This window comes from Lissotriton helveticus, chromosome 2_2, assembly GCF_964261635.1.
Source record: "Lissotriton helveticus chromosome 2_2, aLisHel1.1, whole genome shotgun sequence".
Taxonomy (NCBI): Eukaryota; Metazoa; Chordata; class Amphibia; order Caudata; family Salamandridae; genus Lissotriton; species Lissotriton helveticus.
In genome coordinates, this window is record NC_136060.1 from 460,124,948 (window position 1) to 460,197,036 (window position 72,089).

The following is a 72,089-nucleotide window of genomic DNA, read 5'->3' on the forward strand; positions in this document are numbered from 1 at the left end:
AGTAAACCTGGGCTAAGCTCCCACCTGGACGGTAGCTACGGAACAGTGCAGAAAGGCTTAACTTGGGAAAATGTACAAAGTTTAAAACTGAAAAATTCGAAACACAAATTCCACAACTACATTTCTAAAAATTAAGACAAATGTAATAAAGGAAATTACACCAAGATATGAATTTAAGTTTCAGATAAAAAGCCCTGAGAAAAACAGAAGCGCCAATCAGATATCACTCTTTGCAGTGGACTGGGATATAGGCACAATATCAGACTAACCATATTGGAACCGAGGCCAGACACATCAAGCAGGTTATCCAGACCAAAGTTTTTACCTTAGGCTTTTTTCATGGAAATTGAAATTCTCTAGCCAGGCACTGTTGAAGGCTGGGTCTCTTGCTGATTTTGGTTCACACCGTTCCCCCTAGTCAAAATGTTTACCTTCAGACTTTGGGCCTAATTTTGAGTTCGGAATATGAAAATCTCAAATGAATTTGTTCTTTGAGAAAACAAAAACTAATGCCCAGGTAACTCCCCTCCCGCCAAACTCCTTTAGTGTAGGGGTCATTTAAAAGTTTTTACCGCCCCATACGACCATGTTTTTCATGGTAGTAAGGGATGGTTAAAACAGTCCCATTCGACAACCCAAGCAGTCACATTGCCAAACTTCAGATCATACTCCATTGGGCCGTCAGATGAGTATGTCAGCAACCGAGTCAGAGTAGGCTTTGTCACTGACATACTTGAGGTCTACTAGACTGTAAAACAGCTGCGTGGACCTTCAGCTTGGTGAGGAGGGTATTCCGTCGCCTTAACGACAATCTTCTACGCCAAAATCTTTATCAGCCTTTTGGTCTTTCTTGGAGCTGAAAATCTTCCAGCAGGGCAAGCCTGAAATTATCCAATTTAGTCCTTCAGAAATCAAACACCTTTGCCATGAGGTTCCACTAAAGCTCCAGAGGTCTTGGAAGTCCAGAAATATTCAGAACTTTGTGGCAGTTCCTCTTTGCTGCAACAGCCGATAGAGGCAAGCATGCCGGAAGAGGCCACAAGCTGACTGAGTTGCAGCTAGTCTCTTCAAGAAAATGGCCTCATTCAGCTTTTTATGTTCATGTAGCTAAAAAGGTCAGTCAATTGACCCTTGGAGTCCACTCTTTAGTCCTGGGCTCTTGTGTGAGCAGGTCAGGCTTGTCCATCTGGTCCTCACACAGGTTACGGATAGCTGGTCAGTCCCATTCAGTTCTGCCACTGGTCCAAAAAGTTGTCCAAGGTGCTGGGGGTGAGGTGGTACTTTTGTTCAATTAACCAGACAGTGAGCAGGAGTAATTCCTGGATACTTACTGACCAATGTGCAAAAGGTCCACAAAGACCAACATTCCCACTTTAGTTGCACATAGTGTTTTCCTCACCACAAAACAACCTACAGTGCACCAGTCTCAGTAAAAAATAAAAAATGACAAAATATTTCTGCTACTGAAGAGAGCTCATGTTATAACTAGGGGTATGTTCACGTAATGAGCAGCCCTCTCCCACTCAACCACTGCAAACTGGTTCTTAGGCCAGCTCCGTTCTCCACAGCGACTACAGCTAGTGTGCTCAAGTGTGACTTCTCCAGGCTACCCCCAGTCCCTTTCAAGTTAGTGAAGTTTTTGGACACTGCTAAACTATCCTACATTGGTATAGCTGTGTCACATTCATTCAATGTGCTATTCTGCCAGTGTCAAGCCATTTTATCTGCTCTAAGAGCAGTATTTCACACCTCCTACTGCTAGGTCAGCTGAAAGCAAGCCAATGCTAATACGGCTGCAGGGACTTCAGCCAAGGAAACTGTAAAGTTTATTTTCCCGTATTTTTATCACACATCCAACTTCACCAATGAATAATATTTTTAATAAATATTAACATAGTGGTTGAACAAGCTCTGTAACATATTCTTAAGTCAACATACAGAATTAAAACATTAACTTTAGCTTTTTCATTATAGAGCCAGCTACAGGCCTAACAATGAAAATATATTTTGGGGGCTAGTCACTGTAGGAATATGCACATATTAAATTCTTACATGTTCCATTTTAAATACCAGGCACCCTACCCTGTGGGCTTCTCCCCTGCCCACATCCCAGTCATGTCCAGGCCATGTACATCCATCACCACCGCCCATGTCACTGTAGCTAGGTTATGATGTCAAATTCTGAATCACAAAACTTTCACTAAAAGGGACATTTATTTGTGCTTACCTCACTGGCGGAGGTCACCTAGGTCATGTCAATCAGAAGCCTAAAGGAAGAATTCCTTTCATTAATGCTGTGGGTAGACCATTAGCACTTGATGAAAGGAGATGTGCAGCTCTATGTCCAAGGCTGAGAGATGATCACTGAAGCTCCACAAGCAGGACCTGACCGGTTGAAAGATTCTCTAAAATTGATCCATTGACCACGGTAATATGGTCCCTCTATGAAACTGAATGTAGGTTTAAGGGAGATGTCCTTAAACTTTGTTGGATACCAGAAAAAAAGAGCTGTACTCTTCTGAGTGGCTTTTTGGGTCTCCAGCTGCCACCCTGAGGCTCGAGACTGGCCCTTTGAGCCAGGAAATGTGTTCACCTTAATTTCAATAGGATCTCTGTGCCCAGCTAAGGACTATTGTGAAGTAGGTTGTCTCTGCTAGGGATCAATTCAATATTTCTAAGCCAACAGGTCCTTGTCATATCCAGTTTCATTTAACCATCACTGCACACTACAAGCTGTGAATAACCATGTAAGATCCAAAGATAAGTACATTTTATTTGTTGCGTTAACATTTTCTTTCGCTATACACAAATATGTTTACACTCAATTATACATGTGGCATCATGCTGCATGCTTCTACACATGATCAATGGTCATGTTTTATAATGTGTCTCAATTACTTCCAACTTACTCCTCAGAAGATGACGCGTTTTGCCCCTTACATCATTTTTGGGCCTCCTCAGGATAAATGGCAATAAGGACATAATGTAACCATAGTGGCCTTCACGATAAAAAAGTATAAATGATATGAATTTAAGACATCAATATGCTTAGCTGCATATTAAACAATGTAGATAATTAATTTACTGAACTATTCATTAAGCACAGTTCTTCAAATGGCCAAGTGGTAATGTACCACAATGTTTTTGATTAGAACCTATTTAGTGTCAAATATGAGTTGGTCAACTATTTCAATAATGATTCAATAGTCATCAAAGTCAACAAGTGTGGGAACAAAGATGGGGCAGCGGAGGACGGCTATCATAGCACTGTTAATAACTGACCGGTGGTATCATGGTCCAATAAATGACTGAAAATCCCCCAAAAGCTAAACTCAAGCACAGATCCATAAAATAAAGATTGCCAAGAGCAATTATGGACTAAAAAAGTGAGTGATGAGATGGACATGCGGCATTAGGTTGATTTGTAGTGGGATTGTTGTGCCTAACCAGAGAATAGCTGAAACAGAGACCGGAAGAATGTCTGTCCTCCCTAGAGTATGGGATACACTGTGGAGAAGCATGAATTTTTGAATGACTGTAGGAGAGAAGGCAGGAGACAGCCTAGTGTGCTGACAAATTGCCTTACTAGACTCAACACCTGGGGACAGCTGCATGGAATGACTGCCCAAAGCATGGATTGGTGCAGGCTGGTCATCCGTACCAGTGCAAAGTGGACTGAAGACCAGCTCTGAGAGCAGGCACTCCTCTAGATCTGCTGTCTGGAACGAGGGCAAATCTCAGAAACTGTCAAGATACCATTTCTCTCTCCTTATATTGTCAAGCTGCTACTCCTTGCTAACCAAGATGGGAGGTGGAGGGATACCTCCGATGGGGTACCTGAAAGCCCTTTTGCAACAGTGAGGGTCGCACCACAACAAATACCTTGAAACTATCTTACTCAAGAACAGAGCAACATCCACTGAATTCTCCTCGAAGGAGAAGAACCATGGAGTTTAGAGCCAGAGCGAGCACTAACCCTCCAACTGTGATTTCTCGGATCACTGCTTGCTCATAATCAAGCCCACTGACCACAAGCGTCATGAGCTTAATGTGCTTCTAAGGTGTACATATGAAGCACAGGTGGCGGACGTAAACATTTGAGTGCACTGCAGCGCGTCAACCACCCAAACAGTAAGACCTAAAATTATTAATCGTACATTTTTCTAGTTCTATCTAAAGGGTCAGTTGTGTATATATATAGCTTGTGGCTAAGAAGGAACTTTAGTAGGACAAAAAGCAATTCAGCAATTTTCCTAAGACATAGTAAATCACATCAGCCCAGAGGAATATTCAGTCTTACCCTCATGCTTCTGGATTCTTTCCACTGCCATTAGAATACATGAAGGTTAAATTACATTTTTAAATTGCATCAAACTTTTGTCCAAATTCAATTCTTTATTACATACATTAAGTCTTCAAAGATTTTTAATGCTTTTGTCAGTGTTCAAGTGTTAACCTTGCATTACGGAGGCCCAGAAACAGGTGTATTTTGGATCTCTATTAACATCTCTTGTAAGTGCATCCACAGATCACTCCACACTGCTGCTGGGGCACTGCTCAAATGCAGGGTGCACCCAGCGGTGCCTACACTAGGCGACTGAGGGAGGCTGCCCACAGAGAGAATTTCCAGCTGCTCCTCTCCAATGCCGAAGTCTACATTTCCCCTCCATGCCCAGCGGCTTCTCTACACCATTGCCTGGTCGCTACTCTGACGGTCCTGGTGCCACCTCATCACCATAGTCGGCTGATCAGGACACTCCTATGCCCGATAGCCAAGCAGGAAAACAAATGCTTGAATAGCTTTTGGAGAACTTCAGGTCAAAGCAAAAAAACTTTAAGAGAACTAGCATCTATAAATGTGATTTATTTAAACAGGCGAGGTTTTAAATGTTAATATCGGTTTATTTTCACAATGTTTCACTGTAAACAAACTAATTCATATATTAACATGCCAGAGCTCTTGGCTTTGTCTAGGCTTGTTTGACTGCAACTATCTTCTTTACCTTTGAATAACTTATTTTTATACAGTAACTGCCTGAAAAATATTTATTAAACTTTCCTCACCTATCACCAAAGAAAGTCAAAGCCTAAGAATGAGATTTTGGTAGTCGGAGTTCCAGTGACAAAAGACTGTGTGTGTTACAAAGACTGCCGAGATGCCCCACAACTCCCTAGTTCTTGGCGGGCCATGACGGAACCGCTCCGTCATCAGCACAGCGCCACCGCGGCTGATGACGAAGCGGTTCAGTCATTAGCATCGAAAAGGTTAAAGAACCGGTCTGAGAATACTGTGCCATATTCTATCAAAAATCCAACAGTTGTGTGATACTGCGATGCAGCCAGGTCTTCTTAACCCTTTAGGTGCTGCCGTCGGCCAACGGTCGTCACGGGCACTACCTCCCCAGTGCTGCGTGCGACCGCTGGACGTCCAGTTCAGCACTGGATAATGGACAGCGCAGCACTGGGGAGGTTTGTTTACTAGCTCCTAAGGTGTTAACTTTATACGTGATGCTGTTAAAGGTAGCTCTGCAAATACACACATTCATATTCTCATTTTGTTACAAATTCTGCATTAATTTCAGTCACAACGGATACTTTACATAAAACAGATCTGTACAATTAAACACAATGTGTTGAACAAGCAGTTCATGTTCATAGTGTACAATGTTAGTCAAGACCAGAAGAAGTGGGTGGTTGGTTAGATCTTTCTTCCAATTCTTTATTATTTCTTTGGAATGGCAAATATGAAAAACTATTTCATCCATTATATAAAATATTTAAAATCGAATTAGGGCAACGTAAATACCAATTTACAAAACTAACAAAGTAACAGATTTTAGAATACTGCATTAATAAAAAAAAAATACATCACCTTAAACTACATTTCTCAAAAGCCAAGCATGGTATGTACTGTTGAAATTGCAGTTTTTTGTTTTTTTTGACAATTGCAATTTTAACATGTTGACTATGAAAACACGCAAAAGAAGTACACTGAAAAGTAGCGATTGTAACAATTATGAAAATATATTTAAAATTGTACGCATTCCCCTTGTCAACATGTTCTTATACAACAAATCACCTTGCAACACATTCACACTCAAATTAAACTTAAAATGAAAATCCAAAAGCTGAAACTGCACAGCTCATTGATGGATAAAAATCGTTATTTTCCAAGCTTTGAGTTGTGGATAGAGGGTTCGCTTAAATGGCATGGAAAAATAAGAAAATTAAACAGTGATGTAATGCTAGGTAACTGAAAGGAACAGCATACTTTAACAGGACCACTAATTACAGCATGACTTTCGCAATATAAAACTGGATTAAAAAAATTGCTGGTAAGTGTGCATCATCACTTTGGAAGATACAGAAACATACATTTAGGTACATGATGCTATATACAAATAAAGGCCTCAGTGACTTCCATAAATTCCTGAATATTTTGTTGCTATCTGTCTAAAGCGGTTTTGATATTTCTTGAAAATCCCGGATTGTGCTCTTTTTATTTTATGTACTTCTTTGGCATCGAAACGATTCTTACAAATAGCCATCATGTATTCAACAGCTCCAGGAGCGCCCCTACAGCTCCAAAGTAGCCCTAAGACAGAAGAAGCATTGCGTTAGGTACACAAATTACACTGCTGAAAAAGAGCACTCACGTTTTAAACATTAAAACAGTTACATTATTATCAAGGGCCTTTAAGGAGAACCTAAAAAAGGCATTTGATATGATATTTAAACCTGGTGCCCATCCACCACAACTAGAATGTTGGCTCTAAACCTAGAGCAAATGCAATATAATGCAGACTAATGCTTCCAGACAGAACAAAAAGTGATATTTTGAACCAAAGGAGCTTACACACAATTCTGTGGGTATTTTCACATGTTGGCAGCCAATGTTCTCCAGATGAAGCACTGCAGGTGCGCCAAAGGGTGAAAAGTTTATAGTTATCCTGACAAAGACTATAGCCATGTCTGTTATGATTAAGCCGAATCTTGTAAATGGCGCTGTGAACCTCATAAGGATTTACAGTGTACCTGTCTACATCAGTGGCCACTGCAGCTTCTTAAGGGCTCGAAGAGTTGAAAATTATGAAAAATACCGAAGTGGCCAACTTTCAAGTAACAATCAGCCGCTAATAGAGCTATTCTGAGACCAATCGGGTGGTCAGATATGGTCACAGCAAGGCCAAAGCAGAGAATCATGAGCATGCATAATGGAGTAAAAGGAGGAAGCAGATGGTGTTTGCTCCACACTCTAGCAAGGAGGTGGACTCTGTCCATCAGTCTACCATTAGGTACCTCAGGCTTACACTTGGTAAACACAACAATCCTGCTCATCCAGAGACAATTCTAAAAAGAAGGAACATGTGTCAAACAGCTATTCTGGTGTGGAAAAGAGAAAAAAGGTTGGAAAAAATCCACGAGAATGTCCTAGGACACTGAGTGAATTGAAAAGCAATCCATGAAAAGTGGATAGTCCAGTTAAGCGTTGCCTCTGGAGAAGCTGCTCATTAGGGATCGTAGCTCAATGTGCGAAACAAACAACCCAGCTCCGCGTGGACGAATGGGACAGGGCAAGAGCAGGAATTATTAAGTGTAAGCAGCACTTTACTTTCACTCTTACTACAACCTAGGAGTAGATTTTCCCTCTATTTTGATAAAAAAAATTGTCAAATGGTTTAAACTGAAAGAAAAAAACTGATTGCTTCGTATCGTATGTTTTGCTGAAAGGATTTTCAAATTAGAAAATATTTAAAGTATTTCGGAATCCCAGACTAGATCCTCTATATACATATCAGATAGTATACCATGGTGGACTTGTTTTTTTAATTATTGTGAAATAGCAGTCTTCTACTCTATTCCACTACGTGGAGGCATGTGATCAGGCTAGAAAAGGGGCTCGTAGAACCAGACGCACTAGACTTGTTGGGCCAATAAGTCGTACAAACCAAAGCAGTTAACGCGTTGTAGCTTTAGACATCAACAAAAATATGCACAAGTGTTTACAAAGGGGTCACAAACATTCACAGTAATCTCTGACGCATAAACTGTTCTAAGTAATCTTAAGAGTGCGTTATACTGGAAAACATATTGGTTAAATTAAAACATCAATAAAGGATAATTGTGGAGTACATTTGACTTAAACAGTCCAACATCTAAAAGAAGCCTTACTGCACATGAGTGCACACATATGTAAACACACACAAACTTACCTCATGTTCCAGAAAAAGGGCTTTTAACTGTCCCTTCGACCAATAGTCCAAAGCATACGCCAGAAGCTTCATCGAGATGGTATTGATACGCAAGAAGTTACCAACAAACACCACCCGGCTTATGTTCTACATAATGGAAGAAAACGGAAGTCACAGTATTTTACCAAACTCTTTCAATAATGATAAAGTAGTAAGTCTGATATTTAATCAGGGTTATTAATCATGGATCAAGCTTCACAACACCTGCTGCAACCACTAAAATTATGATTAACACATGAACTTTTCATAGAAAAAACATTACGGGGGAGTTTTCAGGTTCTGACCAGTAGTTGCTGCAATCATCTTTATAAAAGGAAAAAAGAAAAAGATCAGGCATCACTTCTAAACTGTTGGTTGACTGCGTGGGATGTACGACAGGTACCACTTAAGAGTGGCGTGCACTGTTCTACTGCTCGTACAATGCACATCGAACGGCTTGCACCTTTCTGTGTGTTGGAGTTTTATTTTGCTCAACTCAAGGGTCTGAATGCACACCGCTATTAAACAGAGGCCTTAACTAGTGTTACTTCAAAGGAGTATCAATAGCCCCACCTTTAGGCAAACCTCTGGAAGAGTTCTAGGTTTCTTGTGAAGCTTAAAACCATCATCCAGTCTGGATCAGACTAAGAGAGCAAGTGAACATGGCTAAATCAGAAACCTCATACATACACCTAATGATTGCAGATTTAAGGTCATCCCTTTTCACAGCCACTGATCTGCGCTCTTGTTACCGCCATTAACACAGCCTTGCTTGTACTACTGGAAAATTAATTTCAGAGAAAAAGACAGATGTAAGGCTAAATATTCATGCAATTCTTCCATCTAATGACCTCTTGTTCTCAAAATCCTAGATAACCTGAGCATAATACTAATAATGTATAACTGTCAAACATTGCCATGCATCTGAAAACTTGATGTTTAGCCAATCCGGCCCCTACTAAACCAGAATGGACCACCATAGGACAATAGTGATACTTAAATTAATACATTATGTTGCAATATTAACGGGTCCATCTAGGAACTGCGTACATTCAAAGTTAAAAGACAGACCTGCGTTTAACTCACCATAGATTAACAAAGCACGACTGAAATTATTTACTTTAACAAAGATCTTTAGCCACTATTACTATCGCATAATTAATATTGACTCGAAAGGGTACCTGCATCAGGTGAAGAGAAGCACAAACAAGCATTCTCTAACTGTCTAACAGAGGGACAAGTTGACATGGTGTCCTTTTCGTAGCATAATACCTTGTACTAGTTGGCAACCAATAGCTTGTCAACAGTACTACCAATTATGTGTCAAAAAGATTGGGGTATCAGCACATTTCAAAGGGAAAATAAAATACATGTGACTGAGTCGCATACAGCTTAGAAAACATAATGCTGTGTGCTTGTACCACAAGGTCAAAATAATATCAAAGCAAGTTGAGAATTGTATTCAGATTTAAAATCTTTCAGAGATTAATAATGTGTCATTTGCACATGGTCTAAAGACAAAGTAACTTAAGGGAAAAGCAATCACCACAAATTATTAACATTCCACGTCTAAAATAAGTCCTGTAGGAGTCTTTCATCCAGAAAAATGGAAAATGTAACCTAAAACAGAGGTGCATTTTCATACAGTGAAATAAAAAAATAGCATAAATAAATGCGGTATAACAGCAGCATGTTGCATAATCTTATGCAAAGCCAGCCAAAATAACCTAGTAACCTAAGGCGTGAAATATTAACAGAAAACGCAAAATAAAAGTTAAAGGTGGCAACCTTCTAACTAAGACCGTAGCCACAGCAGTAAGGGCTCTTGGTAAGAGCCAGCATTTAGTGCTTGAGGCTTCAAAAGCACGTCACCTGCTCTTATTAATGATGGTCAGCTCTGACTCTGCGAGGTGAACACAGCCTGAAGAGTTAAACAGAAAACTAGGCTAAGTGACGTAGAGGTGTCAGAACTTATAATTATTATTATTATTTTTAAATATTGAAAATCTCCCCTCCGCCTCTTACCAAGTACAGCAGTTGTTGAACCTATATAACCAATGTATGGGTCTATTTGTAATCAATTTGTAAGCTATGGTGCTTACTGGAACAAGCAAATGGCTTTCGATGTGGGGGAGTGCTGGTCACAGTCTAGTAAACAACCTTAATGTTGGACAGTCGGGCATGCAATGTTCTATGCCCTTACGTGACGTACGAAAGGAGCAGGCGAGCGAGCTACCCTTCTTTCATAGCCCTGTACAATGCTGCTTGACATGAAACCTACAAGGCAGCACTGTAAAGAAGCTGAAAGCAAGGAGCGTGGATAGACCATCCTAGCCACACGCATGGGGATGCGTCAGAGTAGTAAAGAATCCATTTATAGGTTAGGCCGACCAGCAATGTAGACCGACAACACCCTAACTGTGGGGCTTTTAGAGACTTGTCTGATTATTGAAATGAACCCAAAACATACAGAAATACAACCATGCTGGAAAGATTTAAGGTGAACTAAACCCCACCTCGCTTTCCAACCCTCCCAGGAAGCTCCAGGGTTGAAAAACGTACCATTTCCACATTTATTATACAAGGTTAAAAAAACAAGGCTCTGGTGGAGTGGGAAACGTTTGGTACATGCAATGCTGTTTCAGCAATTCAAATCTCTACTACACACTGCTTTTTGTAACTTGAACTCACTGCAGTATAAGATTAAATGCACATCTTGTAAGATCAGCGAATAAACATGTAGGGACTAGAACTGCAGTTAAAAAATGTTTAAAGTTTTACGGGTCATAAGGGTGATCCTAACCTCATTGAGCGCACACATCCTTGCGATGGAGCCAATGTTGTTAGTGATGGTGATCAGAGTGGCTCTGGCGAGGTCCTCCTTACTCACAGCATCTCTTTTCTCCTTGCTCATCATGTTTCCAAAGCTGAAGAAAAGTATCATTATCAGAATTAGAAAGGAGTTTGTTTCAGTAAAAAGACTCCAAATGTTAGAAGTAAAAAACATGCTATTAAATAGGTCAACAGAAGGCTGCATTGGGAAACTCCCAGTACCCAACGTTCACCCAATCTCTTGGTTTAGAAGAACTGGCAGATATGAGGGGGAATAAGAAAGAAGGCGGTCTGTGTTGTAATCATCATATTAATATCTGTTTTTTCTTACATATCTCATTTAGTTTCGAATTAACTTGGATCCTTCCCACTTTTTTATCCCATTAGATCTATTACCAGTTGTTTCCTACCCTGATAATACACCGGTGTTCTTTCTGGCAGTTGAGGAAGTTGGCGATCTCTGCGAGAGGAACTAAGGCATTGATGTTGTCAAGACTAAACCACTCCTCACAACCCTTAATTGCGACTCGGAATTGTTACTTCATAAAAGTCTTCAATTAAAGAGTCGAAAGGCTGTAAAAGTGTTCCATTCTGGGGAGATGATCGAGTGCTCCGAAAGAGAAAGATTTTAAGACAGACTAGGTGTAAACTAGACACAAAATGGTGGTCTTCGGATCAGTCTGCCGCAAAAGGAGACCGTAGGATTGTCCCACCAAATATCTTTAAACATTCAATGGAATTGTGCTATTGGTACTTCAACCCAAATACTTGTCTGAACTTACAAGCAAGCACCAGCAGATAACACTCTGAGACAGTGGTGAAATACAAACCCAAAAAGCAGAGGCCCACAATACTGTATCTATTCGATGAATACTGGGGCAAGCCGGAACAAGCTTAGAGATGGCTGTCATGCCGGCTGTGTCCCACCACTCTGACAACTTGATCAAACCACAAATCGTGGCAGCAGAGATGACCAGCTAAGCAGAAGGCTAGCAAAGGGGACATTTCAAACCTTTCCAACTATATTTACCAAATATCAGGGATCTAGCCAAGAATAAAGTGAAGCAAACCGAGGGGCTTTCTTGATACAAGACAACTGTACATGTAGCTCCTGCAGCTCTGGCATTATGAAACGTGGACTTTCAGCCTGGAACCCAGCATCGCACTTTTCAATGCCTTCACAACACTGATAGGTTAAGGTTGGGAAGTACTGAAAATCTATACAAATTCACAAACTTTTCCTCCACCACAATGCAAGCTCATGGAAAAAGCAGAGCTAGGTGTCAACGGGACAGAAAGACCTTGTCCGAGAGCACTCTAAGTGTACTAACTCATCTTCAACAACCCAAATGAAAACAAAACGGTATTGGCAAGTAAATGAAAAGTTCTACATGAAACCAATCCAAAATAATTTTAAAAAGTGATAAAAGCTATGGCGTGTACCCGATCATCTGGTCAGAACGCAATAGACAAAAACTTATGACAGAAATTTATAGAATACCATTACATTAGTTCCTAGTACAATGCAGTACTAGTACTACATTGGAAAATCAAGCAGTTTTGTGGAGCAAAGGCAAAGTGTATTTACAGCCCAGTAAAAGCTTAGATCGAATTAATTTTGTGAAGTACTTTTATGTGCTTATAAATGTCAACATATGCCACTGAGGAGTCCTCAAAGGGAACTAGACAGACACACAGACACACACACAGACACACACAGACACACACACACACACACACACAGACACACACACACACACACACACACACACAGACACACACACACACAGACACACACACACACAGGCACACACACACAGGCACACACACAGGCACACACACAGGCACACACACAGGCACACACACAGGCACACACACAGGCACACACACAGGCACACACACAGGCACACACACACACACAGACACACACACACACACACAGACACACACACAGACACACACACTTAGTTTTCTTTATGGGAAGTAATCGCATCTCTACCCAAACTGTCACTTTCCTCTCCAACATTCCAAATATTCTGTCCTTCTGCCTGGCTCTTATTCCTTGCTTGACAAGACGCTGACAAATCCCCCTCACCACTCACGCAGTGGCTTGCATCACACAAACTTCCATGACCCCTTTCTTCAGTTCCAAAGTAACATTATTTACTCTACCAGAAGGGTGTACTGGCTGTGTGTCGACGCCAAGCAGTAACACCTTGATCAATAACCCTTAACACACTCACGGATGCAAAAGTCTCATGTCAAACTTCCTATAGCGCCTAACATGCCCCTCAACCTTTTAAAAATATCACCCACATCGTGTACTTCTATTGTTTATTTGTGACGGGGTGGGGGGACGGGTCCCACTAGAGTCCAAGTGTGTCCAAGTAGGAGTGCTGGGGCCAGTGGGATCCATTTTGGATTTCCCCGTGGTTTAGCATGACACGATGCAGGGTGGATACAGTTTCACCAGACAGTGGAACAGTGGAAGTGTATTGCTTGCAATCCTGACACCCAGTCAATGAAGTGAGGAAGAATTGAACAAGAGCTACCCGTACAAATTCTACTGGGACATTTTATCAGAGCATTCCTTATTAGGCCTTCCTGAGCACTACCATTTAATGGACGATATGGAAGAGGAGCAGTAAGCAGATTCTGTTCTTAAAGATAAAGAAGGTTTTAGCCAGGAAATCAGGTACAGTCTGTGCAACTTGCTGGAGAAGCAGGGGGTCCGCCTAGCGCTAAGAAGCCAGTCTGCCTGCTCCAAGGGGGAAAATGAGAGTCTAGAGCTATAGGAAGAGAAACTGTCCAGAGAACAAACCCAGCCAAATTAACAGGGTGTGGCAAACCCAATGCTGACCGAAGTTGTGTGAGCCACAACAAAAGAGTGCCATCCAGGACCCTCGCTGAATGCCTGAGAAACTGGTGTTGCAATCCCCGATGTGCAGCTTATCCTGCAAGAGTGAGATTTGCTGCTGTAGAGGTGGACCTGCCCCACGGCTCAGAAGCCTTGATTGATAAACAGCATCATCCTTCAATCAGCCCTGCTACAATGCTCATCCTAGAGCCAATGCGACGCTGAGGCACGCAGTACTTTGAAGCCAAAGACAATGCTGCTGCAATCCGAACAAGCTCACCTCCAGCACCACACCAAACCACGTCTCTGCTGAGCAGATAAGACCCCGAGATCAAGAAAGAGACTTGACTTGACTGCAAAGGGAAACCTTCTCTTAGGAGATGACATTTGCCAGTGTGAACTCTTTGGTTCAAGAACTGATTCCATTGTCCTAAGAATTACCTAGTGTGGTAATATCTTAGTGATCTCGCATCTGCACCTAGATATTGTGGAAGCAGCGTAGAATTGGCACAGGGTACTGTAGGTGGTGTGGAGACTAGATGAACCAATACTGAATTGAGCAGTAATAGGTTTCGCTGCGACATCAAAATACTTTCTTGTTCCGAAGAGAAGGACTAAAAAGTGATCGAGTTTTCAGACTCTGTGCCAAGTCGATCTTCTTGAGAAGCCTTTCACTGCTTGCCCTTGCTACTCAGAGTCACGTGCGGAAGGGGTGTACCTGTCAGTTTGCAATGAATAGTAGTATGGATCCCCAATCACCATGGCTGGGACCCTGTAGCCCCTGTCATCTCTGCCTTCTGAACAGACTCGGGCTGTTTAACATTCTACCTCCAAATCATACTACGCCCTGCTTAGCACCACTACTTTTTTAGCATTTCACTTGATAACTTTAGTACAACATACCGCAAACATGTGCACCTAGAAACTGCTAGTACTGGATCATCATTTTGAGGAAGTTTATCATTTTATCAAGCGTAGCTGCGGAGGACTTTCAGAAATAAAACCAACAAATGCACCTACTTATCGGTCTTAACAACTTGAAGGGGTCAACCTGATCAAACCATTTGTTGTTGCACCCTCGACCAAAGCTGCTCAACAGCGCCATTATTGTACCATATCCTCTTCTCAATTCCTCAAGCTTGCTTCTATGGAGGACAGGACTTCCAGTCTTCCTACTTGGGTAAAGATGGAACACTCAATTTGTAATCCTTTCAGGAGTACGATCCTTGCTATAAAATCATAATATAAATAGGAATCTAGTAGTCTGGCTCTTACTCCCAACACCAAGAAACGGTCAGGCAACGTTCTCCTCCTATACATCGGTGAACTGTTTTTCTCCTTCTGCAAAACTCAGGCCAGACTAATGAACCTCCCAGTTTTGGATTGCTAGCACTGTGTCTACAGGCAGCAGTAGAACATAAATCAGTATTCCTCTTAAACCCAAATTCTTCAGCTAGTGGTCGCCAATGTAAGTGATCTCAGAAAAGACTGGCTTTATTCACAGCACAATCTCTCTCAAAGCCACCACTTTAACTGCTACCTCAAAAGTCTCTCTAACCCCTGCTCGTTCATAATTTAACATTCTATAACCAGTTTCAAAAGAACATACCAGACCCCAAACCATAGCAAATCACCCGCTTACTCCCATTACAGCATGGAACATACTACTATAGACAGATCTTTGCTGAAAGGCTAAAGGCCGCAAACAATCACAAGAGCCTACTAATCATGTTCAAACCCATGTATCTCTAGGCGCTTTAGGCATCTACTGTGTTCGCTTCTGTGACAGAATCTAACAGTTTGTGAAGAGTGGAAAGCTCGGTTGGGTGGGCCCCCCCAACAACAAACGGGCAGTCTCTACTTCTAAATATCTAAGCTGCTATGTTTTGACCTAGTTGAGGAGTAATAAGCGAGCAGATTGGAATCCGGTTTCATTTTTTCTTGATCTTTCCTGAACAGCTGTGTTTTTTGCAGGAGATCATATCAGAAGGCGAGGTCTTGAAGTTTCCGAGCTGATCCTTTTTACACTGGGACATTAGGCACTCTAGTGTTAAATTAGATATTTCATTATGATTGGATGTTGAGGTTCGAGTGGGTTCATTGAATCCTGGGAATGTGTAGAACATTCTTGTATGCCTTTTTAGGACCAGATTTAGTCAGGGACCCTAACATGTCTTCCGCCTCCTCCAACACCTGCCCAGTTAAGATCAGAAACACCAATGTGCCACTTTCACCAACACCCCTTTGCAATTAAGAACTTAAAATGCTTTAACAAACAATTTCCACGAAAATCCAAGTTATCCCTCACATCCATAGTTAGCTCTGCCTGGAAGGGGATTCTGCTTCAAAGGGACTGTGGGAAGCAGGATCTTTATATGATATATCAAAATGAAATATATCGTGTCAAGGGTCCATCGGTTCCCTTACGAGTGGAGAGGGGGCTTTCTAAGGCAATCTCAAGGTGCTCAGTTATGGGGTAGTGTGGTCGAGCAGCCTTCGGCTTAACACAGAGGAGTGCAAGACACCTGAAAATATACACAACAGTCAATGATTGAGACACGACTCAAGGAGATCCACACTAATTAATAAAAATAGCAAGTATCTTTATATAGGTTTAGGCATCAGAAGAAAATCGTTCAGGTAAGTATGTTTTTAAATAGGAATATTATTTAGTTTAAAAAGTCACAACGTTAACCTGCGGGAGGATAATCATATGCAGTTATCCGTTCTCATCAGCGACTTAAAGGTCCTTTATCCAGGCGTTAAAGGTCCAAGGCAGCACCAGAAGACCACCACCAGCGGGACTAGGGCGACCGGGTACAGAGGTGCAGAACCGTGCCTGGTGCCCAATGTTATCCAAATGAGAATGGTAGTGGTAGAAAGAGGCTGCAAGAGGGGACCAGTCCAGTGAAACTAACGAGTGGTATTGGTTCTTGCGCTTTTGGGGACATCTTTTTTCCACTGGATGGGGCATCCAGGCTCAGAGGGTCTTTAGGGAGTTGGGTTTCTCCACCTGTCAACACTCAAGGTTGAGGGAGCTTGCCAAAGGAGGCTGCAGGAGACGTCGAGGAGTTCACAAGGAGTCACTCCACAGTGGACTCGGTACATTGAGGGCTTAGTGACCATGCTGACACCGTTGGCCCACTTCGACACAGGCTGGGTGGTTTGGGTGCAGTGGTGCTTGGCTGTGGCAGGTTTTGGCGGGACCGGAGTCCTCTTGGTCCTTCTGCTGTCTGCAACAGTTCCTCATGCGGTCTTGGTTCCTGGGTGCAGGATGACAGGTCTCCTGGCCTTTGGAGACTCAGCAGCTGCTGGACATGCTGCAGGACATGTAGGCTTTTAGTGCAATAGGCAAAGTCAACAGGCAGGCTGGCAGGGTTGGCATCAAGTCAGTTGCTGGGGATTCTGTTCTTGCTGTGCGACTCTTCTTGTTATTCTTCCTTCAGGTCATCAGGATCTGCTCTTATGGTGCCTGGGTCTAGGGAAGTGTAGGGTAGTAGCCAATGGGCTTCTGACCCTTGGGTTCCCTACTCCCCCTATATGACCACTTTCTGTGGGAAGTGGGCATACCCCTGTCCCAGAATTCCTAGGTTTTCCATCACCAAGATGACTACTTCTGAAAAATAGTGTCCACCTCAGTTTAGCCCACCTTAGGGGTGGTACAAGCCGGAGGGTGGCACGCCTACCTGACTGTTGTGGCTTGGGAGGGGCTCCTCTGACCTGTGCTGTGAGTTTTCCTGACCGCCACTAACCCCACTCAAACCCCACCCAAGGTAGCTTCTGGACTCATCCCCTCACTGTGTTTGGGGAGCACCTGGCATGGATTGGTCTATATGTGTACGGGGAAGGGGGGAGAAGATTCCCCCCTCAAATGTCACCGGACGTCAGGAGGGGTCGCCGTACCTATTAGCTCTCTCTCCCTAGCCACCTTTAGTCCATCTTGTTGGGTGGGCCTCAGAACGTCCAAGGCCCAAGACAAATTGGAACTCGGCGAGACCCTGCTCCCCGCAGCAGTCCCCGGCCTCACTGCACCACTACAGTTGCCTCCAGCTAAAGGATGGTCTTGTTCCGCCATTACGGACCCTCCGTAAGCCTTCACCTCCGGCGGCCGGCAAGACGACTCCTCCCACTGGCCTCAGTCTCCCGGCACTTCAATGGAAACGGGTCGCCGTCCACCGCGTCTTCCACTCGTTTTCCACCCAAGGGGACTGAGGGCGCAGAGTCTCCACCCACAGCCCTAACAGCTCAGGGCCTTACTTTCGCCGCCTCCAATCGAGCCGGCACCTCCAGTGCTCCTCTCGGGATATGGAGCGATTTCCCCAACGTAGGCCGCACCATGCAGCAGCAACCATGTCCGACGACTCTCTTACGGTCCGGCCCTACAGTCGAGGGCCCGATCGATCGTCTCAGGTGGGGCCACCGGACAACTCAGTTCTACGTGCAATGTTGTAAACTAATATTTGTTCAGATATTTTGGGGGTTTACGTTGCTGGCCTCTGGAGCTCGCTTACAGAGCGGCCATCTCGGTTGGTACTAGCCAAGCCCCCATCAGACAGTTTTAAAGTAGTTGGTAACTTTTTAAAGAACTTTTAAAAAAATTACGTTATTTTCTAAATTACTTAAAAAAAATGTGTTCAAAGTATTTTATTGAGTGTATAGACATAGTAATATGACATGCAATGCAAGTATAAGGTTTGCTAGAATACAAACATTACAAGTAGTTGTATCCAATGCCATACACACGTTACAAAGAATCCTTCTCACATACACTAAAGTATATAGGGAAAAAGGACTTAAAAAGTAGGGTCAACCAGAATACGAAAACATAGGTGGGAGTAGATAAACCAAGCGCTATGTATAACAAAGGGTTACCACATTATAGGGTGTTCGTTATGGAGTACAAAACACACCTAAAGTATCATGAATATCCTTGTAGGAAGGAATTATAAACCATGAAGGGGAAGAGGAGAATGTGAGGGAGGAGTGGAGCTATTCAAGAGCAAGTGAGTGGGTTTGGGTAGACCCTAGGTCTGTAGTGTGTGAAAGTTATCCAACTTGAATGTTTCCCTCAATGAAGCTTTCTAGAGAGCACCAAACAGCGCTGGATTGTGAATGGAGATGCAGAGAGTGTGCCCCTCTAAGGTATGAGACACACGCTCACTAAGTGTTGTGAGAAAGATGATTGAATGATTTCCACTAGGAAATAATAACTTGCACTGTAATAGTAAGGAGGAGATCAAAAAGAGCCATATCATTAGCATGGAGTCCTAAAGCGTTCTCGGAAGTCCAGGAACCTAAAGCTATCACATTAAAGCATACATTTATGGGGAAGTGAAATATCTCTGGAAGTCTGTCCTCGATTGCACACCAATATGGGACCAAAAGTGGACAATCAAAGAACATGTGTTGGTGTATGCCAGAATGCTGGTTGCAGTTCCAACATCAGAATCTCTCACGTGCAGTTTAATCAGTCAGGCAGGGGTCCAATGGAGTAGGTGCATTGTAAAGAGTTTGGATTGTATGAGAGAGGGGGCGATTTTATTATGTAAAGCAAGAGTACCAATATTTCGCCATTGCTCATTAGAAATGTGCTTGAAGACATCAGGATGGAAGTGATGAGCCCATTTGGTGTTGAGAATGGAAGGTTATGATGCGGGCGGGTCTGATAAGAATGTATAGATTCTACAGGCAATATGCCCCAAGTGCTGCCAACTTGCCAGAGTTAAAAGTAGTAATGGGTTTTTGGTGGGAGTGAGTTTGAGTTTCACATTTATTTTAAGGAAACTATAGAAGTCCATGTTGAAGAGGCCAAAAGGTCGAGAAGAGAAGCGGGTCATCATTGGTGACATATAGATGCCTGGTTAATGTAATGGCGTTGGAAGCTCATATTTGTACAACTTAACTGTCTAGCTCTGTTTTGATTTTAGGGTTAGCCAAAATTATGAAGAGTTTCCGACAGTCTTTTGTCCACTAATTTCAAAGCACTGACAGAGTCTATAAAGTGAGACATAATAAGTTTTGATATTGTAACAATAGAGCAGGTTCTAAATGGCGAGCATATATTGCACTCAATCTCCCACCATAATGGGGGACGTGGTGTATCCGGAGTTAGCCAAAAAACTCCCTGGGAAGCCAAGAACGCAAATTGGTAAAGTTTCATATCCGAGAGCCGGCATGCTCCGAGAGGTGGAGTTTTACAAAGCGATTTGTAGGAGATCCTCGCCTTTTTATCGCTCCAGAGGAACTTAGAAGTAATTTTATCCAGTTACTTGAAGAAAGAGATTTAGCGGGAGCATAGCAGATACAAAATGGACTATTGGATTGACCATCATCTTGAGGTCAAGAGATGAACTTCGGGGATCATGAGGATAAAAGATTTCTAACTTTGGCAATAGTTTGTGATTCATTATATTGTACTGTCTCCATTAGGTCTCCACAAAACCAGATACCTTAGTATTTAAGACATTTAGGCTGCCATTTGAGACCCGAGTTGCCCAAGTATGAAGGAAAACATATTGAATTTAAGGGGAAAACCTCTGACTTGTCCCGATTTAATGTGTACCCAGAAACCTCAGAGAAAGAATGAATGATATTGGTAATGCTTGGAATTGCAGATTCGATATCTTTAGTAAAGATCAGTATATCATCGCGTAGGTTGCAACTTTTTTAGCCGAAGTAAGGGATGATCGATAGCAAGCAAAAAAAGTAGAGGAGAAAGAGGGCAACCCTTTTGTGAGACTTGGTGTAAGTCAAAGTACGAAGATGTAGAGGCATTTATTCTAATGTTTGATTTGCTGTTGGCATTTAAGGCCATAAACATAGTATTGAAAGAGTCTCCAAGCTTATGAGATTCCAAAACAGCATGCAGAAAAGGCCATGAGACTATTAAAAGCCTTCTCGGCATCAAGAGCGATCGCCGCTGTGGGGAGTGAGGACATACAGGACTTTGAGTATGTGGCAAAATGTGTAGAAATTATACCGGGCCAGACGACGCTTAACAAAACCGGTTTGTGAATCATGTATTAAATTGGGTATAGAACTTTCTAGCCTATTGGCTAAAACCTTTGCGAATATATTTTGCTTCCATATTTAAGAGAGATGGGCCAAAAGTTTTTAGGATCAGATTGATCCTTTCCCTCTTTAGGAATAACCACTACTGTTGCCTCCGATGCTGAACCTGACACTTTGCCATGGAGTACAAAATGGTCTAACATTTTTTAGGAGGGAGATGCCTCTATATGGGTAAGACATAAAAGCCATAGCTGCAATGCACCTAGCACCAGAGCATCAATATTCGAAATAATACCAGTACCACCTGATTTATCAATCAAATGTCCGCTGTAAATATATTTTGGTAATGAAGTTTCAAAATACAAATTTTTGTCTTTAATACACACTTTTTAAATTTGTCAACATAGACTAATCCAACCAAGAGTGTCTAATTTAGTACGCTGCACACAGGAGAGCTACTTGCAAGTAGGTGGAGAGCTACCAGTAGCTTACGAGCTACTCGTGGGAGAAGCCCGAGCGCTTCCCTGCCAATATAGTTTCTCTGTAGGGCAGTCCCCCAGAAGATGAGTTAGTGTGCCAGCACCTCCGCAGTTCTTGTAGCAGTTATAGATCACTCTTCCTTGCGTTTAAGTTCTCTCCCTGCTCACAGTAGTCAAGAACAAGATCATGATGCAGGCCCAAAACTCATATTGCAGCCTATTCTTTCTTACGGATTTACACAGGTCGGGGTCCCGAGTTTTGGACATTATGCGAATTTTTGGGGAGGTATCGGGCCTTTGTTTAAACCCACGCAAGTCCACTCTGTGGGTGTTGGGTGGTGGGGCCGCAGCGGGTCCCTGGGCGTCAGCCTTGCAGGTGGCGGCCGGGGGTTTGAAATACCTAGGGGTGTTCCTCTCAGAATCCGTAGATATTGCCTGGGAACGGAATATAGTGCCAGTATGGGAAAGGGTCCAGACGGATGTAAAAACGTGGTCGCGGATGCCCCTAACCATTTTCGGTAGGTCAGCAATATTCAAAATGGTTGCGCTCCCGCGCCTCCTATATCAGCTGCAGAGCTACCCTCATCCAATTAACCCCCGGTGGTTCCGACAGGTCAACTCCGTTCTGGGCCGCTTTCTGTGGGCTGGAGGGGCGGCCAGGGTAGCGCTGAGAACATGCTTCCTGTCCACGTACTGTGGGGGTTTAGCCACGTCGGACCTCTTATCCTATTATCAGGCCTCCCAGCTGCTGGTACTCAATGAGTGGTGGTATGGAGACAGGGGAGACCCGGCGTATGCCCTGGAGTGCTTGCTGATGGGGAATAACACCCTCCATATGATCCTGTACTCGGCTAGGCTGAGGCGGGCACTACCGTGTGCTACGCGAGTTGTCTTTGAGGTGTGGAGACAGGCACTGCGTCGCATGGGCTGGTGGGGTAGATTAACGGCGGAGACTCCGTTATGGCACAATGGGCGACTGCCCGCACTGGCTACATTGGTGGGATTTGATGGCTGGGATGCAATTGGGATCTCGTCATTGGGCCATGTAATGACCGGGGTTACCCTCAAATCGTTCCAGGAGCTCAGTACGGAGTTTCACATGCCCAAGACCCAATTTTTCCGATACCTGCAACTGCGCCATGCGTTAGCACCTAGCCTCACGAACCTGGAGTCACTCCCGGAATTCAGCCCACTTGAAGCGAAGGTATTCATGGGAGACCTGGGGGATAAGAAAGTATCCCAAATCTATCAAACACTGGTTACTCACTGCTCATCTCCCCTACTTTCGCTCAAGGAGGCCTGGGAGGACGATGTTGGTCCCCTAGATGAAGATGATTGGAGGGAGGCCCTGGAGTCCCCGCGAGGGGCCGCCATCGCAATACGGCTCAGGCTTATTCAGTTCAGGTATTTACACAGGGCATACTACACCCGGGAGAGACTGTGGAAGGCGGGACTGATTGGGTACGCTGCTGCATACAGTGTGGTTGTGTGCTGGATTGGTCAGATTTTGGAGGGGTGTTTGGAGTTGCTTGTCAGAGGTATTGGGTTGGGATCTTCCCCGCACTCCTCGATTAGGGCTGCTCCATGTATTGGAGGGAGTCGGTGGAAATATATATAAACGCCATCTTGAAGCCAGAATACAGCTAAAAATTGCAATAATGACACACTCGGCCGTGCACCACAAAGCACCCAACTACCTCGCGCAAAAGTTGTCTATATCAGGAGGGTCGAGATCCAATCGTAGTACAAAAAATCTACTTCTGAAACCTAGTAGATTCCGGAAAGAAAAAACATACAAGCGCTCCTTCTCAGGAATGGCACCCAGGATCTGGAATGCGCTCCCTCCGGAAACGAGGCTTATCTCCTCCACTGCACTCTTCAAGAAAGAGGTGAAAATCCTTCTGGCCAAGATCTCCTGAACCTTACAGAGACTGGAACTGAGTCTCTGCATCGCGCTGTATCACTGATCACCCTGCCCTTTGGCACTATCCTCCTACCTAGGGGGTCACTACTACGCTACTCTCTTTCTAACGACCAATATATGCTACTCTTTGCTGTATTTATATTACTTGTTTACCTGACTGTATTTTGATAGGTTTTGATATGTTTCTGTACATTATTATTATCTTCTATGTTTAGCGACTACTATATTGCTCCCATTATCTTGTTCATTCCTGTTGCCCTTGCCCCTGTCTCTGTGAAGCGCTCTGATATCTGTAAGGATCTTGTTCGCGCTATATAAAACTTTGAATAAATAAATTAAATAAATAAATAAATCTATTGTTGTTGGGGCTTGTGGTTGCTAAAAGGGACCTAGCGCGAGCATGGAAGGGAGAGCGAGCCCCCCCCTGTGTGTGTGGAAGGCTGGATTGGATTACTTTATGGGACTGGAACGCCCGGTGTTCGAGGCGAGAGGATGTCCCCGGAAGCACTTTAAGATCTGGAAGCGATGGGCAGAGTATAGGGGATTGATACTGGACCCCCCAAGGGAACAAGAGGAAGAAATATCGGTGGAAGATGTGGTACAGGCCTAGGCAGTGCGTCATACCTACCCCAAAAAAGAAAACGACCAACCACAGATTGTCTGGTATACTCACGTGTAAGGGGTTAGGGTGGGATAAGGGGTGGGTAGCAGGGGGGGTTGGGTGGTTGAGGTTGGTGGGTGGAGGAGGGGGAGGGTTCTGTTATTTGTCTTTTCTTGTATGGAATTTGCATTACGGATAAAAATGTGTCATGATGCCTGGTGGTGATCTCCTGACTGTGGGGAGCCACATATTTCTTCTGGAGAAGTGGAGAAGAGTGGCTCACTGGTTAGAGGAGGCAGACCTGGAAGCAGAGGTCAGCCCGGGACCAGGGTTCAATTCCCGGCTCGGCGGGGTCTTGAGTCCTAAATTGTCCATGGACTCGACAAATCTCGCTCCGGTGCCTACTCGATTCACGGGTTCACACTCTGCGACTCTGGGCAATAGCTTGCTTAATCTCCACAACGGCCCCTCGCGGCGGGATGCCTGGCTTTCACCTTGCAGATACCCTGCTGGGGTTATCTCACAGGGGAATACCAGGACGGGTTCCCTAAGCAAGCGCTTAGAAACCGCTTGGTGATTTGCGCTATATAAATTCCTGTACATTTACATTTCTTGCTTACCTGCTCAATAAAATTTTGTTGTGAAAAAAAAAAACTCATATTGCAGGCCCAAAACCCATGATGCAGGCCCAAAACTCATATTGCAGGCCCAAAACCCATGATGCAGGCCCAAAACTCATGACGCAGGCCCAAAACTCATGACGCAGGCCCAAAACTCATGACGCAGGCCCAAAACTCCACATCTCCAGCACTCCACAGGGCCTCGGACTCTAAATTCGATGGGAATCTTCTTCTGAAGTAAGTTCTGGTGCTTGGTTGATTAATTTCCGACACGGATGTGGTCAGCCTACTACTGTTCTTTGAATATGGCAACAGAGCAAGAGAAAAGGAGAGCTGTTCATGCTGCTTTTACAGCCCTACATCGAGTGATGTTGCAGGGACTAAGAAGCAAAATTATTTGAGTCAGTATGTATGTACCATGCTCATCTGGTAAGAGAAGCACAATTTCCAGCTGTCAAACGCCTGTTGGGTTTCATATGCTAATTTAAGTATATTGTTATATATTATATTTAAAAGAAGAAAAATAAATATTCCAAACAAGCAAAACCCCAAAAAACAGCACACTGTGTAAAGTTTCAAAGCCCCTTCCTCCCCAAAGGATAAAATGGCTGCAAAAAAGCCTTCACAAAGCAGCAGATTAAAAATTAAGAAAAATAAATTGTCATCAAAATAAGTAGTGCAAAATCGGAGTTCCAATTACATTTAAAGTAAAGAAATCTATAGATAAAAACAGGGTGCGTACCTTGATGCAACAGCATAGCCTGGCAATCCAAACCGTGCATAGTCACCTCCGTAAATGTCGCGTACAAGCTTATCCACTTTGGTGCTGTCTCCGTTGGAGGCCATTTCAAGAGCTTCTTCAAATGTTGAACAGCCAGTCAGCAGACAGCACAGACCGAAGAATGTGCCTCCACCGAGACTGGAACCCAGAATAATAGAATATTAGCACATCCAAGCAACACAGGGACTATTTCTGCATCAACAGTACCACCTACATTTGACCTAGAGCTACAAGAGGTTAACACATTTAGAAGATCTCGTGCCCTTACCTAGTCCCTGTTACCCGCTTATAATTGTCTTTGGAATACACAGCCAAGATGCTAACCCCTGAGCCAATATTCACCAGAAGGAGAGGGAATGGGTTCTCCAGGTTGTAAGCTATCTTCTGACACCTAACGGGGTCTCTTGGATTTTCGAGGTAGTAGCACTGAGGCTGTCCATTGAAGCCAACAGAGTCAATGTACAGAACTCCTTTGATCAAGCAATCTAATTCATCTAGTTTGTGCAGTTGGAGGTCACTGACCTGTCATAAAGAGAAAAGATACAAGTTACTGTGCAGGAACACTTCACATAAAGTGACAATAATAGTATGGTTTAGATAGATGCTCATTATAAACTACAGGAAATTTGAGAATTGTCTGCTGTGGGACTAAGTTTAATGTGATGGATTTTCAACTACAGGACTACCGAGCATGTAAAGCTACACTCTCAAACATTTCTAATGCAGTGCATCTTTCACTGAGATCAACAGGACTGGTTTCTGAGCTCCAGTAAAGTTTTACATGTTCTGTTCTAGCGCTTTGGTGCACCTATTAAACGTTGATTGATTAACCAGGAGCACTGGTAACCAGAGGATTGCTCCACCGCAGTTAACACCAGCTCAGGAGGTGGTCTTTGCCAGCTCGATGAGTCCTGGTGATGTTTTATTGATGTGAGAGAGGCTCCGGCTCAACAAGGACAGAACCAGGAGTCTGAGACGAGACTTTTTGCAACAGTCATCTTTAGTAACAATTTAATGTTTTATCTATCTTCGTGTAGAGCTGAAACTCGAGCACTATAAACTGCACTATGACCAGACTGTGCTGGCAATTTGTAAATTAATCATTTTTAAATGAAAAAATATTATGCCTTACAAAAACTTTAACTATCAGATGTAACCATTCTGGCAAGATACTGTTTTAGGAAACTGAAATGAACTCTGTACTAGTTACGCACAGCTATCTTTATTTAGTAGGAATTTTTATGAAGTTATCTGTAGGACAAGACCAGTGCGCTACAATCGTTCAATCACAAATGCTAGTTAACTTTCAAGTAACACATCACGATCCATTATCAGAACCCACCCGTTATTCGCCTCCACCCAGTATGCTGCCTTACTCTGTATACATCAGCAAAAAGATGTCTCTCTGTGAAACTTAAAGCTCATGTGACAGGAGAGGCAACAGGTGCTCTATCCACCATGCCACAAGTAAACGGATTCATTCAATATTACTAAGCATGAGCGCAAAATCCGCTCCGATCGCGGATTTTGCGGATTTTCGGCAAATCCGCGATCCGCGAACTCTCGCGGATTTGCTGAAAATCCGCAATCCGCGATCGGAGCGGATTTTGCGGTCAAAAGTTCAAGCGCGCCTAATTAACGATGGAGCCGGCAAGCTGCCAGCGCCCATCCTGCAATAGTTACTTAATTAGCTTCAACAGGAAGCTCTAACAGATAAGATACAGCAGGGGCTCGAGCGCCTGCTTTATTTTAGCAGTTGGAGCTTCCTGTTGAAGCTAATTAAGTAACTTTTGCAGGATGGCGCTGGCAGCTTGCCGGCGCCATCGTAAATTACTTCAACAGTGGTGTCTTCTTGAATAAATATGAAGGGCAGGGTTCATTCGGGCACGACGGTCCTGGCACAATTAAATAATTAATCTGCTGCTCTGATCGGTCTCTGACCTTTTATACACACAAGAGGCATGCTCGCATGGACGCCCCGTCCGTTTGGCCCCGCCCACACACTCAAGGTGTGCACCGTCTTCCCGCCATTTACCCACTATGATGGACATTTCACTCAAGGGACCCCTGCGCACTTCGGCGCGATTGCATAGTGACACACACTTGGTCGCTGGAACTAGTTGAAGCGCAAATGCAGTGACTCATTCAGCAGCCCAAAAAAAAACGTGAGCGTTGGGAGGCTGGGCATCTTTGACTTTTACGAGCGCAACCCCCGTGCTGTTCCTGTGACCAGGGGCTTCTGTCTCTTAATCTGCTGCTCTGATCGGTCTCTGACCTTTTAGACACACAAGAGGCATGTGCGCTCGCGTGGAAGCCCCGTCCGTTTGGCCCCGCCCACACGCTCGAGGAAGCCCCGCCCCCAAATCCGCAAATCCGCTGAATCCGCGGATTTTGCGGATCCACGATCCGTGAATCCGCTGAATCCGCGAATCGTGGATCCGCAAAATCCGCCCATGCTTAAATATTACACAGGATGGTGTCTAAAGTAGGTGTTACGTGTAATGATTTAATATAGTAAACAAAAAAGCTAAAGCATTTAAAAAAAAAAAAAAAGCATCTCAAACTAAATGGCCATAACGTGTTGCAGTAATGGTAGTATACAAGCTGAAAACTCATACTGTGAGGAAATCTTCTTCGAATTTGTATGCTCCGCCTCCAGTAGCGCACAAGGACGTGTGTAGGCTGGAGAAGTGCTTGTCTCTGGCCATCAGCAGAAACGTCGGCATGTCATAGGTCGGGAAGCGGATAAAGTGGAGGTTGCCTTTCCGTCCGCACAGGGTGAGATCCTTCAGTTCGTGGTGCACGTCCCGAATACCTGTGATTCCATAGGCCACATTGGAGGTCAGATACTTCCGGATGCTCTTCAGGTTTTCCACTTCTTCTTGCTCCTCCTCTGCGGTGATATCTTTCGGCTCAAAATAGACCAGCTTGACCAGGGTTCCTCCAATATCCAAGCCGAACCAGGGAAAAACTGGAAACAAAAGGAGATCATTTCCTTTAGATGGCAAAAGCAATCATTTGAGTAGCCTGCATTTCAATTTCAATGCAATAAGCTTTATTCGGATCATTAAAAACGACCATAAAAGCACATACACAGAAACATCGATAAAAACTTATTGCTATACAGTAGATAGTAAGAAAATACGCCTGATAAAAAATACAGTTAAAACATCATACTTTTCCTTGCTTCAACACATTTAAGAAGAAAAGTTGCTGTATAAAAACAAACATACACCCAGTTCTTGCATTGAAATAATTAACCTCAGAGCAGCATCAGTAGTGAAAGTGGAATATTTTAAAAATAATGGTCTTAAAAATGCAATACGAAAGTTATTGTACAAGTCACAGATCAGGAGAAAGTGCAAGGTGCTTTGTTTGGTGCGGCCGTCACACGGACAGGGGGAAGCTGGGTAATCTTTTATACGTGGGAAAGCTACCAAGTGATGGGCGAGCCCAAATCTCAGCCTGGTCAGAACATATCTGTCAGAGGTTCTGGTTACCTGGCTCAGATAAGTTTGGAAACCCTCCGTATCTGAATAACGAGAATAGAATTGGCAAGTTGATAAATGTTCAATAGTATTAATCTTCCTTCTATTTCTATAAGACAGGAACACGTTCTTTATTTCTAATTTCAGCAATTCCACTGTAATGGTAGGATCATCCACAATATTTAGATTAAAAATTTAATTAAAACTATGTACAATATATTTCAGCCAGGGAATCAGACCAATTATCCAGTCGGAGACAGTCTTGGATTATTATTCTGTTAAAAGCAGTCTCCTCCTTAATTCTTTTAATTCTGTTAATGCTGAGGGCGGTAAACTAAGTACATTTTTAGAAACATTTTCCACGGTTTGTAGTTTATTATTAGAACAGTGACCCCAAACCCCCGCACCGTATAGTGCAATAGAGGTACTTCTGGATAAATATATATGTAACATATCCCTAATTCGCTGCAAATCTAAACAAGCATTGGAAATGCAATAGGTCTCGCAGCATTAGAGTTTGTGCTTTTAGAATTGTTTATGTTTTTTTTTTTTTATCTTTAGCATTTTTGTTTCCTGTAGGCAATGCTAAAGAATTACAAAGAAAAAAAGCCATAAACAAATCTAAAAGCTCTAACTCAAATGCTCCGAGACCTATTGCATGCACCCATTCAGTTGTTGGCCTCTCAGCTGAGTCTGCCAACTAGACAACAAAGTGGAGGTGGGGCGGGGCTGCTGGGAGTAGAGCTGTGGACTTGGAAGAGGCGGGGCTGCTGGGAGTAGAGCTGTGGACTGGGAGGAGGGTGGGGCTGCTGGGACTGCTGGGAGTGGAGCTGTGGGCTGGGAAGAGAAGGGAGCGCTGCTGGAAGTGGAGCTGTGAACTGGGAATAGGGCGGGTGCTGCTGGGAGTGGAGCTGTGGACTGGGAAAAGAAGGGAGCGCTGCTGGTAGTGGAGCTGTGAACTGGGAATAGGGCGGGTGCTGCTGGGAGTGGAGCTGTGGACTGGGAATAGGGTTAGGCGCTGCTGGTAGTGGAGCTGTGGAACCGGAGAAGATCGAGTTTCTAGCTGCTGAAACTGGAGCTGAGGGTCAGGGTGAGGTGCTGCTGAGGGTCAGGGTGAGGTGCTGCTGAGGGTCACGGTGGGGTGCTCTTGACCCGGATCCGGACCAGGTTGAGACGATGTTGGGAGAAGGGTGATGTGCTGCTGAGGCTGGAGGTGTGGCTCGGGGGAGGGGAGTGCTGCTATCCAGTTGCTGTGGCTCAGTAGGGTGGCGAGGTGCTGCTGAAACTGGAGCTGTGGTTTGGGGGAGCTGCTGCTAAAATTGGAGAGCTGTGGGTCGGTGCTGAACTGGAGCTGTGACTCCTGATGAGGGCGAGGTGCTGCTAAATCTGGAGCTGTAGCCTGGGGGTCGATGAGGTGCTACCAAATTTAGAGCTGTGGCTAGGTGGTGCTGAAACTGCAGCTGTGGGGTCGGGGCGACGGCAAATGCTTCTGAAGTCGAGCAGTGGGTTAGCAAGCGAATGGGGTGCCGCTGAAAGTTGAGACGATGGCTGGTAAGAGGATGAGATGATGCTGAAATTGGAGCTGTGGCTGTGAAGAGAACAAGGTTCTCCTGAAATTGGAGCTGTGAAGAGACCAAGGTTCTGCTGAAATTGGAGCTGTGGCTGTGAAGAGAGTGAGGTGCTGCTGAAAGAGGAGCTGTGCCTCTGAAGAGGACGAGGAGCTGTGCCTCTGAAGAGGACGAGGAGCTGCTGGGAGCTGTGGCTGTGAAGAGGACGAGGCGCTGCTGAGAGCTGTTGCTGTGAAGAGGACGAGGCGCTGCTGAGAGCTGTGTCCCGGAGCTGTGTCAGTCAGTCAGTGGAGGCGGGGGCTGTGTCTCTGAAGAGGACGAGGCGCTGCTGAGAGCTGTGGCTGTGAAGAGGACGAGGCGCTGCTGAGAGCTGTTGCTGTGAAGAGGACGAGGCGCTGCTGAGAGCTGTGGCAGGCAGTTAGTGGAGGCGGGGAGCTGTGCCTCTGAAGAGGACGAGGCGCTGCTGAGAGCTGTGGCTGTGAAGAGGACGAGGTGCTGCTGAAAGAAGAGCTGTGCCTCTGAAGAGGACGAGGCGCTGCTGAAAGCTGTGTCCCGGAGCTGTGTCAGTCAGTCAGTGGAGGCGGGGGCTGTCCGTCAGTCAGGTGAGCAGTGCGCTCAGTGTCACAGCGGAGCCCGGGGGCTGTGCAGGGGCGGGAGGGGGCACGCCACCGAGGCTGCAGCCCTGTCCGAGCTGTGCCAGTCGAGCCCGGCGGAGAGTCCCAGGCAGGGAGCGAGTGCCGACCCCAGGAGCCTGAGCCGGGCACAGGGCGAGGTAAGCACCGGCCCCTCTCTGCGGAGGACCCGAAATCAAGCAAAGGTGTTACTTTTGGGGGGGGGATGGAGGGGGGGGGGGGGGGTTGGCTCAGGGTCTGAACCCTCAGTGAAACAGCTTGCTGGGGGAGGGGGCACTTAGCTGCGTGTTTGCGGCTCTCAGGGTCTGAACCACACGCGTTTCTTGTTTGTTGAGGGAGAGACCCCGTGAGACATGCCCAGGAGGTCTCGGGGTCTGAACAATTTAGGGACCTGCTTCTTGGGAGGGTGGGAGGAGGGGAGACTCCCGTAGCGTGTCCGGGGCATTCAGGGTCTGAAGCACACGTGTCCCAGCTCGTCGGGGCAGAGACAGCCCGAGGCGCGTGACCTCGGAGTTTAACCCGATGCTCAGAGAAGTAAGTTTCATTCCAGCAGCGTCCTCAGGCTCATAGCCACACACATTTTCGCTCTCCGGGTCCGGCCCTGCGACCCAGGAAGTCGGTTTATATATCCGTACGGTTGGCATTTCGTTCAGGGACACTAACCCACCGGGCACTGTACTTCCTGGGGATTTACCTGCCCATGTAAGTATGACATATAGAGATTATAATATAATATTAAAATAACGTTGCAATCTGAAAAAACATGTTTGCATGCATCCGTTGTAAACTAGGGGGAGGGGGCGGGAGGCGGAGAGTTGAGGCAGGCAGGCATGGGAGGAGAGGAGGAGGGGGGAGGAGAGTAGGGGAGGCACGGCCTAGCGGCCGTGCAATCAAGTAGTGAGGGGGCGGAAAAAACATGTTTGCATGCATCCGTTGTAAATAGGGGGAGGGGGCGGGAGGCGGAGAGTTGAGGCAGGCAGGCATGGGAGGAGAGGAGGAGGGGGGAGGAGAGTAGGGGAGGCACGGCCTAGCGGCCGTGCAATCAAGTAGTGAGGGGGCGGAGTTGTGGGAAGGCTGAGAGAGAGAGTAGGCGGCTGGGTGCATGTGCACGCGCTTTTAAGCTCAATGCACATGCGCATTGAGCTTAAAAGTCACGGGCACTGCAAGGAATCGCCACGATTCCTTGCAAGTTAGATAAAGTCTGGATGAGCCCCTATAGTCTCGCTTGCTCGATGCGCATGCGCATCGACAGGCGAGACCTAAAAAACACCATGGACACTTTTGGTAATCTTTGCCTGAACGTTCAACATTTCTTGTGACCATGTACCGTCCCCTGCAAACGTTATCCCTAAATAACAGAATTTATCCACAGTCTCGATTTTCTTTCCTTCGATAAAAAAGGGTTTCAGTTTTTTTCTGTTTTGGCCACATACCATAGCATAGGTTTTACTCTTGTTGATCACCATTTTTCTCCCTGTCATAAAATCAACAAATGCATCAAGAAGACGCTAGAGGCCCAGTGGGGTCCTAGACAAAAGCACGGCATCATCCGCGTATAGCAACACCGCCACATCTATGCCATCCGCCTGTGGTGCATCCTATTTACCTTGCTTAAGAACTGCGTCAACCTCTTTAATAAAAAGTGTAAAAAGTAGAGGGGCTAAGACACAGCCCTGTTGGATGCCAAATCTTACCCTAAATTTGGGGGTGCATTCCTCCCCCCCCCCCATGACCAAACCGAACAGATGTTAACAGTCTTTCATAGAGCCTTGCCAAAAAGAAAATGATAGGTTCTGGGGCTCCAAGACCTAGGAGGGTTGGCCATAGGATGGAATGGTCCACCAGATCGAAGGCGCTACTAAGGTCAGCAAAGCATAAAGCATAGATAAAGGGACCCTTGCTTGGCACATGTATATTTTCCAATTAATAAGTCTAAATTAATGCATTGTTCGAGGGTACCTCGCCCTTTTCTAAAACCGTAGTGCGATTCTGCTAAAATCCGGTTATCCTCTGCCCATTCTTCTAATCTTACCAGTAAAATCCTGCTCATTATTTGAATGGCGGAATCTAATAAAGAAATCGGGCGGTAATTTTTCGGGTCTGATTTCACCCCCTTTTTATAAATTGGAATACTGATTGATTCACCCCACGTAGGGGGGGCTCCTTCCATAACAGCAGCATTAAATACAATATTCAGGAGAGGGCCCCATAGTGCAGGTATTGCTTTATATACATCAATAGGCACCCCGTCCGGGCCCGGGGCCTTTCCTCCCTTGCTGCTTTTGATACCTTGTACCACTTCTTCTAAAGTTATATTTAGCGGTATAATAGGCCAGGTACCTAAATTATTAGGATTATTACTAGTATCGGTTTTAAAAATACTCGAAAAACGGGCAACCCATGTCTCACTATTCACGTTTGATGTCAGTTCAGGCATTGCTTCATCTTTTAACAAGCATTTACAATGCAATGGTTTCGCCTTTGCAAAAGTTAGAGCTATTGGCATTGTAAAGGACAATTTTTTATATTTAGTTGTTGGTTTTGAAAACGGATAAATAAATGGCATTGTCATTTACATTGCCAATAGCTCAATCTATCGCAAATGTGAGACCTATTGTACCCTACTGGACGAGCTCAGCAGACAGCAATTACTACCACACATACAAACCCAGAGCCACACACACACCCAGGAGAGCAAGCACAGCGAGGGGGCAGGGAAGCAAGCACAGCGAGGGGGCAGGGAAGCAGGCACAGCGAGGGGGCAGGGAAGCAGGCACAGCGAGGGGGCAGGGAAGCAGGCACAGCGAGGGGGCAGGGAAGCAAGCACAGGCAGGGAAGCAAGCACAGCCAGGGGGCAGGGAAGCAAGCACAGCCAGGGGGCAGGGAAGCAAGCACAGCCAGGGGGCAGGGAAGCAAGCACAGCCAGGGGGCAGGGAAGCAAGCACAGCCAGGGGGCAGGGAAGCAAGCACAGCCAGGGGGCAGGGAAGCAAGCACAGCCAGGGGGCAGGGAAGCAAGCACAGCCAGGGGGCAGGGAAGCAAGCACAGCCAGGCCACCGGAGGATTCTGGGACAGATTTAATACAGACTAAACGTATGGCTTGTCAGATCCAAGCAAACTATGTGCGTTATCTTCTCTCCGAGCCTTGAGAAGTAAGGCCCCCTTGACAGGACAGCATGCCTCTGGGGACCTTTAGCTCTATTCCCCAGCCTCCCCCTAGAGGCCTGGAGCACTGCACCCACAGAAAAGATGCAACTTGTCCCTCCTGAATGGCACTCGAGAAATCTAAAACCGGACCAGCCTGTCCTTTGTGACCTAGAAAGACGCGCCTCGGGACTACAGCTGCCGGACCCTTGTGGCTTCTTCCTTACGGGGGGACTGGGGCTGTGAGTCTCTAGCGCCACCTACAGTTCTAAAAACACTTAGGTTAGCTCCTTAAGACTTGACTTTATCCACCAGGACAGTGTTTCCGACCCGTGCCTTTCTGCTGTAAATCGTTATCAGAATCAAAACTACAGCACCCAAAATGCACTAGGTACGATCGAATATGACAGCGCAATCTTCAAATCTTACGGCGCTAGCCTATGAGTGCCGTGCTCAACTACATTATTTTATTTGGACTTTGATGTATCCAGTACTGCTTACGTCATCTAGACTAACAATATACAGCCGGTGAATTCATTTTGCTCTCCTATGAAGTTTTTCAGGCACAAATTGCGTGACCCAGAGTACATTCAAAATTCATATGGAATTTGCCTACACGTTGCAGTCAAAAGGAACGGGTGGGATTTTATAAGAAAACTTTCATCTTCGGGTTTTTCACAGACATACAAATCTTGGTTTCATACATCTGTAGAACATGGAGCTTCCAACAGTTTGGCCTTTGCCATGAATCTTTCTTGGGAGTGTTTATTTGTATTGCTTACATTGCGTGCATGCACTGCACACGATAATTGTTTGGCATAGTCGTCTCTGTGCCGGCGGTCCGAGGAGGCCACCTTGTTTGAGAAAAACAGTGGTGAGTTTGTCGATATTTTATTTTTTCTTCATGTACAACGTCCTGCTGGTACGGTGGCCGTTTTAACCGTTATATGCTGTTTAAATATTGCACATGCATCTTACCTCATGCATGAAGCCCCATGGGCCACCTCGAGGATCCTCTGGGATGTGCGCCGTTCCACCGCGTCAGAACTGGCTGAGTGACACTGTTTGGCACATGCACGCAACCTGGAGCCATCTGGCGCTGGCGTGTCCGAGTGCTGCCATCTTGAGATTTGTGGCAACACGCTAGCACAGGGGCTATGGAGTGTACTATTTGGTCCCGCCTGCTTTGGTTATCGTACAACCAGTCCTCGATCAGTGTTGGCGGTTTGTTCTTACTTCTACTCATGATGTCAAGCCCATATTTCAAATGTCTGGGTACTGTCTTCATGAATCTTCAGCAGTCCTTCATACAACTCGAACCTGACTGAGGGTGTGTTAGAACTTTGATCAAGCCGCAGCACATTCCACTTTATACACCCGGCGCCGGATCTTCATGTGTACTCTTCTTTGGTGGGAGCTTGCAGCCGCACACTAGGCTGCATATTGTTTGATTAAGCGAATATGCTGCCTGCTGTCAAGTTCGTGGCTGTGCGTTTTCTGATGCACGGAGTCGGCTCGGAGTAGGGAGCGGGTCGGGTCTGCGTCCTCACAGGGAGAGCGAGCCGGCTGGTGTGCCGAAGGATGCCGGGGAAAAAAAAAAACACAACATCCGCCCACCGCCGCAATGACGCACGAAAATGGGCGGGATGAGTAAAAATCACCGGAACGCCCACGAATCTGCTCGGGGAATGAGTGACGCATCTCTGTTCCAATGGCTAGCCTCCAGTCAGAAGTAGCCGTGGCAAGTTTATTCCAGGCCTCTTGTTGCAATTCTCTCTTCCTCTGATTAAGAATAACTTTATAATCTGATCTTAACTTCCTTACAAGCGTATCCCTAGGCTTACTTACCAATGCTTGTTTTAACTGGGTAAGTGAATGTGTACAGGCATGATTAAACCAGTCCTTTTTCGGTATAAATTCCTTTTTAGATGCTATGGTCAAAATAGAGTCAATAGTGTTATTTATTTTGCAGAAATTCATTAAAATCAATGCAGGCGCACTATTAACATCCAGATTCTTAATTATCTCTGCATAGCTATTAGTAACTATATTTTTCAACGTTCTATCCGGGTTCACCCCTTTCCATTTAATTCTTACCCCTTTGGGTCTACACGGTGCGATATGGTCCACAATTACTGGTGTATTGACGGACGTATTTTCCCAAATGTCTACTTTCATTATGATCCAGTTATGGAAACTAAGCAGGGATTCTTCTATCCTCGGAATGGTACACATAGAAATAATGCTAGCTGATACCAAAACGGATAATGGTGTTAGCATTTCTTCCTGTAAAAGTGGGGACCAAGTTCCCCAATCCATCCCTTGCACACTGTATAATATCCAAATCGTGATTAGCCATAAAAGTATTAAGGGTTTCACAGTATAAATTATGGGGAAAGTGAGTACCGTCATCTCCTAAGTCATTTCTGACCCCACACACCCTAGCATTAGAGAGCGAACAGACAGCAATATTAAAATCCCCCACCCAAATTATGTCAAACATAGCATCCTTGCCCACACTTAGCTTAGCAATTACATTTTCCAGTTCCAAGACAACTTTGGAATGAGAATTGTCAAACAGATTATTATAAAAATTAATTAGGAGAACATCACGTACATGGTTTTGGTGCAACCAGAGTACCTGGGAGTGACAACCAATATTAATATGCCTTTTTACTGATATACGCAAATTAGTTGACAATAGAATTAAAAGCCCCCCTTGGCTCTTACGGCCACTGAGCTGAGAGCAGGTAAATCATAGGATACAAACCCTTCAAAGCTAACAGAACCTGTACACCAAGTCTCTGAGTCAAATAATATCATGGGAATTAAGAAAATCTGACCATCCTAACATTGCACTCTTTTTGGTCAGCCCAGCAATGTTCCAGGTGGCTATTGAAAGACCTCTTTCTTGGTGAACTGCTCCTATATCTACAAGTTGGCCGATAGAATCTTCATAAGTCAGCCTTTGCTCTGGACCCTCCCGACTTACATCTACTATATACTTAACCCCATGAGGGCTTGTAGATCTCACGATACCCAGATCCACTGAATTGTTCTTTCCAGGTTTCTCTCTACCCCTACTATCCGGTCTTTCCATTGTATGGCTATCCAAATTCAGTCAATCGTTCTCCTCCAGGTTACTGAGGGATTGAAAACGGTTATAAACAGGTAAATTAAAGTGCGGCTGGTAAGATATTGATCTATTGATTCTTTGGGATTCCTGATTTAGCCCTCTAAACAGTCCTTGCTTAAGATGATTATAGAAAAAGGCAAGTGGTAGTAAGGAAATGCACTGGTGATCAACTGGCAAAGATATCACTCTATCCAGAGAGATTCTTGGAAAATGCGGGTTCTTAAAATTAATAATGACAGTCTCCCTTTATAGACTTTTTTGAGGGGCCTATCCAATTGACTCTTCTCGTAGTGAGAATCTGATCTGCATATTTCAATGGAAAGCCGCAATTATAATTAAGCCAATATATAGTTTTATTCTTAAGTGAGGCATGTGTCTCTATATGTGTCGGGCTAAATGCTACGCAAGGAGCACAATAGGGGGGCAAATTGATGGCACTACAGCGCCCTCCCGCTGTTATCACTTTCTCTGCCCCAGTAGTGGCCTCAGGTGTGTCTTCCGTACTACCAGTATCTTGATTGGCGGGATTATGGGTCTGGTTGCCCCCTACTGGGTGCTTGTTAGCAACACGGGGTACAACATTGTCTCCCGTGTTCTTAACCTTGGTCGTAGGGTCAATAGAAGTTCCCATGGATCTAACTATTCCTAATTCACTTCCAGATCGAGAGCAATTACTACATTTATTAGTAGTTACTTTAAATAGCTCATTCTGGGTAGTCAAATCTCCTCTGAGCCTAGTCACTTCCTCATAGATTATATCTATTTTATCGTATAGGGGTTTAAGATATGCTTCAATCTTTCCTGCCAGCACATTAATAATCTGGTTTGCCAGAGTATCGTTTATCATCCCAATGCTGGATGTTTGTTCCCCTAGGGAAGCAATGGGGGTAGGTTTTATAGCTTTTCTTAATCGCCCCCTGTTTGGGCTGTGATTTCCTACAACCCCGTCTTTTTCTAAGAGTTGGCACATCAGTAGTAAGCATCGAATTGTGGGTATCTTTGGGCTCTGGAGTCTTAAAGTCGGATTCAATATCTACACAGTCCACAGTATCAATGTTAACTATACTAACACCGATACTAGACTCCACGAGGGGTTCAATCAAACTAACTGGAGTGGGTAAACTACTAGCGCCTAGGGAAATTCGGCGTTCAGCCCTATCAATTTCGACATTGATGGCGCTACCCGCCTTCACCAAAAACGATTTTATGGTTGGGCCCACAGATGAGGGATTATTTTTAGTACCCTTACGCTTTGACATATTAAAAGTGGCGTAAGAGATACTGTGGCGCTTATGTCAGTGACAGTAGGGCCGGCTCAAATGGCAGCACATATCAAGAAAAAAGAAAAATATAGGACGTGGGCCTACACAACAAATCCTATAAACTCATTTGTTCTCCCATTAGTTATACATAGATCTAATAAAAAGCAAGGACTGGTATTTAACATTAAAATGAGACTAGATGTCTAGTTCTCAAGACCAAATAATAAAAAGCTTATTGAGAGAGCAAGCCTAATAAATTTCTAAAGATTAAAAGAGTTACAACCAAGGACGGTCACAAACAATTGTGGCTAACAAATATATCCCCATTTAGTCAGTTTACTCACACAGTTTCAGGCTGTCCAGTGTTAATGTTTTGGGACTCCGCTGCCAAGGGGAATGGCCCAGCCCAGCCTCGTTCTGCCTCAGACGGCCCACCCTTTGCCCGGGCTTAGCCCGTCACCCGCGCGCGTCCCGCGACGCGGGAGCTCTGAGGATCGTTTATGCGCCACCGGGAGCAGAATTGGCGTATGCGGCATCTGGCCGCAAGGACTCCTGGGGGATGTATATTCTCCCCCCTCGGCGGCCGTGCACTGATGTCAAGAGAGGCAGCGGCAGCGGGGGAGACCGGCGTCAGAAGCAGGGGGCCAGCAGCAGCAACAAACAGTCCCGGTAAGCGGGTGCCCACTTCAGCCCAACGCTGAAGAGAGCACCCGCTCCACCGGAGCTCTGAGGATCTTTTATGCGCCACCGGGCGCAGAATTGGCGTGTGCGGCCGCAAGGACTCCTGGGGGATGTAGACTCCCCCCTCGGCGGCTGCGCACTGATGTCAAGAGAGGCAGCGGGGGAGACCGGCGTCAGAAGCAGGGGGCCAGCAGCAGCAACAAACAGTCCCGGTAAGTTTCCGCCCAACTCTGAAGAGAGCACCCCTCATTTCAATTAAGGTTGGCAGATGTCACAAGATGCTGCTCAGTAACCCTATCTTAAGACAGTCTGCAAAAGATGGAAAATGTGGCGAGAACAGGAAGCAGATTACATGCACAGGTGGAAATATCACATCCAAAAAGTTAACGAAACTCTGCATTCGCACATTTAACTTTTTGGGATACTCCTTGGTGGATATTTTTTTTCTTTTAAATAAAATATACGACACTACACTAAATTTGCAAATGAAACCCAACAGACGTTTGACAGTTCACCAGATCAGCAGGTCAGTTCTCGACTGCTGCGAAGACGACATTTTTTTTCTCCAGAAACATCAATTAAATATGCAATGTTCCCCCCGCAGGGCTATGAACTCCTCCTGCTTTTGACATGAATACATATGCTAGCATTTCCTGCGTGGACATTCCCCTCAATTTGCAGATGAACACCCACAAACTTAAAGCTGCGAAATTCACCTTTGACACGAGTGCCCATCCCGGAACACTGAACAATTTCTAAATGCAAACTTTCCACAGTACTAGCTAAATAGTGGAAAACTCTTTGTGAATTGGGCACGAAGTAGTCATGAAAATATGGAAATGTCAGTTGTCAGTATAGCAATTAATTTGGAAAAGGCTTTTTAAACAGTCCATTGTGCCTTCATGCACCAAATATTGCATAGGCAAGAATTTGGCCCGTTTTTTTTTTTGTTTTTTTAACTATCCCGCCCTACTCTTCACTGATCCATGGGCTGAGGTATCGTTTAATGGGGTGTTGTCCAATCCCTTCCCAGTGTCGCGAGGAAGGAGTACAACTTCACTGCACCCATTTGCTTTAGTGACCGAACTCCCTTCCAACTTATTCCACAATTGTCTGGGATCTGATGAATTGGGAGGGGGGGGGAGTGCATGGAGAACAGAGTATCCCTGTATGCTGATGGTCTCTAGATATATGTGCAGCACCCCGCCCACTCACTACCAGTTTGATGAACATGCTGGGGGGTGTACGCGGACACCTGCGGACTTCACGCGAACTGGACCAAATCTATCTTTTACCGAGTGATTCCTGAGATGGCGGCTATCAATGGCCTCCAAGTGGCTACTGGTCACTTCCACTACCTCTGTGTGATGTTTTAAATTTAGGAAGGGAGAGCTGGGAACGTAATGCTTGGCTTCCTTGCCTCTGTCTATTATGAGGAGCATTGTTTAAAATGTCTTATTTGTGTTTCCTGCCCTGAACTGCGCCCTCAGGGCAGCAGTGGGCGTGGCAGACACTGGAAGGACAATGTTACTATTCTAACTCGAACCCTAGAATACTTGAGGACAGCGCAACCTCCTCCTTAGTCCCTCTTAGCCCCCCTCTACAAAATATCCCGGGAGGTTTATTCCAGTATTGGAATATTTTGGGAAAAGTTATAAATTCCCAAGTATTTTTAGAAAGGGTTGAAAAGAGGTAATTTTGAATTGCAGTAAGTGCTGCCCTGAGAGCGCAGGTCAGGGCAAAAAACTAGGACTACCTTTAAGAGGATTACAATCACCCTTTGTCTGTGCACTTTACATTAGCCCTATTTAATGCCGTAAACGTTTTTCAATACAATACAAACAACGTTAACTCGAATTCTTAGGACAGGGGTTGCATCTGATAAATGCACTTAACCCACATTTGGCAGCGGGCTTGGCATACCCTACATCAGGATAGATTATTGGGCCACGCAACTGATCTATATCAGTGAATAGGTCTTTAGCACTGGAATGATATCCACAGTGCAACTGAAATTAGACCTAAAGTCATCATGGACTGCATAGTATGCTCTATGGAGTGCCAGTGTCAAAGACCCTTACACCTCATACAAGGGCTCCACTGCGGTGTTGAAATACCGCCCATAAAAGCATTCAGTGGCCCAAAGAAACGTATTAGGGCGAAGCATTATGGCATGGTGCACAGCTTCCGCAAGCCACCGCCCTTCAGGGTTTCCACGCATTGGACCCGATTGGCATTTCAATGCTAAGAGATGTCTGGGCTGACCAACAAATTAAATTGTTTGATCAACTGACCAACGACTTTGGGCTCCATAAAACATAATTCTACAAATACTTAAAACTCAAGACACAATCTAGACCCCAACAAGGAACAGCTAAAGGCGTTGCCTACTTTACCCTACTGGAGATCAAAGTCCAAATGGAACATATAGGGCAGGGGGAATCTCCTGAATATACAGGTCCCTCCTGCTCGATATACCAGACCTTCTTCGGACGCTCTGCGAGCGTTGGGAGCAGGACTTCGGCCCCAGAGAGGACAAGGAGTGGGCTGAGGCAAAGACAGCCCCAGTGCTTTGGTCATCTGCGCACAACGGATAATTATACAATACAAATACCCACATGGAATATACTACCATCCTCACCAACTATGGAATATGACTAGAGCACCGGCGTGCGTGCCCCCCGTGCTGTGAAGATCCCGAGGGCCCGTTCCGTCACATCATCTGGGACTGCACATGTAGAAGGACTTACTGGAAGTTGATTTATAGAGAGCAGACTACAATAGTAGGCTTTCAACAAAATTGGGCAACCCAATAACCTATGGACCTGGGCTGAACAATACTTATCAAAACAAGTGTTCTCCAACGGACGGAGGGGTAGTAATCCTGGACTTCCATGGCAATAGTGAAACACTCAAGATTTTAAATAGGTCTGCCTTTGATTCTGCGATAAGTATATTCATATAATTTGGCCAGCGACAGTATAGTATTCTAACTTTACTTTTCAATCTTTTTCATTCAGAATGTTTAAACAAATATTTTCAACAGACAGAAAAAAGGTGCTCCTAAATTTGTTGGCGCAATGAAAGTGAATATGGTGACTAAGTGGTGCGCTTGAGTTATATACATGTGGTGTCCGCGTCCGGCCGTCACTGATAAAATGCCATGACCCACTGGACAATAAGAGGCATGAAACATGTTGACCATCCCTCACCGAACACACACAATCTAGAGCTCGAGAGGGTGTAATCCCACCTCTTTAGCAACGACTCTACAGTATTTTGTTTTTATTATAGCATATTAGTAAATATTTTCACAGAAGAGGGCAAAGTTGGAGATAGCCTTACTTTTACCGAGGCGTCAGATAATAGGCTTATAGCTGCTGTCAGTAAAGCTCGTGGCATTCCGCAACATTTCAACTTTTCATATAGTGTACCTCTATCAAATACAGTCAAAAGCCATAGCCAAAACAAATATGGTATAAAACAGAATGTCTATTGTACGAATGCTGAGTGCGAGGCATTAAAGTGCTAATAAGTTGCCCTTAAACTGCATCCTTCTTGGAATAGTTTGGGGGAAAAGGGTAATAGTTTAGCATAATATTTGTCTTCTATGTCCAATAAAGCTATAAAACATTTTGTCGGAGGAAAAGCGGACCCTTTCTGAGAACTGGAACTAACAGTGAGCCTCTCCTGCTATCAGGCACCAAATCAGTGTCTATACTATTTGTGTACAAAAGAAGAAGGATCACCTACCCTGGAGGAATATTTTCTTTGAAACTTCTGTTGGTATTCCACTTACACCGGTGCTCCATTACTGATTTTAGTATTGATTGCACCTCTATTTCAGACAACTATTGTGAATTCATTTAAGACGTTTACTCGTTCTACCAGCTCACATCCTGAGAGTTTGTCAGTTACACAAAGGTTTTTGTATGCAAGGTGGCATTTCTGCAGGATGCACACAATTAATCCCACCACTGTTGCCTTCACCTATGTTTTACTTACTAACTTCCAAAGCATTTGTCTCTTTATTTAGTTGCTTCAGCCATTAACCCAGCTTTGGTCCTCTTTTTTTGTTACTAAAGTTATTTAACTTTCCAAATGAGCGTTCTTTGCTAGCGTTCCTCCACGATCTTTTACAGTCTTACTCCAACCTCAATCCTTAAATGGATTCAAAAAGGTCAAGATTACAGACAGCCATGACTGTACACAGCATATAGTATGAAGTTTCCACTGCTCTTTCCGGCTCCCATCCTGGAATTCAGATGGTTAGATCATGCACTTGTTTTCTCAGCTTCCCATTTTACCCTTTGGACCAGTTACGTATTCGCTACGGGTCTTACAAGTGATTAATTTGTCATATAATTGTAATTAACAATCGTGTGAACACTGCCTTTTATCGAGGCAATTGTATATTCCATCATTAGGATGAAGAGGCTGATCAGAATTCTCTTGACTATTAGCAATTGTTTTATTTTTTTTATTTATATCAAGCCCCTGTAGTGCTTTCATTAGGCAACATCCAATGGTATATTTTCTCTGTACTGAGGCTACAATGGAGGAGATGTCAGTAATTCTACGTAAGGACCAGAGGCTCAGAATATGCTTTTATCTTCAGCTATGCAGCGATATATTTAACAAGTACTTGAAGAAGAAAAAAAACAAAGGACAACAAAGCCCATTGGTACGTATAAGCTTTTTAGACAGCCAATCACATCAGTCTATCACCATATAATAACACCCCCAAGGAACAGCAGATCCTCTTTCTTCGCTGCTCAGCAACCAAATAAGCGGTCTTCCTTGTGAATGCTATCATGCTCATAATATACTGTTCTTAATAGCGACTACTGTAGGGCATTTTTTTTATTCCGCGTAACAAAAGTTATTGTGTAGCAGGTGTTTCTATGCTTGCTAGACAGTCACGTTTGGCATGGGATTATTTTGCTAGCAGGCCTTCCCGCGTAAGGGGCGTCTGGTTCTGGGCTCATGTCCCCTAGGGCGCCTTAGCACCGACGCGCTGCCTGTGTTCTTGAAGACACTTCAAGGTTTCCATGTGAGTTTTCTACTACCCCGGGTCAGTGCGGCTGTCGATCTGCACCGCTAGGAACGCTGTGTCTGTGGAAAAGTGTGCGTTGCCAACATCTTGCTAATCCAAGAGGAGCGCGAGCAGGCACATTGTTTCCCTCACAGGACCCACTCAGTTATTTTCTGATTATTTCAGTAGCACTGGCTGTGAAACAACTTGTAAGGGGTGTTTTACTTGCGCTCAATATGCAGAGTATGCCCCCCCACCACACACACACACCTCAACATCGGGTGCATTCGCCAGCCCCAGGGTCTTGGGAGCTCTAGGGCGTGTTGTATCTTAGAGTGTGTCACAAGCGATAGCTCAGCAATTTTGCAGAGCCCATGCCTCCATTACGCAGCTGGACAGTTTAATTTAACTCTGTTTCTGAGCACAATGGCAGGAACTTGGAGGAAGGACTGACAGACTGTAGAAGACCCCATACCATTTTCTCAAGATGAGGAATTTGTTGTTGCAGTAGATGCATCTCTGCAGAAGTTGAAAGGAATTAATTGAGCGCTCGATGACCAAGCGGTTTCGTGGCACTAAGGACAAATGTAAGGGAGGAACTACTCACTCAGCAAAGGCTTGTGAAAACAGCCAGGTTTTCAACAGTTTGCGGAACTCCATGTAATAAGCTGTGGTTCTAATAGTAAACGGTAAGGAGTTCCAAAACGCAGGGACCATATAGGAAAAGCACCGACCACCATGTTTCTTCCTTTTAAAGCGGGGGACATGTAGTAGGTTTTTAGTGGAGGAGCGAAGATCACGGGTGAGAATGTTAGGCTTTAATTAAGTTTGGTGGACAGAAATGATGGAGCGGATCCAACTAATGCCTTACAGGTCAGACAGCCAGGCCTAAACAAAGAGCGTTCAGTGAGGGGTAACCAGTGAAGGGATTTAAGAAGGGGAGTAATGTGGTGGGATTTAGGAAGCTTAAAGAATAGCTGTGCGGCTTGATTTTGAATGAGTTGAAGATGGCGAAGCTCGTAGGCGGGTATACCGACATACAGAGCATTCGCATAATCAAGACGCGAGATAACCATAGCTAGCAAGATCAATTTAAGCGCCTCAATAGAAAAAAAACAAGAGATCTTGCGTATAATACGCAAATTAAGAAAACATGAGGACACCACCACGCTGACTTGGTGATGCATAGATAGATCACTGCTGACTTTGATGCCTAGACTTTTAACAGTGTGAGAAGGGGAGGGGGGAGAACCAAGGGAAGGGGGCCAGAAAATAGAAGACCAGGGACTAGGGGCACCACCAGTAAGGACCAGCTCGGTCTTATCTGGATTGAGCTTAAGATGGTTCATGCTCATCCAGTCGCTGATAAAGGTCATAACAGATTGAAAGTTAAGAATTGAGGAAGAAGAAGATGAGATATTGAAAATAAGCTGGAGATCGTCAGCGTAATTGAAAACTGTGACGTCCAGTTTGTGCAGTGCCAAGATAAGGGAAAGAATATAGAGATTGAAAAGAAGAGGAGAAAGAGAAGAGCCCTGGGGAACACCAGAAGTGACGGGGCAGGCTATGGCTGAAAAGCCAGCTAGCTGAACCGCCTGATGACGGTTCTCCAGAAAAGAGGAAATCCAAGCCAAGGCAGGTCCCTGTAGGCCAGCGCACCTGACACGGTCGACCAAGATAGTACGGTTGACCGTGTCAAATGCGGCCGAGAGATCCAGAAGAACCAAGGCCTGGAAGGAATTCACGTCGGAGCCACGTCCAAGTTCATCAAGAACCGTAAGAATGACGGACTCAGTCGAGTGCGCAGGGCGAAAGCCCGCTTGATGGGGATACAAAAAATTAGAGGCCTCAACGAACTGGCTTAGACAGGAGGTGACATGGCTCTCTAAAAGCTTCCCCAAAAAGGGGAGTAAAGAGATACGACGAAAACTAGTGGGAAGGGAGGGGTCGGCCCCTGTCTTCTTCAATATAGGTATAACTTTTGCAGATTTGAAGAGGTCAGGGACCACCCCCAATGTGAGAGAGTTATTCAGCAAAGAAAGGGGAGGGTAAGGGCAGACTGAGAAGGCCTCCTTCAGTAAATAAGCTGGACAACTATCAGTAGGGGAGCCCGATTTGACTTTGGAAAGCAGAATAGAAAATCTTTCCCTGGAAATAAGAGGAAACTGATCCAAAGATTGTGTGTTAGGCAGCGGGCTATGTCCGCAGTTCTAGAACTCCATAGCAGACAACAGCTCATTATTGCTGACCAGCGCAGTGTGAACCCCCCCATCATGGAAGACCTAGGCCCCTGGCAGCCATTAGAACCTCACCACCGGCTTCTGCTATAGGGTTATCCTCTCAACCTTCAGACGCATTGGAGCTCCTTAACCCAGCAGTGATTAAATGCAGAGGAAGCCTCATGGTATACCCAATGTTGCCTGAAACTACCCGGTCGATGACCGTAATTCACCTGGTACTACTGAGGACGGGGGAAGACCTCAGGGACACTGATCTTGATGATCACGAGGACCAACGAGCCAAGGCCCAGTAGAACTTGGAGGTTATAATGGGCCCTAAAAAACCCAGGCTATATTTGTCTGCTCCGCATACAGAAGCCGCTGCAGGGGTTCAGCGGAAACAGAAGGCATGCAAGACCAGGAGAACATCTACCATTCCCGGTCGGCAGAGTGGGTTCCAGTAGACCGAGTGGCTCAGTAAATGGCTAGTCACATGTGTAAACCAATTGGAAAAGAAGTGAGGGGCCTCCTATGGGCGGGATGCCCCAGACCATCTTTGGACAGTAAAGTTGCCGTAATGCCTGAAATTGATAGCTAGATGGCCACATTCATTGCAAAGTCTGTCAAGGTTCCCCAAAAATCGCTCCTGGACAAACTGCTGACAAGCTGTTGGGACAACCCAATACCTCTAAGATTTTGGCCAGGAGGAGGTGAAAGACAGTGGCAACCTCAGTTCTCCCAAGATTCTCTTTGGATGAGCACAACATACCTATGTTTCTTAGAAAACACCAATTGCGCTCTCTCAATGGAGAGGCGCCGTTCCTTGGTGATAAAAATGTATCCCAAGTTGACTGAATTGGGCCCCTCAAAAGATGTGGCAATTGTGCAGGGCTGACTCCTCAAAGAGCCTTTTGTCATGGAACTTGGAAAATTCCTTACTACTTTTCCTGGTTGGGACAAGGACCGTCCTGAGGTACGCCATAATCACACTGTGCAGAGGAGAGTGCTTGTAAAGAGCAGCAGACCACCTGGGGTGCTAAAACGCCAGGAGCTCGAGGAGTGCTGGGGAAGTCTGCCGAATTAGAAGGACCCGTGCTCTCAACTGAAAACCTGTGCTAGCTCACACTCCAGAGCGTGTGGTGTCCGAGGGGTGTTGGGAAGAGTTTGCAGAGTACGAGGGACCCAAGCTGAAAGCCTAAACTGTCTCAGACCTCTATATCAGGAAGATCCCGACAGTGAAGCCCTATCTGTTAAAATTTAGGAAAGCCCTCAAAGCCGGTCTTTATCCTGTCCAAATTCCAGACGCCACTGCGAGTAGCAAAAGCTAGTAACTGACCTGGCGGTTTGTTCTGTGATATGTTTTGATAGTGCTAAGATGCCTTCAGGTGTAGGTCTGCGTATTATAAAACCTCGAAAGCAATACAAGCGTTTGTTCTAGGCTATTAATTCAGAGTGTAGATTAAGAATGTAAATGTCTAAATACTGAGATAGGATCACATGTTAAAAATAGAATATAGTTATGATGACTAAAGCGTGCCATTATTCTGTGACTCAAGTACCAAATTTCAGGTTTTTTAATTTTACCTCAACCCAGTCCTATGATGACACCACACCCCATCCTCATTTTCCCACCTTACTCCTCTCTTATTTCCCTCTCCTTTACCACCTTCTTGTATCTCTCAACTACCTCCACTTACTTCCTCATATTCCTTACTTCTATCTCCCTCTCAACGTCTTATGACAAATGCAAGGATGTTTGCAAGCCTGGGTGAAGTTATATCATTCTGTACTACAACCAATGGAGCAATATACACTGCTGTTGGTGATATAGTAAATACAAGATGATGGATGGAGTGTGAAACTTTTTAACCCCTTCCACGCTCATGACGAGCTCAGCTCGTCATGAGGTACGCCTGTCGTACGCTCATGACGAGCTCAGCTCATCATGTAATGTGGTAATTGTGAATCTTTAGCGCACAGAAGTAAAACGCTTAGCGCGGATGGGGTTAAACACTCACCCCCAGTCAAGAGATCTTGGTTAAATCCATTGTTCTCTTGCTCACCATGCCACTCCAGTTTGGACCCAGACATATGCAAATCAGTCTTGACCCTGCTCTCCATGGGAACAGTCCAGCCTGAACTGCCCGGCCACGTCCTTCCTAGACCAGAAACAAGCATCCTAAGAAACGGTTTCCAGGTAGCAGCCCTCCTCAGTCAAGCTAGTTGAATCCAGTGGCACAGCGAGCATGGGACCTATGTCTGAGCATACCCTTGTCCACTTAGGGCAACTATAGCAAACATAAGATAAGGAACAGGGTGCTGAAACTTTTCACTCACTCCCAGTCAAGATGTCTAGGTCAAATCCATCGTTCTCTTGCTGACCATGGCATCCCAGTTTTGCTGGCGATATACCATTCCCTGTTAGATGGTCCATAAGCATTTGCTTATTTTTCCGTTCTTTAAAGATCAAGCTTTTCCATCTCCTCTGTCTCACACATAATCCTCTTTCCAACAGCTCCTCCTTACTTATCCTCTTGTTACAGACTGCCCATATCGTACCCTTTCTCACCATTTTCACCCCTATCTCTCGCTCACCCTCAGCCCACTCTCCGAGCGTTTTTTCCAAATACCCACACTTTGTCCATTTTCTGATACCCTGCTCTAGCTCTCCTTCACATTTTTTTTCCATCCAGATCACCTCACACACACCTACCGTTTGCTTCATCACTCTTATCACTGCCCTCATACATTTCTCAAAGCTTCCTTTCCCATTCCCCCTTAAAACACGCACACATCCATACCTTTTCTAAAATCCACTCCTTCCTTGTAAACTCCTTATCATATGCTCTCGTCCTTCCTCATAGGCCTGCGCCTCAGTCAAACTGCCTTCCTTCTTTTATGCCCCGTTGTCTCATTTCCGGTTTCTCACGTTCAATTTTATTCCGTCACTGTGTCACATTCCAAGGACGGCTGTTTCTCTTACGCAGCATATCACTAGGGTACGTGTTGATTTTTTAGAAACATTTTTTACATGCACTGGTGAAAACAAATCTGCGCTTCACAGCCAGAGGGTAATGACCTAGAGGGCTTGCTGAATACCAGTGGAGCAAATCCTATCCAGGGGTTTCCATTTAAATCAATGGTATGATGATATCAAGATTAAACCTAGCTGCTTAATTGTAAAAGCAAAACACGGGATTGGGGCATTTAGAAACTGTTGGGATTCTGGGAAGAACACACTCGTCAACTTGTCTGTAAAGACGTTGAATACACATTCACCATATGTTGCCAGCTTTGGTGTTGCACCTGTACAAACTGTCAAACAGTTGAGGGACTACTAATATTGCGGGTTTCACCTTTATGATACTTGTGTAGCGGTCACGTGAGGAAGATGTGGAACGCAAGGAAAGGTAAATAGCCCATTTTCTTTAAAGGTAAGGATTCTTAAGGCTGATACACAACTACTGCTGACGTCACTCCGTGTGGTGACATGGCGAACTGTTTATGCATTTTATTAAGAATTTTTGCCCTGGCTAGAAGTTATGTCCAGACAGTGTGCATCAGGATTACAGGTTCCACGTGGATGAAAGATAAATTGCATGCTAAACAGCATTTTTTTTTTAATCCTTAAATTATATTCCTGCCATGGCAGTGTCGTCCTATCTGGGCATACAGAACTCACAAGCTATGTGTGTATAATCCATAAAATTAGAAGAGTCCTGGCACCCATGCTCCTTGGTCAACAACTCAAACCACTCCGAAGCGGAGTTCATATAACCTCGTTGCTGTGTTCGATTAATAAACTGGGGACTTGAAGGCAAAATAAAATAGAATGCTAAAGTAAATTACCCTTCTACCCCCATATACTATGGAGCGACATGGTTTTAGAAAAAATGCAAAATGTTATCTTGGGCAGTGAAGCACAAACCTGCTGTCATGTAGAGACTGTGCCTGAGGCAACATTTTTTTCCTCTCTATTTAAAACAGTAATCAATCATAAGACAGCTAAACGGCTCGGCCTGCTAAACCCTCGCTGCTGCGAAAAAGAGGTGTGTCAGCTTTATGGGTTTTAATTCGAACAAGGGCGCAGACACGGTGTTGCTCGCTTGCATAAGGCACTACATTGAAGTAACATCAAATACAATGCTGAAGCATGAACAGGGAAAGGAAGAAACAAACGGGGCGTTGAAGGCAAGAGCAATACATTACACTCTCTATATACTACATCTAATATTATATAGTCTGTTTAAAAATGCTGATAACATGAGCTCTTCCAGCAGATCGCGCTACACCCAGGCTTACAAAGGCGGCGTTGCACAGAAGCTAAATAAGAGGGTACAGACCGTGCACTTGTAGGCCCATCAGTACTGTAATATTACACTGGAACTTAGCAGGATTTACAACCGCTCTAGCGGGAAGTGGCGGTAAACAGCTACCTGAGGCTCGCATGCACTACACTTTTGGACTCCACCAGTACAGGTCTAGGCCTCTTGACCATGAAGGAGCCAGAGGGGACGTTTGTCCTCTTACAGCAACAAGCAACCACAGCATTACACTGCGCAAATGCAGGACTGGCAATGTCCGCAGCTGAGCTCCAGAAAAAGCCACAAGCCACACCCCTTCCTTCCCTGTCACTTGTCAGTGCTGCCCACCCCGTCCACCCTCGCCCGTGGCATTAGCGTCTAACTGCACACTGGTGGCGCTAAATGCGTTGAACGTACAATCTTGTGACATTGCATGACATATATATATATATATTTATTAATGACAGTTACACTGATATTTTCCCGAGATGAGTAGGTAAGCGCGTGGTAATATGCGTTAGGGGCATCCTGGTATGTTAGAAAACTGGTATTTTGTGGGGTACTGACGTAGGTGTTTTTAATACGATCTGTTGTGGAGATAATGATGGGTTGTAAAGGGGTGAAATGGGGGGTGATGGTGTGAAATGGGGGGGTGATGGTGTAAAGAAGAGGGGGGTGATGGTGTAAAGAAGAGGGGGGTGATGGTGTAAAGAAGAGGGGGGTGATGGTGTAAAGAAGAGGGGGGTGATGGTGTAAAGAAGAGGGGGGTGATGGTGTAAAGAAGAGGGGGGTGATGGTGTAAAGAAGAGGGGGGTGATGGTGTAAAGAAGAGGGGGGTGATGGTGTAAAGAAGAGGGGGGTGATGGTGTAAAGAAGAGGGGGTGATGGTGTAAAGGAGAGGGGGTGATGGTGTAAAGGAGAGGGGGTGATGGTGTAAAGGAGAGGGCGTGATGGTGTAAAGGGGGGGGTGATGGTGTAAACGGGGGGGTGATGGTGTAAACGGGGGGGTGATGGTGTAAACGGGGGGGTGATGGTGTAAACGGGGGGGTGATGGTGTAAACGGGGGGGTGATGGTGTAAACGGGGGGTGATGGTGTAAACGGGGGGGTGATGGTGTAAACGGGGGGGTGATGGTGTAAACGGGGGGTGATGGTGTAAACGGGGGGTGATGGTGTAAACGGGGGGGTGATGGTGTAAACAGGGGGGGTGATGGTGTAAACAGGGGGGGTGATGGTGTAAACAGGGGGGGTGATGGTGTAAACAGGGGGGGTGATGGTGTAAACAGGGGGGGTGATGGTGTAAACAGGGGGGGTGATGGTGTAAACAGGGGGGGTGATGGTGTAAACAGGGGGGGTGATGGTGTAAACAGGGGGGGTGATGGTGTAAACAGGGGGGGTGATGGTGTAAACAGGGGGGGTGATGGTGTAAACAGGGGGGTGATGGTGTAAACAGGGGGGGTGATGGTGTAAACAGGGGGGGTGATGGTGTAAACAGGGGGGGTGATGGTGTAAACAGGGGGGTGATGGTGTAAACAGGGGGGTGATGGTGTAAACAGGGGGGTGATGGTGTAAACAGGGGGGTGATGGTGTAAACAGGGGGGTGATGGTGTAAACAGGGGGGTGATGGTGTAACAGGGGGGGTGATGGTGTAAACAGGGGGGGTGATGGTGTAAACAGGGGGGGTGATGGTGTAAACAGGGGGGGTGATGGTGTAAACAGGGGGGGTGATGGTGTAAACAGGGGGGTGATGGTGTAAACAGGGGGGGTGATGGTGTAAACAGGGGGGGTGATGGTGTAAACAGGGGGGGTGATGGTGTAAACAGGGGGGGTGATGGTGTAAACAGGGGGGGTGATGGTGTAAACAGGGGGGTGATGGTGTAAACAGGGGGGTGATGGTGTAAACAGGGGGGGTGATGGTGTAACAGGGGGGGTGATGGTGTAACAGGGGGGGTGATGGTGTAACAGGGGGGGTGATGGTGTAACGGGGGGTGATGGTGTAAACGGGGGGTGATGGTGTAAACGGGGGGTGATGGTGTAAACGGGGGGTGATGGTGTAAACAGGGGGTGTAAACTGGGGGGTGATGGTGTAAACAGGGGGGTGATGGTGTAAACAGGGGGGTGATGGTGTAAACAGGGGGGTGATGGTGTAAACAGGGGGGTGATGGTGTAAACAGGGGGGTGATGGTGTAAACAGGGGGGTGATGGTGTAAACAGGGGGGTGATGGTGTAAACAGGGGGGTAATGGTGTAAAGTGGGGGGTAATGGTGTAAAGTGGGGGGTGATGGTGTAAAGTGGGGGGTGATGGTGTAAAGTGGGGGGTGTGGGTGTAAACAGGGGGGAGTGGGTGTAAAGTGGGGTGGGTGGGTGTAAAGGGTGAGTGATGGTGTAAAAAGAGGCGGGTGTCAGAGCAGCGGTGTGGAACTGCGATGCATATTGGCCACAGTGATCGCTACTCACGCGGGCGGTTCTTCTTGAGCGAGTCCAGCCGCTGCTGGCGGGCCCGCATTGTAGCTGAAGGAGAAATTCGCCCCCCGTGCTCCATTGGGGGGCTGTCGGGGCACCGTGGCTGCTTCGGCCGTTGCTCATCCTCCTCAGGCGCCATGGAGCTCTACCGCCCCCTCCCTCCTTCCCTGGTGCGCGCTACCGCCCATCCGCTGTCTGGATCCCTCTGCAGATCCCTGCCTCCGCCCCCGTCCCTCCACAGCGCTCTGCGCAAGCGCAGCCGAGGGGCGGGACCACGAAGAATCTCCTCTGCTCCTTCTCTACCCAATCCCTGTGCGGGATGCGGAAGATTGATACCTGCTGTAGGCCAATAAAGTATTCCTGTGTGATTTACGCGTGAGGACTAAAGATAAAAGAAGGACAGTCAGCGGATGCTCAGGCGCCAATCTTTACATTACAAGGCTATAAGCTGCTCATTGTGAAAAGAGCATGCCCAGTCTTGATGTTAGTTGTAAGAGAGAAGAAAAGGAAGTAATTTGCTAAATATGACAAACCGTTTTCAAAATGAAATAATTGTTTGCTTTTTTAAGATCACGCTTTCACATGTTGAAATTTTAAGACGTTTCCTATGACATGAACGTTTTCCACACGTTTTGTTTTTTTACGTAGTCTGTGTATGTAGTTTAAAAAATTATAAGATGTTTTAACATTTTATGAGAGTTGTGTTCCAGATTCATATATCTCACTTAAAAAAAATCATTTTTTACCGTTCGTTTGACAAATATTATTTGTGGACGGGCTGGATGATCTATGTGTCCCTTTTCTATGTCCATGGTGAAATCTTACTGTGCTGGACCTGCTAGTCTCCTAGGCAACAGCGGAGGGGCGGATAGAGAATGGAAGAGAAAGGCCCCTTTGTGGTTGAAAGGAGGAAGGAGGAAGGAGGGGGTTCTATTTTGGTTCCAGTGATGAGGCAGTCACGGAGTTACAAGAGGAAAAAAAAATAATAATGATCAAGACCAGTAGCACAGCGCTGAACACGTTGTTTTACGAATAGTCTAATCTTTTATGCACCACTGCGCAATAAACGGGCCCCCACAAACAGCAAGGACATCATCCATTTTTTACGAACTAGAACACCTTCTCCCACCTCGCTGCCAAGACCTGGAACACCCTCCCACCAACTTACGGCAGACCCAAGACCTACTGGCCTTCAGAAGACTCTTCAAGACCTGGCTCTTCGATCAGTAGCAGCACCTCCCCCACCAGCCCCCCCCCCCCCCACCCCCCCAGCGCCTTGAGACCCTCACGGGTATGTAGCGCGCTTACCAAATGATTGATTGATTGACATTTAACATCTTTCAATAACGTACCTGTTGCGGGTGTTGCCTTCCTTTCAATGAAATATACCTCTCCATAGATGCCTATTATGGCACCCTCTATTCAAATCTGCACCTAGCTCCAAAAATGTTTTTTGCTTTCTCTTCCTTTTAACGGGATCAACCTCTAAAACATCCAACCTCTAAAACATCCAACCTCTCCTGTTTACAATAAATTGGATGACAGATCCACCTCATCTGCCAAGTGAAGTTACCATTTGGAAGGTCAGCACAATCAGCTTAGACCCAGAGGGAGAAGCAGTCTGGTTTCCCATCTTCCAGCGAGATAAGACCATAGAACCCCATAGAAGGGATTGCTTTAATCAGTTGGATCTACTATTTGAAATCTTCAAACCACCAGTTATATGTTTCTTATTTGTGTGACACCTCTTTGCCAGAGAGCATGTGAGCGCGTAAACCTATTCATAAATTTCCTTTCTTGTGCACTGGCACTGGACCGTGAGCGTTGTAGTACTAACCGGACTTTGGTGTTCCCCGCTGGACCTGTCTCTCTTAGATTAGTTAGATGGCAAAAGTACAAGAGGCAAGAACAAAGTATTTTTGGTAAAGAATGACAGACAATAATCTTTCTTTAAGATTTACTTAAATTAATTAAAATACAGAAATACGCAAGCTGGGCCATCAGGTTAAATTATTAAGTCTTCGATTCAATTTAAAAAAAACTGCAAAACATAGTAGAGTTCTAGACAGTATCCAGCATAGATTGCCTTGAAAGATTGGGGAAGGGTCTCCTTCCAACATACAGCAATCTCGCTGTTGTATAAGGCTTTAGACAAAAGCTTCATTAATTAGTACATGGTTCACGCTCATAACCAACAGAAATTTAGTAACAGCAACAGTTAATAAAGAAATACAGAGGCCGGGTTCACGTGAGGAGACTGGCAAAGAACAGCCGCCTGACCCTTCTTGAGGCGCAAGTAACACGGCTGGAAACAGCCCGACTGGGACCCCAGACATTCATTGAGACAGGCAACTCAGGGCCATTCGCGAGCAGCTCAAACAGATCTCCCTGGAGTCGGCCAAGATGCTGTGGCGCTCCTCCGTGGCCCGAATGTACGGATGGGGCGATAAGAACAGGAGGCTGCTGCACAGTCTGGTCTCTTATCCCCTGGCCAACAGAATAATTCCCGAAGTCCAAGATCCCTCAGGGACCACCCAACACTCATCATCCGCAATTGCACAGGCGTTTGCTGACTACTACACCCAGTTATACTCTGCTGGTGAGCCGGAAGCTATCCTCCCGGATATGCTGAGCCAATTGACGATCCAACTTCCTCACCTCACCAGGGATGAGGTGGCAGGCTTAGACCACCCCTTTACCCCAGAAGAGATACACAACACAATCTCCTTGCTGAAGGCCGGGAAAACGCCAGGGCCCAATGGCTTCCCGCAGGAATACTATGCCGCTTGCCGGGACTTACTAGTTCCCCACCTCACAGACCTCTACCAGCATGTTGCAGAGGTTGGCTTTTTTCCCCCCAGAGACTGACGTGGCGACTATTGTTGTTATTCCCAAGACCCAACCGCCACCCCAGCTTGCGTGGACTACGGCTCAATTTCATTAAGTAATACCAAGATACAAATATATGCCACGATCCTAGCCCAGCGGCTCCATCCCCTTCTTCACAAATTGGTTCACCCAGACTAGTGGGGCTTTATGCCAGCACGCCGCACTAGACACTGCCTAGGATGCCTCTACCTGGCCCTTGCTCACCACTCGCTCCTTACACCCTACCTAGCACACCTCCTTGTTGATTTTGAAAAAGCTTTCGACAGTAGACTGGGGCTACCTGGAGGACGTTTTGAAGATGATGGGCATAGGTCAACAATTCCAACGCTTTGTCCAAGTCCTGTACTCTAACCCCAGAGCCAGGGTACTTACCAATGAGCCCTTTCAGAGGCGTTCCCGATTCAAAGAGGCACAAGGCAGGGGTGTCCCCTCTTGCCCTTCCTATTTGCGTTGGCAATGGAGCCCTTGGCATGCCTTATTCGGTCAGACAACCTGATCCAAGGCTGGGCTTGGGGAAGCCACCACACTGATGAAATCTACAATAATCTTGCTACAGGTGTGGTAGTCCCTTCCACAATGCTGACTATCGCAAGTGTGTAGCTATTGACAAAAATTGTAAGAAGTGTGTGCGCAAAGGTCAATTTGCAAATGTGTGTAGACAACCATTCAGAGAATTGCCACCGTAGATGAGAATGTTAAAGTCACATCTCATGGTACTGGCACCTTTTATGAAGAATGTGTGAAGCTTTTCTACACAAAGATAAGATTTTAATATTTGACGATCCCACTGATGACAAGGGCAGAAGAAATAGATCTAGGTTAGATTTTGTGATTAAAGGAAAATCTGTACAACTTATGGTGGACTCTGGGTCCATGTATACTGTTGTTCCCAAAACAGTGTTTGACATGTTGTGGTCAGCTGTAGTGTTACTTCCCAAAGACATTAACTGTGGGGGTTATCAGGGTCAAACTATAAATCTATTAGGGTATATGAACACTACCATAGAATTTGGGGGTAAATCAGTACAAGGGAAGGTGTACGTTGCTACTGATGGACCTCCCATACTAGGATGGATGCACCAGTATGATTTGTGTATCATCGTTGACCCTAGAGCTCCCACTCAAAAAATTGGTAGTGGAGAACCCTTCTTTGAAAGTATTTTAGAAGAGGCAAAGGATGCATGTAGAGAAAAATTAGGATGCTTTGAGGTTTGTGTCCACAAAATAATATTAAAACCTGAGGCTCACAAGGTACGCAGAATACCTTTAGTAGTCAGGGTGGCAGTGAAATATATATATGCTTAAGGATATGGTGTCTTCAAGTGTAATCGAGCCAGTAGAAAGGTCCATGTGGGTTTCTCCAGTCATTATCACTGGAAAATCTGACGGAAAACTCAGATTTTGCATTGATTTGACATCACTCACTCAAAATGTGGCTGTACAAACCTACCCATTACCCAACATTAACTAGTTGATCTTGGCTTTGAGTGGTGGGACATTTTTCTCTCAGCTAGACTTAAAAAGTGCTTACCATCAGATTAAACTTCATGAACAGTCCAAACCACTCACAGATTTTATCATGATGGATGGCATTTTCAGTGCACTAGAATGCCTTTTGGACTTTGCTCTGCTGAAAGCGTTTTTCAATGCATGATGAGTGTGCTTTTTAAAGATTTATTTATTTTATTTTTAAAATTTCTAAAGCGCACAAATACCTTACGGTGTCTCGGCGCTAGATGTCAATAACGTGTATTTCCAGGATGACATTCTTATATTTGGAGACACCATTGACCATCACAATCGCACCCTCAGGAAGGTGATGCTCAAAATCAAAGAATCTGGTTTAAACCTCAGACTTTAGAAATGTAAATTGTTTGTAGACAAAGTTGAATATCTTGGCTATGAAATCTCTGCCGAAGGTGTAAAACCTAAACAAAACCTTTTAGATGCCATCAGGTTAGCTCCCACACCTTCTGACAAAGATAAATTAGGATCTTTCCTAGGTCTTATTGAGTATTACTCAAAATGTGGCAAAGATTTTTCTGCGAAAACAGAGATTCTTAGGTTATATTTAAGAAAAGGAGCTACTTTTGTGTGGGAATCTCAACAACAGTCATGTTTTGATAATATCGAAAAAGACATTTGTGAGGCAGGCATACTCACCCCTTTTGACACCAAGCTTGAATCCATCCTCACTGTCTATGCTCGTGCCACAGGTCTTGGCGCCATTCTATCTCAGGTCTATAATGGACATGAAAAAACGGTGGCATTCGCATCCATGACACTGACTAATTCTGGAAGGAATTTTTCAGTTATTGAATGCGAAACTTTAGCGGCAGCTTGGGGTTGTGAATATTTTAGAACCTACTAATGGGGTTCCAAAGTTAAGCTAAAATCCGATCACACACCCTTGATTAAAGTGTTATTATCAGGTAGAACCAGTAAATACTCTGCGAGGCTAGCTAGGTTAGCTTCTCGTTTACAAGAATATTGCTACAAGGTTGAGTATGTACAAGGTTGGAGAAATATTCAAGCTGATTGCTCGTCAAGACTTACTCTTGAGTGGGAAGGTGTTGATAAATCATCAGTTATAGAAAAAGAGGCAGAAGGTGCTGTGGCTTCTGTACAAGATGTGCTGAGTGTGTTGAAGCTCAGGCCATCACTGAAAGTGAATGGGTTAAGGAAATATCCTCTGACAACTCAATGCATGAACTCAAACGCTTGATTTTGCAAGGCAGTAGGAGAGAAAGTACAGTGTCTCCTATCAGACCTTTTGTGAAAGTACTGGATGAATTGTCTGTATGCGGCAATTTGTTCATTATGAGAGGAGAATTGTTTGTTCCTCCTTTAGGGTTAAGGAACAAACTCATCCGATTGGCACATGAGGTGCATCTGGGCCAAAGAAGAACAAAGAAATGCTTGAGAGTGAATTGGTGGTGGCCAGGGATGGATGTCGATGTGGATATTTAGGTGGAGAAGTGTGAAATATGCAAAGAAAGTGAAAAGCGTTTAAGAGTGGGAGTGCAAGCAGTCATGGGACAGATAGCAAACCCTGGGCAACCTTGGCATACCATCTGCTTAGATTTAATTGATCCAATGAATGAACTCAAGAGTGATTGTATGTTTGCCATGGTAGTGATTGATGTTCACACCAAATGGTTGAAAGTAAAGTTCATGAAAGAAATCACTACAAAAGCCACAGTGAACACTGTGAAAGAAAATTAGGGTGAAGAGGGTTTACCCTCTGTTTTGATTACTGACAATGGCACCCAACTAACTTCTGTGGAGATGCGAGCATTTTTTAGCTCTTTTGGTATCAAGCACAACCGCACATCACTCTATAATCCACAGGGCAATGGTATGGTTGAGAGGGCAAACCGTCTGATCAAAGGTACCATTCAAATGGCCTTGACTTGTAGGAGTGAGGTAAACGTATTGCTTTCTGAAATGTTGTGGGCGTACCGCTCAAGTTTGCATGGGGTTACCAGTAAAATACCTTTTGAAATGATGCGTGGGAGACTGTCGAACACCAAACTTGTTCCCACTCGGATGAAAGACCTGGTTCTTAAAAGCACTTCAACCAGCACTCCTTCCACGACTCTGAAAGTTGGGAAAAAATCTACAGACGCATTTGCTCAGATGATTGGGTGAAGCTGCATAGTGGAAGATGTAGTGCAGGTTTATCCAAGTTCTTGGGGCCTTACAAAGTGGCACGTACTTTACCTCATGCTGTTGTACTTGACAATGGTGATAAATGGAACTACAGGCGCGTAGTTCTTTATCAGAAAGGTGATGTGGATAATGTTGTTATCAAGCACCATGATCAAAGTGCTATCAATATCTTTATGGCAGTGTCTGACAGTGGTTTGACTAGTCCTTCACATGCACATTCTGGTGCTCGTGGTACTACTCAAGGTGGTGGTGATGCCTTCACTGACTTTGAACGCTGTGTTCCTGTTGCAAGGGAAGTGAGACCTAGAAGAGGTCGACATCCTCCAGGATACCTCAACGATTATATTTGTGATTAATGTTTTAGCATCTTTCACTTTTACTTTCGTAAGATGTGGTTTCACTTTCTTGCTTCTTTCTTTTCTTTCTTTTCCTTCTTTCATCTCTTGTCTCTCTCTTACTTTTCCTCCTTACCTCTCTTATTCTTATGGTTTCCTCTTTTCTCTTCTATTAATTATTGTTGTAAGGAAAGAGGATGTGTTGTAATCACAGCTTACATGTCCTCTCTTTCACTTGAGGAGTGTGGAGCTCTGTGCCTAGTGCGTTCCACATTCCACCTACAGTGGTGGAGTTCTTGGGCGGTCAGTTGGTGACTGTCTGGCTAGGGAAGAGCCACGCTTTCACCACAGGAAGATACTTATATTTAAATAAAGTTTTACCTACCTGCTTCGCCTTTGAAGAGTCGTCCTTTAGTCCTTCCAAGATTACTCTCACCTGAACCTTGATGGTCAGTGCCAGGATAGGCCCATGATGAAGCATGCTACCCTTTGAGTGGATGGGGTCTTTCCGGCCTATTAACAAGAAGACCCAAACACAACAGGTTGGAATCAGTACCTGTCTTTCTGACTTTCCAGCATGGAATATTTGTTGTGATTTTGTAAATTGGAGGATGTATATCCTCCCGTTCCCCTACGTGTGATATGATGACTCTTGCATATTAAAATGTTTTAGATACATAATATGGATCATGTCTATGTTGAGTTAGTAAGTTTCTGTGTAAGATGACTTCTGTTTTTTGGGAATTTCAGTTTATGTTAATGGTTGTGGTTTGCTGAATGCTTTGTGCTACAAGACAGGTTTTGAAAGCTTAAATAATCCACATATAGGTTGTTTTGGGAGTACTTTGTGAGCATTTACTTTCATCTCTATATGAAGTCTAGTTTGCAGTTTGGGGAAACTAGGCTGGAACCTATCTGTTTTGTGTTGTGTAGATACATGCTTGTTGTGCATATTGAAGAGTTGAGGATGTGTGGGAAGAATAGTACCTTTTCCCAATGTTTGTCTCAAAGCCCTAAATTGGGGGAGTTCCGTATTGGGCACGCCTGCATTTTATGGTTAAAAAAAACCTATTTGGAAGAATGCATTCTGCTCTTAGATTAGTGATTTGAGTCCTGTGCGCCTATAATGTATGTGTTCAGCACTGCTGCAGTAATTATCACCTGCATGCACACATGCACTTTTGGAGAGTTTGAAAAGGGACACCGGGTAGGAGGAAGACGAGAATCATATCTGCCTTTCCGATCTGCTTTGCAGTAAAAAAGACCACTTTTCAAAGTGGGTTTTCCACTCACCCGCTCTTTCCTGTTTGAACAAGTGGTGTGATCCTGGGCAAATACATAATTTCACTGGGCCTACTTCTGAGTCATTGTTACATAAAAGAGCACATTCAAACTTGTGAGTTATGGATTGTGCGCTGTGCAAACATTTCTAAAAAAAACTGTACTACAGTGAAATGCATTTGGTAGAGCAGATGTGTGTTGCAGTTTAAGACCACTGCTAAGACCATTTCCCTAGTTGCTAAATTAGAGGCCAGTTCAAGTGCTCAGCAAGCTTGTGAAGGAGAGTTGTGTTCAGGGGTGGCTCTAGGCTCATGGTGGCCCTGGGCAGGGAGCGTAGTTAGGGGGCCCGGAGCATGGAGGCCAGTGAAGAGGGGGGGGGGGGTCAGGGTGTTTGGAAGTGGAACAGAGCCGGAGGCCGCCAAATCCCTGCCAGGGGCCACCACGCAAATATGTATTCATCCTGAGAGGATTATTATATTAAGGATATATATTGGTGTGGAGGCCCCTGGGGTTTGGTGGCCCTGTGCAGGTGCACAGCTTGCACATGCCTAAGGCCGCCCCTGTTGTGTTGGCAGGATGTTGTTTCCCCCGCAGTCTGCAGCGTATTGAGGCCTGCCAGCCCTCACCTACTCAGGTGCTTGACTAGTTATTTACATCGAGGGACCCAGGCCGACTGTCCTAGAGGAGAGAGGAATGCAGCCACCTACAACCTGCTTCTTATCTCTCAGCACTGTGTGAAGCTCACTTGCCCACCCTGACCAACAACCTGGCCGAAGAAAAGACGCTCGCTGTGCTTCTGGTGGCACAAGAGGGTGAGAGTCCATCAGAGCACAGAAGGTGAGTGCTGTATAATCATGGCTTTCAGAGTGTGTTTGTGGGTGTAAAAGAGATCACATGGCTTTTGAGAACAAAATGTTCTAAAACTATTCTGGTCTTTGTTCTTCAGGTAACCATATATACAACCATGATATACTTTAATTTAAAGATGCTCATAGATCATGCAAGTTAAATTGATGGGAAAATGAATTATTTTTTCTTTTACGTTTACCTTATGAAACTTCAACTGATTAATACAAGCAAATGTAGGTTGTGTGTGTAACTAGAGAGAGACAGATTTGTGCACTGGTTTGTGCTTTGGGAATTACTGATTTCTTGATTCATAGTGCCATGAGGTCCTAACCAGCAAATAAAGCACTGTGTGAGAATGCAATAGTTGTCTTAAAAAGCAGCTGCACTTTAGTGATCTTCCATTTCAAGGATTTTGCAGTAGTTTAAAGGTCTTTTTAGAGCTTTTCATTGCTCAAAAGGGTGTAATTTCTGATATTAATATCTTTCTGTGGACTACAGTGCTTAGTTTTACGCATGCAAAAGGAGTTTCTCGTTAATCAAATAGGTGTAATTTCTGATATTTATGTTTCCCTCGTCTTCACTGCCTGATTTTGCTCGAGAGAAAGTGTCACTCATAGTCGTTAAATGTCACTCATTATTACACTGTAATTATGAAAATGTCACACATAAGCAATCTGAAACCTTGGCAGCTATGAGGGCCGGGGCGGTGCAGAAAAGAGGGGATCGTGAGGGACAGTCATGTAGAACGGCGTCACGAGGACCGGAATTAATAACAGTTTATACATCAATTTAAAAACTGTTTCAGTCAAATTGAAAGATAGAAACAATCCAGTTCTTTGCATCAAAAGAGAAAGAAAAAGACCATCTTATAGACTAGAAACCCTGTTTGGTTTGAGGATGACAACACTCGGACACCTTTCGGTAAAGTTCGCGCTATACAAAACTGCATTCAATAAATAAAAAAAAACCTCTCACCATCGATTATTTAATATGGCGTGGCTAGTCCCCTTGCATGGGAGGAACTCTTGAGAATGATCACCCTATGGGTGCAGTCAGAGGCGCAACTAGAGCCAAATTTCGGGAGGGGCTAATAACATCTCGGGGGGTCTAATTCTTCCAGCAATAGGCAGAGTGAAGATGCAGGGGCTCTAAGAAGGGGTGAAAGCACAACAAAGCCTCATTAACTAGTAAGTGTCTTTGAAAGACATGTGAAGTACTCAGGTGCGGCTGTGTGTGTGCCCGGAAAGCTGTCTCAGCACGACTGACACAAACGAAAGGGGGAGGGGGGAGTTGAAGCCCTTGGAGCCCAATGGGCGTTGCGTGCCTGGGTGCAGTAGGTAGGCCACCCAACAAATTAACATGGAGGACCGAGCCTAGGGTCTGGCTTGCAAGGCCGATGTTAGGCATGGGCAGTTGCTCAGGGCCCCGTGCTCAGCACACCAGCATGGGGCCTCGCCCCTATGCTGCAGCTCTGCCAGGCCCACTGAAGGGAGGAGCGTCTCTCTCCTGGGCATCCCAGGCACATTTAGTGCTGGGAGGAATAGAGAAAGGGGCGGGCCCCCTTCTCCCCTGGACCCAGCAGCCCCAAACCATAGCTTCGAGCCCAGTATACAATTAGCAGTTTGGCCTGTAATTGGTGATCCTATCCCGACTGCCCACTCAGAGGCACACAGCACAGCATGATGCCAATTGTCCTGCATTTTGACACCCCGGCATTTTCAAAGGACAATCAACTCTCATTCAGCCCATTATGAACCGTGAAAGGGTCAGCTTGTCAGTGGCAGGCAGGGAGGCGTTGCCGCACAGGTGGGGTCCTGCCCCTTGCAGATTCAGAAGCACCTTCAGCATTTATGATGAAAACTGGCTTGAATGAGTGATTGAAACCAATTATTTTTGCAGTTTTATACAGCACAAACGTGGCTGAAGATATTGAAGTGCTTTACAAGAGCAATGGCTACTTTACACAAGGACACATTCCTGGGAGATTAAGTGATTTGCTCAGAATCACTGTTAATGTTGAGCCGATGCTGTGACTCAAACCTGGTTCCCCAGCCTGCAGCTCTGGACTAATTCCACATTCTGTCTCCTCCTCTACCCCAGTGGCATAAGGCAGACCCTCACAGCCCCTGCGGCGGCCCCCAAGCTATAGGGGCACCGCCTCAGCACAGTTATCTGGCCCGAGAGCTCCTGAAATACATGATTCAGATTCACCTGGGGTTTGCTGGTTCAGATGGATTTCTCACCCTAATTGTTTTTCTTTTCATCTCTGTTCTCACCAAAGTAGTCTTTTCTGGGGTTCTGGGGTGTTAATATTTACTTTTTTCAGAACTACCCATGTCATATCCACATCCCTATGATTCTGGTCGAAGTAGTGGTGGGTTAGTTTGGTACTATTCCATTTGCAGTGTTGATATGCACCTTAATTGTCCAGGTAGTCATTCCCACATAGAATAGGTCACATGGGCACGTGATCAAGTATACAACATTCACACTGTTGCAATTGGTAAGTAACTTAAGGACCCACAGCCTCCCTGTTTTTATGTCTTTTTCTTTTGTTGCCTTTGTGAACTGACCAAAGATACAATTACCACAGAGGTAGTGGCCCACAGGTGGTTGGCTATCCCAGAGCACTGTCAGTGGTGGGATGTTTGAGGGTGTTTTTTTGGTATGTACCAGTTCATCACACAGGTTGGTGTTTCTCTTAAATGCAAAGAGTGGGAGGGACCATTGTTTTGTGCCCCCATTTAAGATCCTCAATTTTTCCTGATGTTGTCCTGAACTTTGTTTGTGATAGGTGTATATGTGGTTACATATACAACTCTATTTGTATCTGGTTTTTGGTAGGTTTTCAGTAGCGCATCTCTGTTATCATTCCTCGCTTGCTTCTTTGCCTTTTTTACAGGCTTTTTGGATAATGCCAGGCCAAGAATTTTCTTCCAAGTCGGTGGCCTGTGTTTCAAATGTTTCCAATGAGGAACTATTGCGTTTGACCCATAAGAATTGACCCACGGGTGTATTCTGACGTAATCTTGGGTTGAAACTCTCATACAGGAGTAAGCTGTTCTTATCGGTAGCTTTGTTGTGAACTCTCATGCTGATGTCCTCCTGGTCAATAGCAATCACCAGGACGAAGAACACTCCTCCCTGTTGACACACAGTGTGTGTGAATCTCAAATGTCTATATCTGGTGTTGACCCATTTTGCAAACTCCATGGAGAGCTGTTCATCACCGTGCCATACTATTAATACATCATCGGTGTATCTGCGCCACTGTTTGATGTGGTCTTTATATGGGTGTCCCTGGGTGAATATATGGTCTGCCTCAAAGTGGTGAACATATAGGCAGGCCGTTCTTGGGGCAAACGGAATAATACCAAACTAATACACCACTATCTTGACCAGAATCATAGGGATGTGGATATGATATGGGTAGTGCTGGAAAAAGTAAATATTACCACCCCAGACGCCCAGAAAAGACTACTTGTGCGTGAACAGAGATGGGTGTACCGGGTGAGAACATGGGAAAAGACTGAATGAAGATATCCCATGGTTACAACTGACATAAAGACATAACACCTAAGAAGAGAACTTCCCCTACATACAACCTCAGTGCCCTAATTAAAAAAGTGACTATGGAGCTGTTATTCAATCAACCAGCAAGCTCATAAGAAACTAAGAGAGAATATGTAACCCTTTAGGGTAATATAGCTTCTTACTGAATAGAAAAACAATTAGGGCGATAAATCCATGTGAACCAGCAACCCTACGTGGGTCTGAATCATGTATTTCTTGTTTGCTATGATTTCGAGCAAATTAAAAATGGTCCTAATTATTATACCATAAACAGTTGGTTCATGGAATATACACCTCTTGGCCTTTGCATGTGGCTTTCAGTAATGAAAGCACGCAAATGGCCAAAGACGGCATCATGTCCCGCCTTTTCTTTTAACGTTAACTCCCCTGGCCTAGGGGGCTCGGGAGCGAGCAGCGGTGCGCATTGTACCAGCTGCATACCTTCCTTAACGTGTTCTTGGCTCATGTTCCTAAGTAAACAAACATGCATAAATTAAAAATTTGATGCAATGAATATTATCCCACCAAGCGTTTCTGTGCCTCGTAGGCTCAATAGTAAAGGAGGAGGTCGGGGATTGAAATACCACCTTGATTCTTCCTCCCGCGTAGCTTTTTCCACGCTATCTTTATGCCTTTCAAAGCCCAAATAAACCTGTTAATTTCACCTTAATTTTTTTAATCCACTGGGTATTAAAATCCAATGGAATAGCATTAAAAATAAAGGACAATTTGGGCAGGATAGGCATTTTTATGATAATAGACCTACCCATAGATGAAAGAGGTAAACCACTCCAAGATCGTAACAACTTTCTTGTCTCCTTCACTTTTAAGTCAAAGTTTACTCGAGCAATCTCGTCAATATTTTTGGGAATTTCTATCCCCAGGTATTTAATTCTGTTGTTTGTGGCTACTGTTAATGATTGAGAGTTCCATTGCATTGTTTCTGTTTTCTGATGATTAACCTGATAACCGGAGATCTCACCAAAATCATTTAACAGCTTTGTAATGATGGGGAGAGACATGTTTAGGTCACTTGTTTACACCATGAGATCATCTGCGTATAAACCCACTTTCTTAACCCATCCTCTAAAGTTAAAAGGGATATCATTTTCGATTTTTTTTATTAGGTTAACTAGAGGCTCTATATAAAGATTGAATAAATGAGGGGAGAGAGGGCGGCGTCACCTTGTGCCTCTTTTAATTTAGATTTCTTTAGTTAGATTGCCATTTATGAGTATTTTTACCACCGGGGCGGCATATATATTCGTTACTGCTCTTATATAATTATCGCCTAATCCAGAGTGAAATATTACTCTAGGCAAAAACACCCAATTCACTCAGTCAAATGCCTTTGCAGCGTCAAATGTAAGGACCACGAGTGGGATGTTTTCTTGAATGGCAATATCATTGGCACCAATTAGCTGGTGTGTAAGATCGTGCATTTGTCTCCCCTTAATGAAGCCTTTTTGGTCTTCGTGTATTAATTTATTGGTAATACCACTTTCACTATTGTATGAAGCGCTGCGCATTGGACCGGCAGCCCTAGCAAGGCGCTCGATGTACGTTCTCCCTGATTGGTAGACTTTGTGAGCGGTATAATAGTGCGCGACAGACAGGCAGCATGAGAAAGACGCTTGATGCATGCTCTCGCTGATTGGTAGACCGTGCATGTGATGTAATGGTGCTTCTTACAGTGCGGTGTCTTGCTCAAGCTGAAATCTTGAGCAAGCAGACCATTGTATATGTATCATATGCTGATCTGGTAAAGTTATCTGTATTCTATAGTTAGTGTTCACCGCACTAGCACCATATCTTGTTGGTGCATTGTGATGCAATTGTAGAACCTTCATATGTATAAATGTGATGTCACGGAATGTTGTGGTTGGATTTTGCCAGTCGCTCTGCTTGTTAGCCACGCTTGTTGCCAGCTGCTTGCAGGCCTCTATAATCAACAAACTTTTACTTATGCTGTGAGGACCATCTAATTTCCACTACAATTTGGCGACGAGTTATTCCAATACACCGGAAGATTAATTTATGAGGCCTGCGACAGCCAAAGCTTCTTTAAGGTACCATTCAACATTAAAGGAAGACCAGGGAAAATCGATAAAGCATACAGTTATTTGTGCCAGTAGCATACAACCGTTAACGGCTCCTGTTACTCGTGAGCCACATCTTATTCTGTGACATGCAGCCGGTGTCTAAGTATGAGGCACTATGCACACAGAGCACAAATAAGGTGACGTGCGTGACTCCATTTTAAATAAGGCATTTTCTTTTAGAAGTGCGATTGAGCATTCAATCAGTTTCTCTTTAATGGCGTATACGTCACAGCGATTTAAAAAGCTGATTAAAAGGTATTCACCTTTCAACTATATTTTAAAACAGATAACTGACACATGTTTCTTCCTCACGATAAAACTATCATTACGCTTATTATTTTAAAGGACATTTTCTGTGCTATAAAAATATATTAAGTAAGAACTTTAATATATCTTATTAGACTTTTACTTGTACTTCTAAAACAATAGTATTTCAAGAGTAGCAAAGAGTTCATGCAAGGAACAACATTTTTGTTTACAAAGTGAAAGTAATAAATTGGATACTAAAATTTAGTTCAAAGTAAAGAAAGAGAAAGACTGTGATTATAAAGAAACAATGGCACAAAATCCAAACATAAGCACATCTGCTGTATTTTTGACAGAACCAGGCAAGCCATAAATGAGATGGAAAAATTGGCTACGTTCATTTGAAAATTATCTTGTTGCTTTTGATGGAAAAAGATATGAACCAGAAAGAAAGAAAGCAATAATGTTTGGTTTGCTTGGAGCAGCTGGACAGGGAATATTTGACAGCTAGCCTGAATTTGAGAGTCCTCCTGGACAGTTCATACCATTGGATGAGTATCGGGAAGCTATAAAAAGATTGGAAAAACAATTTGGAGAAGAACCCAATATAATGATCGGAAGACATCGTTTTTGCATGAGAAAAAAGTTAGAGACTGAAACTATTGAAGAATATATTGCATGTTTAAGAGTGTTAGCCACCAAATGTGAATTCTAATGATATAGTTGACACTTACATACGAGACCAATTTGTCTTTCACTTTTTTGAAAAAAAAATTCAAGAAAGGTTATTAGCATTCAGGAATCCCACACTTCACAGGCGTATAGATATTGCGAAAGGAATTGAACGTTCATTAGAATCTTCAAAAGTACTTTAATCAGAAAACTATCAGAAAGCTAATGTTTTTTCTTTACTGGAGAGAAGAAAGGTAGAAGTTAAAAATGAGAAGAGAAATAAAGTAGTTAGTTTTATGGAATCTAAATGTATTGTTTGTTTCAGATGTGGATCAAAAAGTTACAAATCAGACTATTTGGGATGTCCAGCTAAGGGGAAGAAATTTGCAACATGTTTAAAAATTGGGCATTTTGCAACTGCATGCAGCAATGTTAAACATATGCAATTCCAAAAAGTTAAACTAAGTAATATTGATGAAGAAATATGTTCCAATATTGTTTTGACTGCTGAAGAAAAAAACAGTAAAATTAAAGGACCACTTGGAGTAGCATTTATAGGAACAGTAGAGTTAAAAATGATGGCAGATTCAGTATCACCAATCACAATAATTTCTGATAACATTTATGAAGAGTTTTGGCCAAGTGTAAAGTTACTAGCAACTTTCAGAGAATACGATATTAACATACTAGGCTATTTCCAGGATATATTAACTATTAAATTAGGTCTGTGTCAACCAAAATATATGTTGCAGAATGGGGAAGAAATATTGTTGGTTGGAAAGATTTGGCAAGTCTAGGAATTATTTTAATATCTGGAGCTGATGTCCCAATTATTCTGGGTGACCTTGACAATGCTAATGTACATATTTCTACAGTAAGGAATGATTTAGAAGAAGTTTAAAAAATATGATTCACTTTTTGAAGACCGCATTGGTTGTGTGAATGGTTTTGAACATTCAATAAAGAATTTAAAAAATCCCATTCCAGTAAAACATAAAGTAAGGGATGTCCTATTATCTGTCAGGAGTGATTTGCGGAAATTACTGAATAAGTTAGTAGATACAGGAGTCATTGAACAAACAGACTCAGCAGAGTGGGTTTCCGCTATTGTGATTATTTTAAAAAAAAATGGAAAAATACGTCTTTGTGCTGACTTGAGATCATTAAATAAAAATATAGTGGTAGACTACCATCCATCACCTAAATGACTAATTACCTAAAATACAAGAATTATTGGCAGCTACTTCTGGCTCAAAGTATTTTTCATTGATAGACCTCAAGTCAGGTAAAATTAGCTGAATATTCCAAAGACTACACAACCTTTGTCACACCCTTTGGTGCGTACTGATTCTTTAGACTTCCATTTGGGCTTGCTTCTTCAGCGGGCGTTTTCCAAAAAATTATGGAACATATATTAAAAGACGTTAAGGGAGTTGAAAAATTCCAAAACGATATCCTCATACATGAAAGCACTGAAGAAGAACATAATAGGATACTTGGCACTGTTCTTCATAATTTACATAAAAAAGGCATGACAGTTTCTAAGAGCAAATGCAAGTTTCTGAAGCAAGAAACTGAATATTAAGGACATGCTTTAAGCTCTGTAGGAATAAAACCAAAACTAGATTTGGTAAAAACGATTTATGATGCTCCTAAACCTGAAGGTACAGATTCACTTAGATCGTTTTTAGGACAGAGCGAGTATTATTCGCACTTTATTGAGAATTACGCATATAAGGTAGAACTTTTACGTGCTTTGCTAAGAAAAGGTGAAAAATATATTAGGGAAGAAGAACAGGAATTAGCATTTTGTGAAATAAAAAAAGCAATTGTTGAAGCACCCACTTTAAATCCTTATGATTCAGAAGGCAGTAATATTGTTACAGTAGACGCAAGCTCAGTTGGTATAGGTGCCATTTTTACTCAAAAAGTGAAGGGACAGCTACAGACTGTAGCATTTATATCTAGACGTTTACACAAGGCTGAGTTATATTACAGCACAATAGAGAGAGAAACATTGGCTTGTGCGTGGGCGGTGGAGAAACTTAAAATGTATCTCTGGGGCAAATATTTTGGATTAATAACAGACCACAAGCCTTTAACATACATGATGGATGGATGGGGAAGAGGTAATGGGAAGGCATCTTCTAGACTTGTGAGATTGTTAGCTAAATTACAAGAATTCAATTTCACTATAAAACATATATTAGAACATGAAAATATTAGAGCATATTGCTTTTCAAGATTACCAGTTACAGATTTGGAAACAAATATTGAAGAATATACTGAATGTGTTGTAGCCAGTGTTGACATTGTTAAAGTTACAGATTGCACATGTTCTGAAACAGAATGGATGGATTTAAGTAAAAGTGACCCTATTTTTATTAAAGTCAAAGAATATGTCACAAGTAAATGGCCACCAGTTAGGAGTTTACTATCTGAATTAAAAACCTACCGCCAAGTTTCTGATGAGTTGAGTATTGAAAATGGACTGTTATTTCATGGAGATCTTATACCACCAAGCAAACTTAGGAAACGTTTAATTGACTTAGCTCACAAAAGCCACCCTAGATCCACTTCAACCAAGAAGTTATTGAAAATGTACTACTGGTGGCCAGGTTTGGACACAGATGTTACTCTATTTATAGACAAATGTTCAGTTTGCCTAAAATCTGATAAACGTTGGAAACCTAGAGTAAATGAAATGCAATTAGTTGTTATTCCAAAAATGCCATGGAGTAAAATTGCGATAGATTTTGCAGGACCATTCAATGTTTTGGAAAGAGATTGTGGATTTATGATTGTAGTGAATGATTATTACAGTAAATAGAATTATTATGAATTTGTAGCTGAGATTGACACAGATTCAGTGATTACATTTCTAAAGAAATGTTTTTGCCAATGAGGGTTTACCACATATAATGGTCTCAGACAATGGTAAACAATTTACTTCAGAAACAAAATGGCTTCATTCTTAAAAAATAATGGAATTAAACAGAAGAAAACACTATTGTATTCACCCAAATCAAATGGACAAGTTGAACGTATTAACAAGTTCATCAAAGAAGGAGTTCAACATGCTCTTGCGTCAAATCTTCCTGTAAATGAATTTATACGAGAAAAGTAAATTGTTACAACAATACAACCAAGAATGTAACAGGATATACTCCTTTTTTTCTAATGAGAGGCAGAAAAGGTAATACAG

At 44.3% G+C, this 72,089-nt stretch overlaps 1 protein-coding gene across 6 annotated transcripts; it reads right to left on the minus strand.

Annotated features, from left to right (window-relative positions):
* Nucleotides 1-5,698: 5,698 nt before the first annotated feature.
* PANK2 (pantothenate kinase 2) lies at nucleotides 5,699-53,514 on the minus strand. Of its 6 annotated transcripts, none has more exons than XM_078678694.1 (7): nucleotides 53,260-53,514; nucleotides 27,955-28,307; nucleotides 25,605-25,858; nucleotides 25,298-25,474; nucleotides 11,035-11,158; nucleotides 8,214-8,339; nucleotides 5,699-6,595 (listed from the first exon to the last, which is right to left on the minus strand). In XM_078678694.1, the coding sequence occupies exons 1-7, from the start codon at nucleotides 53,402-53,404 to the stop codon at nucleotides 6,548-6,550; spliced, it is 1,227 nt and encodes a 408-aa protein (XP_078534820.1). In that variant the 5' UTR covers nucleotides 53,405-53,514; the 3' UTR covers nucleotides 5,699-6,547. The 6 variants fall into 6 exon arrangements, with proteins under 6 accessions (XP_078534820.1, XP_078534821.1, XP_078534824.1 ...); XM_078678695.1 differs by having other exon boundaries at nucleotides 28,152-28,307; nucleotides 53,260-53,474; XM_078678698.1 differs by lacking the exon at nucleotides 25,605-25,858 and having other exon boundaries at nucleotides 28,152-28,307; nucleotides 53,260-53,509.
* Between the last annotated feature and the right edge of the window lie 18,575 nt (nucleotides 53,515-72,089).

Coding starts and splice junctions, on each gene's coding strand:
- PANK2 (XM_078678694.1), bottom strand. CDS start 53,404: ATGGCGCCTGAGGAGGATGAGCAACGGCCGAAGCAGCCACGGTGCCCC. Junction 25,859..27,954: donor TCGAAGAAGATTTCCTCACA/GTATGAGTTTTC, acceptor TCTTTATGACAG/GTCAGTGACCTCCAACTGCA. Junction 25,475..25,604: donor AAGCGGGTAACAGGGACTAG/GTAAGGGCACGA, acceptor TCTGGGTTCCAG/TCTCGGTGGAGGCACATTCT.